This window comes from Sitophilus oryzae, unplaced genomic scaffold, assembly GCF_002938485.1.
Source record: "Sitophilus oryzae breed Bouriz unplaced genomic scaffold, Soryzae_2.0 scaffold_1968_pilon_pilon, whole genome shotgun sequence".
In the NCBI taxonomy this organism is placed as follows: domain Eukaryota; kingdom Metazoa; phylum Arthropoda; class Insecta; order Coleoptera; family Curculionidae; genus Sitophilus; species Sitophilus oryzae.
In genome coordinates, this window is record NW_022146688.1 from 124,735 (window position 1) to 196,823 (window position 72,089).

The 72,089-nt window shown below is 33.8% G+C and overlaps 3 protein-coding genes across 3 annotated transcripts; all 3 read right to left on the minus strand.

Annotated features, from left to right (window-relative positions):
* Positions 1–31,126: 31,126 nt before the first annotated feature.
* On the minus strand, positions 31,127–32,715 carry LOC115883592 (jerky protein homolog-like). Its single transcript, XM_030901949.1, has 2 exons — positions 32,523–32,715; positions 31,127–32,460 (listed from the first exon to the last, which is right to left on the minus strand). The coding sequence occupies exons 1-2, from the start codon at positions 32,713–32,715 to the stop codon at positions 31,127–31,129; spliced, it is 1,527 nt and encodes a 508-aa protein (XP_030757809.1).
* Positions 32,716–46,202: 13,487 nt separating this feature from the next.
* LOC115883593 lies at positions 46,203–52,201 on the minus strand. The gene is made up of 3 exons (XM_030901950.1): positions 52,163–52,201; positions 50,687–51,749; positions 46,203–48,847 (listed from the first exon to the last, which is right to left on the minus strand). The coding sequence occupies exons 1-3, from the start codon at positions 52,199–52,201 to the stop codon at positions 47,496–47,498; spliced, it is 2,454 nt and encodes an 817-aa protein (XP_030757810.1). The 3' UTR covers positions 46,203–47,495.
* Positions 52,202–58,973: 6,772 nt separating this feature from the next.
* Positions 58,974–62,474, minus strand: LOC115883594 (ATP-dependent DNA helicase PIF1-like). The gene is made up of 3 exons (XM_030901951.1): positions 61,878–62,474; positions 59,305–59,401; positions 58,974–59,224 (listed from the first exon to the last, which is right to left on the minus strand). The coding sequence occupies exons 1-3, from the start codon at positions 62,472–62,474 to the stop codon at positions 58,974–58,976; spliced, it is 945 nt and encodes a 314-aa protein (XP_030757811.1).
* Between the last annotated feature and the right edge of the window lie 9,615 nt (positions 62,475–72,089).

Genomic DNA, 72,089 nt, shown 5'->3' on the forward strand with positions numbered 1-72,089 from the left:
ATGCAAAATTCCAAGTGAAAAATTCCAAGCAACAAAACCCGTGCGTACTATGATGAACGACTGATCGGACTGGCGACTGATTGTATATACCGTCCTTCGTCATCGTCTTTGCGTGTTGTAATTATTTTTCATCAAAAGAGTATTTAGCTATTGGAAAAATGACCATGTTTCTTGAATGAAGTACTTCCTAGCGTATTTTTCTTAATATCTTAAAACAAAGTAACTTGCACTTGGTTAAATGAAAACAGATTCAAGAGAAATTTTCGAATTTTTCAAGAGAACCAGTTTTCTTGAGTTAAGAGAGTTTTCTTCAGGCAAAATATTTTCTATACGCTAAAATAAATTCTCTTGCCACTAAGTTTTTTTTTAAGAACGATGGCGACTTTAGTTCAAGTCTATCTTTTTATCAGTGCATGGTTACGGCTTTACTGTATATTTACAACCCTAAAAGGAAAGCAAACACAGAAGAAATACGGTGGCTCTTATTTTTTTAAATTAAGACGTAAAGGGCCATTACTACCGCTTTCCCCTTCAAAATATTCGAATAAAGTTGCGATGAGCTTTTTACGGCTATTAAGTTATCTTGTACGCTTCGCATTAAATGAGGTTCTAAAAGAACAATGTTCGACTGCAAGGTCTGCTAGTAAACATATTTAAGTTTGAAGGATCACAACACTATTTATTAAAACCAAAAACTCGTAATACAAAACTAAAGTGTCAAAACGAATGACAATGTCAGGAAATAAATAAATATGGCAACTTGACATTTTTACAGGAGAGCTGCCACGTTAATGCCCAGCGCGAAGTTTAAATTCCAGTTAGTCAGTCCGGCGCCGAATATGTCCATGGTTGGCAACAATGAATTTAACTAAAAGTTAAATTGATATCAAATATATATTTATATATATATATATATATATATATATATATATATATATATATATATATATATATATATATATATATATATATATATATATATATATATATATATATATATATATATATATATATATATATATATATATATATATATATATATACAGAGACTTTCCGTTTAGTTGAACTATTGACATACATAAAATACGTAAGTGTAACAATATGTAAATAATGTAATGTCAACTAAATATTGATTCTAAGGTTAGGGTTAAGTATTCTTGTAAATCTAACTAAAATTTTGGATTTAACCTATAGTAATCATCGTTAAGCAAACAAAGTAACCCAAGTTCTGTCATTGTTTGTGTAGGTACCTGATCTCCATTCACCAGATTTCATCCTTACCTCCAAACCATTTACTTTGGACGTGCACGTCAACTTGAAACTTGAATCAACTCTTACCTATTTTTGTTGAATCTCAAATATTTGCTATCTATAGTAATATCTTATAGTTATTTTATAGTTAGTATAGTAATATCTTGATAGTTGTGATTAATAAAATTGCATTTATCTCATCGAGGAGATCAAAATGGATAAAACATCAAGATACAACTTTTAATCGGCATTAAATGACCTACACAATTTTGCTAATAAGAGAAAAAAAGTCAGTGGCGCACATGTTTTTTTTTAGAAAATTATTCCAATGATAACCCATATGCACGTCCCTGGTGAATTTGTCGACATTTTTTAGAACTAAATTTTAAAATTTAAAAACATTTTTTAAAAATAAATCTTGTTTTTACATGAAGAATATCCCTAGAAGAGATAGCACCTATTTTTTGAAACACCCTGTATATAAAATAAATAAATTTGTGTTTAGAGCAAAATGTCAATTAATATTCTAAAATAAACTTTTGTACTAATTAAAATTTGACAACGGTAGTTTCAAAAATGATGTCATTTGATAAGACCCACAATATCAACTTACTAAAAGTAACTAATTAAGTTAAAACACTATAATATATAATGATTAAAATATTAATATTTTTTTAGAAAAAATACAACTCGATTGGATAAGTACTACTAACTCTCATTTTCATTGTAACATTGACATACATTCAATACATTTCATTATATCTATGGTACTAAGGCAGAACACAACATGTCAAAATATTGACATATACGGTTCTGCCTTAGTACCACAGATATCTACTAAACTAATTCAGTATATTAGATAACAGGAAATGCAATCAGTTCACTACAAATTCCACGTAAAAACCTGTAAAACTTAATAGTTGTCAAATAATTCTGACGGATAAAAATAAATACCTTTACTAATAAATTTATTAAAAATATTAAAGCAAAGTCTCAACTCTCAACCTCTGAGCGCTTTAGTATCTTTAAATGATCAGTAAGGTTAGGTTGGTATGTATTAGTCGAAAAAAAAGCACTAAACCATAAAGCTTCTTATTATGCAACGAGATGTAAACAAATTACTTAGAAATGGTTTTAAACCATATTAAAATGAATTGTGCAACTAAATACCAAGGTCAACACGATGGAGTGTCATTTTAAGGTCAAGGTTAACTGTTAACTACATGTTATTAATATTATGAGTAAAATTACACTGTGTTGAGAGCAAAGCAAAACAAAGCTCTGTCATTATTTGTGTACTTGATCTGATGGTGTTTTACCAAAAGGTGCTTTACTACTCGTAAATGCTTGTCTATAAAATGCTTGTCTCTACAAACTATCTTGGACCACAACGTAATCAGCTGATTACTACCATGTATAACATCATATACAGATACTCTTCATTACGTAGATTACTTACCTTATTTTTCGCAGAACCTCCTAGTAAACAAAAATTTCCAGTCCCCTCCAAATTCAATCTTTCACTTGCACGTGCACCAGTTCAAACTTGAACCGCACCAAACGAACCTCACTTTTTGCGCTACCGGTAAAATCTCGTCGTTCAGCGGCGCATTCAAACTTGCATGCAGAGTACGTCGGGCTGTACCGGCCGTACGCCAAACACTTGACTATGGGCCCGACGACGGACGGTACGCTCCCAAGTTGCACGGCCGAGACGATCGGCCGTCTCTCGCTCTAGCTTGGTCGCTTTGGGGATGGTGGTGTCTTTGTTACTCGGTGGTTTCCCCCCGGGTGCAGGTGAGGTTGTCTCCGGTCGTAGAGTGGTTCCGGTGTGAAACCTTAAAGATATCAAAGGGTTACGGTGCGGAAAAAGATGGGTAGTCGCAGGGTTGTGATAGAAATTAGTTGGTTTTATCTAAACATGACAAATCAAGGTTCTCAATCAACAACTCTGCTTGAGGTTGAAACCTTTGGCGTGTTACTATAGTAAAAATACATTAATGTCTATTTAAAAGTGGTAGACTGAAGCCCGGTTAACACAATACAAATGTGCTCAAATCAACCTGTCAACTCTTTAATCCAAGTTTCGTAACATCCAAGAAAGTAGGATGGCTCTCAACTGACTTTGTCCATGTGATAAATTTTCTAGAAATAAAAATGGACTGATAGGAAGAGGACTACTACTGCCATTAGTCGCTGACGAGAATTTGACTTGGCTGAGAAGCCCGATACGTGATGTGATCTCTCTTGTGCACTCCGTACTTTCAAAAGTCTCATTGCTTTGTTGCCTCTTTACTTTTTGATTATCGCTGTTAACTGAGTTTTAGTATTGAAAATACTTCTGGCCGCGTTTATATGGGACCCGTCTTTGAAAAAACGACATGCTAGATGCGAGTTCGAGTTCAATAACCTGCCTAATTAACTTGTCAACACGTAAGTCGATAGTTTAGCCGGCGTTGATCATCGAATAGAGCAAGGACGTTCGAAGACCGAGGCCGAAATGAGGTCTTATCTGTGTGTGTGTGTGGGCCAACTATTTTATGGATATAGATGTTTAGTCTGAGCCTTAGTTTGTCTATTTTAATCTAACTCTTTCCGTATGAGAAGCAAGGGGCATATTATACGTGAAAGAGCGGAATCACATAAATAATAAATTTAGACTAATGCAATATTTTTCTTGGCACGTAGCATAGGTAAATGCATTAAAGGGAATAATTAATTAAATCACTAAGTTCCTAAACATAACAACTCGGATCTCGTCGGATCTGCTGTCTGCTGATACGTTTTGCTAAAATTTAGGCTATTAGGACCTATATTTTTTATGATGATTATTTTTTTAATTAACAATTTAGGACAAAGAAAAAGCTTGCATGGTTTCCACCTCCAACAGGCGTAAAAACAAATGAATCCAAGGCGTTGCCAATTATTTATTGGTATAAGTTTTTATCGTTTGAATATTGTTGTAAATAATAATTGTTATTTAATTAGTGCTAACTTATCAAAGTTCACAACACGGCGAAATTTCAACAAAATCGGCCAACGGATCTTTGAGATATTAATAAAAAAGGTCTATTAGAAAACACTTAAAAAGACTCTAAGAATTACCTCCTTATTTAACACCCTGTATTTAAAAATGGCAAGCTAGTGATTTAGTAAGCTAGGTATGTTTATTTTAATGGGAAAAAAATGCATTTGATAAAAAAATAAACAAACCCGTTATACAAATACTAGGTATACACTAATTACTTAATTTTAAATGTATCTAAATATAGGAACTTTAGTAATTGAAAAATGGGCCAAACCAAACCAAATATGCAAAATTTCCAATAAAAAACCACAAATGGCACATTAAAATCTGCATTATCTGAAATCAAGCTATACCTAAACGGCTAATAAAATAATAAGTAGTGCCAAGACTAAATAAAAGTGACAAGACGCCGACATCGATAACGCGATGAGCAGTTTTTAATAATAATATTCCGAGTTCCCAGTTATTATTACATACTTGTTTTACAATTTATTGTAATACAGTAGCATTCCTTCAAATAAATGTTTATTTAGATATTGTTAATATAGTCATATTAATGATTATAGCCCGTATGATTTCTAAAATAAAAAATCAAGCGTATTTTTATCAGAATTATTAGAAAAATTAGTAGAAATAGTTAATATTTATTAACTTTGTAAGTGTTATATTTTAATATAATTATGGATTTAATAATTAAATAATTATATCAAGTTTAAATTGTGGTAAACTTGTATGAGTTTCAATCATTTATATTTAAAATCTTAGGGAAGACAATACAGATTTTTTAGGCAGGAGAACTCAAGGTCGTTCACGTTGTACTTTGACTCTTCGTTGTGTCGCACACAATCTGAATTTCGGATATATGATGCAAAACTGATATATTGAACCAAATATATTAATTCCAAGGTATGCAAAGAAATATTTTTGTTAACTTTGCAAATACTTAAGGCATGCAATCATTTAAAAAAAAATTAACGTGAGAATGCTTCATAATTCTTGTAAGTCTTGAATGATAAAGATTTGAATTATTATGGGTTTGTTTTGTTTAAGTAGCTAACAAATAATTTCAAAAACTCAACTATCAAAATATAACTGTCAACCGGGCGTAACTAATAAAATAATATATCTATTTGACTAACGCTTACTTTAATTTTGAAATTTTACACATGTTTCGATCAGATAACACCAACCCAGTTTATATACTAGAACAAGGATTTATCCTGTCTACCGTCAATGAACTAATGCCGATTTTGAAAACAGTCATTAGCAAATTGCCAAAAACACACCTTGATTGCCTTTTTATCAAAAGAAAATCGCTTTTATTCAAAATCTGAAGCAGAGAGGTCTAGGAAAGCCTATGCAGAATAAAAAATCTGCTTCGATTTATTTAAAAAAAAACGGGGTTTTTGAAATAACAAAGATTTTTTGCAACGTAAACATTTAACATCAGCAATCAAAGCAATCAAATTTTTCAGTAAAATGGTTTAAAACTCACAAATACGATAATTAATTCTGAGAAGGAATGTAACAGGGTGATAACAATATTTTTTTTATTATATCATGCATATTTTAATATCTCTAAATATCTCAAAAAATAAATAAAATACCGGGTGTTCCATAAGAAAAAATATAACTTTTATTTAGATGCTTGTTGTTTTAAATTATGCACATTGCCTTGGTGATATAGGTACACATTCAAAATTTAAAAATGAGGGTACTCGTTTAAAATAAGAAAGTTGCTGTCAACTCTTTCGGTATTTCCGGAAGTGCGGCCATATTGAAAATATTTTTAATCGATAGATCTCATTGTAAAACAATGATGTGCAAAAAAAACTCCGATCTAGATATTGTGGTTCTCTAGAAACTTGTAATGCACGGTCAGCCTGGGACACCCTGTATAATACTTAAATAAAAATTACTGTAATTTGAAACTGTTGTTTAATACCGAAAGTGCCGAAAGCTTAAGTAATAAATATGAAAATATTTTCGAACTTTATTGTTTTTAATTTTGAATACCACAAGCGGTTCTCTGTTAATTAGGAAAAACAATATAAATGCAAATTAAAGACATTGTTTTTCACATTGTAAAGCCATACTTAAAAAAAACTGTAAAAAGAAAATTGCACAAATATTTGTAAAGCTGTGTTTATTTGTTTAAAAAAAGGAATAACAGTATATGAGGGAAAAAGTATATCAAGAGGAAAATAGTATATCAGGCTTATCTTTAAAGTATAAATAAATAATTTGGTATGTAAGAAGCTGATATTTATCAGAAAAAACAAAAATTATTTTCTGATAGTTTAGAAGTATTGAAGAACCTTAATTGTTAAAAAACACTTTTGCAACACTTTTGCAACCGATAACTATATTATATAGTTTAATATTATGCGAGTATATCATAGAATGAAAATTGGTGTCTGGGAATTTTTGGCAATGAGAAATTTGATTTTCATGTCAATATGACTCCTACTTGTAGAGGGCGCCACCTACATATGCTTTAACTGGTTTGAAGAGTAATAACTTCTCATCCATACCTGTATAAAACTACTGAGTAAAAAAATACACATTTATAACTTTTTTTACATAAAAAAGGTCTCTTGGTAAAAATCGCTACAAGTAATGGTTCTCGAGATATTTGAAATTGAAATTATCAATACCTGTCATGATTGACAAATTAAACATGTTGACAATGTTGACCAAATAGTTATTAGACTGAAATCTTAAATTTGAAATCTTTTTGTGCCAAAAGTTCAACAGAAACTGTTTAATCATCATTCTTTCGCAGAAAAATTTATGATTAATTTAAAAAAATAAAAATTTATTATTTCAGTCAAATAACTCTATTCAAGGTGTGCTTATTTTTTGTCAATAATGACATGTATTGACTATTTCCATTTTAAATATCTTGAGAACCGTTGCTCGAAGCGATTTTTACCAAGAGACATTTTTTACGTAAAATGTCATGGAAAATTATATTTTCTTAGTCAGTAGTTTTATACAGGTACCGTCAAAAAGTTATTACTCTTCAAAACAGTCAAAACGCACGTAGGTGGCGCCACCTACAAATAGGAGTAATTTTGACATCAAAATAAAATTTCTCGTGTCACAAAACTCCCAGACACCAATTTTCATCCTGATATTGACGTTTCTTCAGAAATTCTATAATCTAGAAAAAATCGAAATAAAAATGAAACTTCTACACCCTGTATCTCCGAAACTAAGTATTTTAGGACATACATTTATACGAACTTTTTTACTTACTTTTATGCGCAGAATATGCTGCCGAAGTTTCCGGAATACAATTCGGACCACCCTGTATATAAATTTTCGTAAATTATACAAAATTTATTACCTTATAACTTTTTTAAATTTATTAATTAACTAAAAATCAAAAAACTATCTGATAGTATTTTTAGATTTTCAAATTAGCTGATAATTTTTTTTATTTATTTGAGGTTTGGATTGAACTCGGTCTCCTGAGTACAATGATATGCCACACTTAATTTTTTTTTTCGTTTCGGACATTTAAACACAATTAAAAAAAATGCGCAATAAGGAGGGTGGTAACTGGTAACCCTTTCGAACATGTAGAGCATTAGAAAGTAGTTTGTAGAAGTTGATTTATTCGTAATAACTACGATTAATATTATGCCATATTATTAGATCGCACACTGAGATTTTAAATTTACAATAAAAAAAAGTTAAAAATAATATTTTTAAATTCCAATTGGCTCGATTTTCCTTATTCAGTGTTAGTTGGCGCTGATCAATATTGTTGCGATGAATATAATCAGATTAAATAATTTAAAAAAACAGAGTCGGACATAAAATTATTTTAAATAATAATTAAATAGTTTTGTTGTTGGTACCCAAAACAAAAAAAATATATAAAATGTGGCATATCATTGTACACAGGAGACCGAGTTCTTTCAAAACTTGAAATAAAAAATGCAGATCGGTATTTAAGAAAATTAAGTTGGCCTCTGTATCAGATTATCAGCTAATTTGAAAATCTAAAAATACTGCCAGGTATCCCTGATAAAGTGGCTATGAGAATGTGCAATTAGTTTTTTGATTTTCTAAAAAGTAGCGACAGGAAAAAATAAAATTGATTTTCAAAAAAATCCGTTTTTTCCAAAAAATTCAGCAATCCCTGAAATTTAAAAAAAAATTGATGGCATTTTGGTAAACATCGCAAAAGAAACTTTGCCCCAATTTAACCATGTTCGTATCTATTACGGTTATCGAGATAGCAATGCTCGTACCCCGAATTTGTAGCACCCTGTATATGTACCATAAACAACATCGCCGTTATCAAATAAAGATACAATAAGTATGTAGCTCCTAGATCCACTTCTAGATTGCATTATTCTCTTCTTCTGCATTATTTCAAGACAAATAAATCACTTTTAGAAGGTCAATCGTTGATTTTTTATGCAACGGGCTTCGGAATTCGACTCGAAATAAACAAAACCGGGCGGTGAAAGTCCGATGAGACAAAGATCGTTCTTCATCCTGGCGCCGCCGACGACGACTTCGAAAACTTTCAGAAATCAAATCGAGCAACTTTCCGACACGAAAACGAACCCCTTTCGACTCTACAGGGTGTCCCAACATTCCCTATAAAATGGATTTAGAACTACTACGTATTTTTGGAATCAATATAAGTTTATTTTTAAGATACTAGATGGCATGAAACTTTAATAAATACATTTTTTAAATATATACATTTGTCAAATATTCTAGAACCGTTATTGCGATTTAATTGAGATTTTGGGTTTCTATGTTTCGCTAAGTGGTTTAAAACTTGACATTCACAAAAATCAATGTCCAGTGATAGGAGCGCCGGCTTTTATAAAACCTCGTGGGTGCTCATGATATATAGGTAAATGTAACAAATTTCAAGATTGTTACATTTGTTACATTTATTACCACTTTTTTACATAGGTATCATATACCTATAACAAAATTAGTAAAATACCATATCAATTTATGCCATTTTTGCAATTCTATTGAGTGTACTTTGAGTTATTCAGAAATACATTTTTTTAGTACAGATACCAATTTGCAAAAATATTAATTATACCCATTACAATAGTGTAAGGACAGGCAGTAAAACAGACAGATACTTTATTTATATAGAGATACAAAATGAATGAAGCTAAAAATTGCTGTTACAGCTTAAGGTTTTGATTGGCAAATGTATCCATCAAAAATAAAATTCTCGAAAATGAACACAATATCAACTTACACAACGAGCTTTCATATCACAAAGCAAATTTCAAAGACATAGCCAGCTAAATTAATTTTCAATGAGTCAATAGCAAATCGAAAACAGAAGTGTAAAGTTGTGTAAGTGTCTAACAATACTGTGTTCATAGCGACGAACTGTGGCTAAGAACACAATATTGTTAGAATTGGCGAATTTCGTTTGGAACACCAAAAATGTATTGGGCGTTCCTAAAGTAGTTTAAAATTTGCTTCTATTTTAGAATAGTTATAATGATTATATAAATATATAAACTCTGTAAACACTTTTAAAGCACCAACAGACGCTCCCCCACAGTTGTTTAACACAGGCAGACTGTGCAGGCCAGTTCAACCTGTACTACAGCCTTATGCCCACTTGCACCGTTTGTAAAAACTTTGTTTAAAGGCTAAACAGTGATTAACTATATAGTATTTTGTTATAGTTAATCACTGTTTAGTCTTTAAACAAAGTTTATACAAACGGTGCAAGTGGGCATTAGAGCATGCCATTGTCCGGCACTGGAATACCGATGCCTTAAAACGTTAAGGAAAAGTTTTTTGCAGGGTCTGGAGAAAGCAGTAGAAGCCAACATCAGCAACACAAGGAACTTTGCAAAGATCTGTTGGTTTGGTACAATAATACAGGGGTATCGCAATGGGCCCAGGGCTTCCGAGTAAAGGTTGATTCTCGCTATACCTTCCGTCTCCATTATTCCATATCCATTCCATATCCATTCCATATCCATTCCATATCCATTCCATATCCATTCCATATCCATTCCATATCCATTCCATATCCATTCCATATCCATTCCATATCCATTCCATATCCATTCCATATCCATTCCATATCCATTCCATATCCATTCCATATCCATTCCATATCCATTCCATATCCATTCCATATCCATTCCATATCCATTCCATATCCATTCCATATCCATTCCATATCCATTCCATATCCATTCCATATCCATTCCATATCCATTCCATATCCATTCCATATCCATTCCATATCCATTCCATATCCATTCCATATCCATTCCATATCCTATTCCATATCCATTCCATATCCATTCCATATCCATTCCATATCCATTCCATATCCATTCCATATCCATTCCATATCCATTCCATATCCATTCCATATCCATTCCATATCCATTCCATATCCATTCCATATCCATTCCATATCCATTCCATATCCATTCCATATCCATTCCATATCCATTCCATATCCATTCCATATCCATTCCATATCCATTCCATATCCATTCCATATCCATTCCATATCCATTCCATATCCATTCCATATCCATTCCATATCCATTCCATATCCATTCCATATCCATTCCATATCCATTCCATATCCATTCCATATCCATTCCATATCCATTCCATATCCATTCCATATCCATTCCATATCCATTCCATATCCATTCCATATCCATTCCATATCCATTCCATATCCATTCCATATCCATTCCATATCCATTCCATATCCATTCCATATCCATTCCATATCCATTCCATATCCATTCCATATCCATTCCATATCCATTCCATATCCATTCCATATCCATTCCATATCTATTCCATATCTATTCCATATCCATTCCATATCCATTCCATATCCATTCCATATCAGATCCGTATTTTTTTATTGTATTAACGGTATACGTAAGCTTCCGTTCCGTATCAGTTCCATACTTTTTATTGTACAATTTATATCATTACGAAAGTTTTATTTTAAAAGTTTGTCTTTTGAAAAATGTAATAGATTTAATTAAGAGGTGAAGGAATAAATAAATATCAGCAAAATGTTAACATAGATGGTACAAATGTAAGAACTCGACAACGCTATTTCCGATACGCTTCAGTCCGCCCGTCAAAAAAATGTATGGAAGGAAAGGATATGGAACAGAAGGGAAACGGAACGGATAGTGTGCATTATCCAATTCATTTACATTATATGTATAATACTTTATGTAAACGGAGGGGAGCTGATATGGAAGGTAGAGTGAGAATCAACCTTAAGGGATCAAACAGGATCCCAAACCCCAGCAACCTAACCTAACCTACGACCAATCGGACAAACGAAGCACTTTTGTATAGAAGTAGATTGTGCTGAATGGACTTATTTTTATTCCGAAAATAAGCAGTAGTTCTATGTTCTACGTCCATGTAATATTGAAACACCCTGTATAGCTAGAACGTCTCGCAGCAAGGACACGACGACGTGCAGCGACCTCTGACATTATTTTTAGGAATCGCGACGTGACGTCCCGTCAACATCCGTCTTCCGAGGTTCCGCCGGTTTATCGGGAGCGAATTGTTTATGATTTAAAAGAGGTTAAGTGTATGCAGCCATTCTTAAATAGATTCGTATCTAGACACGTTCGTTCGCTTGCATCCCGTAGCCAACATCAATTACGATTTGACGCCACTTCGGGGCAAAAAGAGAAAGATATTAATTGGGATTTTCCCCAACAATATATAATATGTACTGTTAAGTTATAAAGTAAAGAAATAGCTTCCCGTTAGGTAATAATGATTTATTGGGCGTTATTCTGTAATACAATATGATCGAAATAAAAACGGCAGCAGCGATGGCTACGAAATGAAGATCGTTATCATTTTATATGTAAAATTATATAGGGAATGTCATCGATGTTCATTTACCAGCCAACTGGACGCCGTTTTTTTTCGATCGTACGGTATAATATTTAAGCGATATAAAAAGCGATCCAAAATGATTGAAGTAGTATTAAATGTCTTTATCTTCCACATAAAAATAAAATGATTACATAAAAAGAAAATATATAAACATTAAACAGAAAAATAACATGTGATATAAAACAAAACATAGAGACTATAACCAAAAATATAAATAAAATAATAAATTTCTTTAAAATGGAAAGGAGCGAAATTCAGAACTTTATATTCTGCTTTTCCATTTAAACACATTGAAAAGAAAAGAAAAGAAAAAAATTGTGTGTTCCCGATCGACGTGCGCATAGTTGAAGTAAAACTTCTTACTAACAGCTATTAAATTAAAGGATTTGTAGGACATTTTTGAAAAAGTGTAGTTTGAAATGTTGAAAAGGTAATAAATTAAAAAAAAAATCGCCAAAAAAGTTGTTATTTACGTGTAGCAAATAATTTTATATGCGTAACACATAGTTTTTTACGCGTAAAAAATAATTAGTTGCGTGTAACAAATTGTTTTATACGCGTAAAATAAAAAATTAAAAAATTGTGTGTGCACTATGTGGGCATATTTGAAGTAAAACTTCTTATTAACAGCCATTAAATTTTAAAGGATTTAAAGGACACGTTTGAAAATATGTAGTTTGAAATCTTAAATAATAAAAAGTAATAAATTAACAACTAATAAATAATTTGATTCACTTTCACAAAATGTGCATTAAAATGGCCGTCTGTGCGTCTGAGGACTCTATTCGGGTACCTCTATGCACGTGCCGAGTTTGGTTCCAATCGACCCATAATTAATAAAAATCCTGGTAGCTCTAACTAACTAGTAGCCCGTCCCCAATTATGCCGAAATCGACCCACACTTTTCTTCAATATAAAATCCTTAGACCCACCCTGATGAAGATGTAAACGAAACTTCTTATCAAACTTTGCAGGGTGGGACCGTGTGCACCGTTGCTCACATAGTCTACCCACCAAATTTGGTTGCTATCGGACGACATCAACTTTTGACGTTTCTTACGTCAAAACTACCTGTCACAGTGTCATGTCTCGACAGGGTCACGTATCGTACCTTGATCCAAGCTATCGATGTACCAAATTTCATTTAAATCGGACGATTTTTTCGCCATTGATGATGGGGTTTCATAGTACACGAAACGTCGGCAAAATATAATGAAAAGATGGGGCTCTTCTAACCTTGTTTTCTAAGCCGGAACAAAAATAAGCAATAATGTATGTAAAATAACGGCGTTATTATAATGTTTGCTGTTAGTCTATAGGGTTTGCCAAAGTTCATTTACAGAGTGACTAAACTTGAGCACACAGTTTAGAAGTGAACATAGAGAAATATATACTACTAGTAGTTAGTAAACAGAACTTTACTAGAGCCAAGCTGTACATCACTCAAAGTAGAAGAAAAGAATGAGAAAATACAATTACATATTTGTTGATGAATATCTCTGAGAACTGGGATTTGTTAAAATGAACACGGTTTTCAAAACCCATAATTTGTCATAAGAGAGGGAGAGGGAGAGGGAGAGGGAGAGGGAGAGGGAGAGGAGAGGAGAGGGAGAGGAGAGGGAGAGGGAGGGAGGAGGGAGAGGGAGAGGGAGAGGGAGAGGAGAGGGAGAGGGAGAGGGAGAGGAGAGAGAGAGGAGAGGGAGAGGGAGAGGAGAGGGAGAGGGAGGGAGAGGGAGAGGGAGAGGGAGAGGGAGAGGGAGAGGGACTTTTAGCGTCACTTTATCCCATTATTTATATATTTATGTCTAAACTAAACGTTCTCCGTAAATATTTATATTTGTTTATATATGTCGATGTCCTTTATATAATCCAACATAGCCTTGTTATTTTGGAAGGAAAGGGCTCCCTCTGGGTTATCACGATACCATGTTGTCTTAGTTTTAACGCGTACTTTGGGCATTCAAAGATAATGTGTTTGACGGATATTGGAAGATTACATGTTTCACAAATGGGCTGGTTCTGTCCTTTAAGGAGGTGTTCATGGGTAAGTTTCGTGTGTCCTAAACGAATTCTAGTGAGCACAACGAAATCTCTTCTAGGTAAGTTAACTACATTATTTTCAAAATAGTCCCTTTTGATTTCATGAAGCTTATTATCATTCAAGTCCTATTCTAGTTGGATTATATTAGCGATCATATGTTTGCCATAATTCTTTAGATCTTGCACGGAGAAAACGAGGTTGGTTTTATGAGGGTTGGGAGTTTTTGCAGCCAAGTAATCAGCTCATTGCCAGGAATTCCTATGTGGCTCGGAAGTCAAAGGAAAGTGACGCTGTAGTGGTTGATATTGGCCTTCTGTAGAAGCATTTTGATTGCTATAACTAGTAGATGGTTGGAGTAGAAAGAGGAGATGGAATGGAACTCAATGAATCGGTAGCCACGACCCATCTCTTATAGCTGGGACAATGGAAATAAGCGTCGTTACACAATGGAAATAGGATTATGACAAGATTATGTCAATATGATCACAATGAAAAGTTGGTTTCCGTAACAATGCATAATTTGTACTTTCTAAACCTTATAAAATTTTAAATATTTTGGAAATATGTGCAGCTTTAAATGCGCGTGCGCAAAGTAAGGTCCTCAAGAAAGAAAAACTTATTGAACGTTTCATAAGTACAATAACAAAGGTTTGAAAATGGCATGTCGTGATGTTGAACACATCGTTTTTAATGCTTTTAATTCTAATGTTTTTAATTCGTATGGCGTTTATGCATCCACGTAAGTAATATATCCAGATTCAAATATTATTTTAAAACATTTTGCAATGGGCAATCCTTGTTTTCTATCCTTTCCACGTTTTGAGGAAGCAAATGTTGTTCAAATGCATAGAAGAAAACAAATGAAAAAAAAGTACCGGGAGCAGCAGGATGTACGTTAGTACGGTCCGAAGCCGAGACTTATCTCCTAAAAATGACGAAGAGTAATCAAGCGGTACCACTTTTTCGCTAGTTCGGGCCTTGTAATCGATTGGAATGTGATAAAGCTGGCAGCGTAAATACTTTATATCGCATTCTAAAATGAATCAGCGCGTACCGGTCAACGTTTATACATTCCTACTCTTCGTGCGTTCATAAATGCCGGTGATAAATGAACTCACATTGTATATATAGCACGATGGATGAAGAAAGAGGTTTGTAGATTTTTCCAAAACTTGTTACTTTATCTACATTTTTTTAACATTGAAAATTATTGTTGCGTTTGGCAACCATACACTTTTTACTAACATTTTCTTGACGGCCACTGGTACCTTAATAACTGAGTAATTACTGACTATACGTCAGTGAAACATGTTAAGCTTAATTTTAGTGCATCCGTTATCTGATGATACGATGATACCATATTAATTTTATTGGTAGAATTAAAAGACTTCGATTAGTTAGAAAATTACGCAGTTTTTAAATTTATTGCATTCTCACGCCCCCGTTCATCGGATATACGATTTGCTTGTAATTGGTGTCATTTTATATCTTCATTTCCATAACGATTTCGAGAGAGAATTTTAAGAAAAGTGGTTCTTTAATATATCTTTTGCTATGCTCTCCTTAACAGAGTGCGGACCGTCTGGCTGCCGGTAGATTGCATTCACTACTGCGCATCATATCTACATTCAACATCTCATCTCTACTGCGCATCATAAATTCGCCCTGAATTTCAGGAACTGAGAAGGCTAGGGCTATATATGTAGCATATTTAGTTTCATAAAAAGTAGCAAAGTAATGTGAAAATCGCATCATTACATTTCTACTCATAAACGAGGAATCCCGTAAAACACACGAAAATGGGATACCCTGTACAGATGTGATGCGCAGTAGTGAACCGCAGTAGTCTCCCGGCAGCCAGACGGCCCTCACTTTGCCAGGAGAGTTTAAAAAAAGATATATTAAAGAACCAACTTTCTTAAAATTCTCGTTTTCCCGACGTTACTAGCTCTTATACTATTATATTTTTATTAAGGTTAGATTAAATTTGCCAAAACATCCGTTTTCGTGCGATCTTCCTCCGTTGACGGGCTGGAATAAAAGATTTACGGATGAAAAGTGTCGCGAAAACTCTAACCAATCAGAGCGCCATCGGACCATCGTATCAACCGATAATGGATACATCAAAATCAAGCTTTATCCTGCAAACTCCATTGTTACGTTAATTAAATAATACGTTTAATACATAATGTTTACGTTAAATTTTTAATGAAATATTGAATTTTATTGTTCCCCAACAAATATTATTGTTACCCCTTTTTATCATATTAACCTCGATATTAACGCATAAATATATCTATATTATATGTTTTTTTGTACCGGTTTTCTGCTTTCCTCTAAAGTGGAGTTCAATCAAATAAAAAATATTGCAAAATAATATAAAAACGTACAGTAAATAACTTAAATGCAAGGTGCAAAGACTTGCTTGTCTGAGCATAACAGGGACAATGAAATCAACACCCACTGCATCAATGGAGCCGCTTCTGGACCTTCCGCCTCTTCACATAGTAATCCTGGCAGAGGCAAGAATGGGATCGACAATAAATTGTGGATAGAGAAATAGGACAGAAACAGGACACTTAAATTTTGATTGGGGATTCTATCGGGGGACCTCTACTCCAAATGAGATCGAACCAAATGACCCTTTCTTTATCACTACCTCAAACCATTCGAGGTGGGGATTCTATCGGGGGACCTCTACTCCAAATGAGATCGAACCAAATGACCCTTTCTTTATCACTACCTCAAACCATTCGAGGTGAATAAAATAGATCGAGGAAGGTGAACTACATTACTTCAGGAGGAACTAACCTGGTATACAAATGGGTCAAAGACCGCTGAAGGAACAGGAGCTGGAGTATTTGAGGAAAGACCAAGGGCAAGCTTATCCTTTTTCTTGGGTAAATACTCAACCGTATTCCAGACAAAAATCTTCGCCATTCTACAATGTGCGAGAGAAAACAACAGAACAGCTTACTCAGGTAAGCTCATCAATATATGCTCCGACAGTCAGGTGGCACTTGGGGCGCTTATGAGCCCAAAGTTATCGTCGAGACTCGTCTGGGAATGGCTGGGTGAACTGGGAGCTCTGGCACAAAGAAACAGAATTAAATTATCCTGCGTGCCGGGCCACAGCGACATTTAATTCAACGAAAAAGCTGTTGAACTATAGCTAGGCAACGATCATCGGCATCTTATCTTGGTCCAGAGCCAGTATTCGGAATACCCAAATGTATGGCCCGTAGTGCAGTAAAACTCAAGAATAGAACGATCAGGGAAAAGCAGAATGAGAAACAGAGAGGGGCGCAGGCATAGCAAAAGGCATTTTATTCAAGGACCTAGCTCTAAAACCGCAAATGGACTGCTAATGCTTAGGAATAAAGTGAGGATTACAACAGCTCCCTTGACAGGACATATGGTGGTCAAGTATTACCTGAACAAGCTCAACCTAAATCAACAAAGTCTTTGCTGCAGACTCTGCGATAAAGATACTGAAACAGCGGAGTAAGTAATATGTCGCTGCGAGGCACTGGATCGCAAGCGACACGTTATTTGGGAAAGCAAAGCTAGAACCGGAGGAATTATGCTCTCATCCTACCAAGGATCTGCATAAGTTGGTGCAGGATACAGGGATAGGAGAATGGGTGCAGACAAAGAAAGGGGACAAACATAATAGGCTTCACAGGTCGCATCAGTGTTTCCGGCAGAGGACCGACCTTTTTAATGGAAAAAAAAATTAGTAAATAATTTGCCTAATTTGACAAAAAAATTGCTTAAAAGCAACTGACAGATCAAAATGGATTTTGTGTTTTATATGATCTTCGCACTTTATATTGTTTTCCTATACTTCCTATTTTTTTCTGAAACGCCCCGTATCTATGAAATTGTATGATCTAGATATTGTGTGTAAGGCCAGGATGTGTAGAACATTTTAAAGAAACTGCACTTCAAAATATCGTCAATCTGATTGTATTGTATTGTATTGACTAAGAGTGGGTCCCATGGGGACCCTCCACTGAGGCCGCGAGGGCCTATTGTGGCTCAGTTTCTACACGCTCTAATTTACAAGAGCGTCAAAGTTCACCCTCAAAACCCAGCCTCCTAATATAGGCCGTTATGTCTGAGGGCGATATGTCTCCTAGGTCTGATAGGTCTAGCATGGGTTTGCCAAACATCTCAAACCTGGTCCTGCTCCCAGCGGGGCAGGTACACATAACGTGCTTCATTGTTTCGTCATCTTCCATACAAAGTCGGCATTCGGCGTCTTCCACCAGTCCCGTCCTCTGTAGGTGATATCTCAGCCGGCAGTGGCCTGTGTACACTGCAGTGAGCACACGCGTTCCATTCCTACCGGCCTTTAGGAGTTCTCCTGTTCTATGTTTGGATGGCTAGGATTTTCTTGGCATGTTCCATTCCGGGACTGTCATTCCAGTCCCGGAACGTCGCACTCCTAACCTATTCACAGAGCCTGTCTCTTGCGAGATTTTTAGGAACGCTAAGTGTCGGTTCTGGGCCCACGAATGGCGGGCCTGCACCAATTTTGGCGAGGGAATCAGCACGTTCATTTCCCTCTAGGCCGACATGTCCCGGTATCCATATTAGCGACACTTTGTTCCTATCTCCCAGTATATTGAGTAGTTTCTTACAATGAAGAATCGTCATAGACGTGCTTTTCGTTGCCTCAGCGCGGCTGGACTATCCGAAAATATGCATATTGTTTTCCCGGTGTATTGCTGTTCTACCAGCAGTTGCACACAGGTTTCAATAGCATATAGCTCAGCTTGGAAGATTGTGGTGTGTTTTCCAAGACTGTAGTAGATCTCAGTCTTTGGACTGCTGCAGTAAATTCCTGCTCCAGATCCTTTTTCGTTTTTGGATCCGTCCGTGTACCAACACATTTCCGCATGTAGTAAACCGTTTCCCGGCTTATTCCACTCGTCCCTATTCGGAAACAGGTGCGCGTCAAGAGTTGGACTGGTGGTGTAAGATCCGAGATCATTCCCAGAATCTCATCCGACTGTAGTTCTTCTACTAGCCGGTTTTGTATGAACATAATTGTTCTTTGGCTTCCTCGTGCTATATTTAGAAACCTATATGTAGCCCATCTCGCCTCTCTTTCCAAAAGAATTTGAAGAGGAGGTAGGTTGAGTAGGGTTTCCATAGCTTTTGACGGCGTGGAATGGAAGGCACCAGTCACCGCTAAGCATGCTTGTCGTTGTAGTTTCGACAATTTATTCTTTGCCGTTGTTTGGTTGGCTTTCTGCCACCAGGCAACTGCACCATACGTGATAATAGGTCTGATGGCCGTCACGTATAGCCAGTACATATTTTTGGGGTTTAATCCCCAGCTTCTACCACAAATTCGGCGGCATGCCCATAGAGCATAGCATGCCTTTTTTGATGTTTTTCCAGATGAGAGGTCCAGCTAAGTTTTTTGTCCAGGTTTAATCCTAGATACTTAACTTTCTCCGCAAACGGAATTGTCTCACCAAGAAGAATGGGCGGTTTCAGTTTGTCTGTTTTCCTTCTTCTGGTGAATGGTATGATCACGGTTTTCATCGTCAATCTGATACATTCAGATCTTAAAATACTTTTAATAAACGCAGGTTGTGTGAAAAGTCCTACATAACAGTTTCGGGTATGTAAACATATCAAACTGTATTATATGATCACCATAGAAACATTATATAGTCTTTATATGGCCCATGCCTTAAATAAATTTAAATCTGGTGAATATAAAGTGTATATTTTTATATCTCGTTAAAACACACAATATTAATTGCAGTAATATACAAACTTGCATACAGTTTCCGCTTCATTTAGCATTGGAAGGGACACCACGACACATTTTTTTATTTCGATATGTTTCTACAAGTTTATGAAGGTTAGTGGATACGGTTAATGGCACGATTTATACGAACATATTTTCTTAGAGCAGACAACAACACAATCGTATCAAATTCTACAAAAATCACCTGTAACATTTGCTATAAAAAAATGTTATGAAAAAAATTATGCTACTAATGTTTTACTTTATACAGGGTGGTCCGAACTGTATTCCGAAAAATTTGACAGTTTGTATAAATCTATGTCCTAAAATGCTTAGTTTCGAAGATACAGGGTGTAGAAATTAAATTTTTATTTCGATTTTTTCGAAATAATTTCGTAACAATATGTAACGTCAATATTTGGATGAAAAAGCAGCTTTTGATATGAGTAATAACTTTTTGTCTGTACCTGTATAAAACTACCGAGTATAAAAATATACATTTATGACGTTTTTTACCTAAAAAAGGTCTCTTGGAAAAAATCGCTACGAGTAATGGTTCTAGCGATATTTGGAATCGAAATTATATCAATACCTGTCATCATTGACATAAATTAAACATTATTAGACTGAAATCATAAATTTGAAATATTTTTGTGCCAAAAGTTCAAGAGAAAGTTTAAACTGTTATCATTTTATAGCAGAAAAATTTATGATTAATTTAAAAAAAAACACAAATTTATTATTTCAGTCTAATAACTATCTACTCAACGTGTTTATTTTTTGACTATTTCCATTCTAAATATCTTGAGAACGGTTGCTCGTATCGATCTTTACCAAGAGACATTTGTTACGTGGAAAGTTATGGAAATGTATATTTTTTTGCACTCAGTAGTTTTATACAGGTACGGACGAAAAGATATTACTCTTCAAAAGAGTTAAAACACATGTAGGTGGCGCCTCCTACAAATAGAAGTAATATTGACATCAAAATCAAATTTCTCATGTCAAAAAACTCCCAGTCACCAATTTTAATCCATATATTGACGTTACTTCAGAAATGATTTGGAAAAAATCGGAATTAAAATGAAATCGATATCTCCGAAACTAAGCATTTATATGACAGAATATGCTGGCCGAAGTTTCCGGAATACAGTTCGGATCACCCTGTATATTTATGTTACGACTAAAATTAAACATAAATTAGTCATTGGTAGTAATTGGTCATCACTCATCACCTCCGTCGATCCACTCGTTTAGTTTAGTTTCCGTATGTTGATGATCAGACAAAATTTGTTGCAGCAGGCTGTAATTTCAGTATGTTCCTTTTGGGTGTTCCTGTAGTTCCTGTAGTCCGGGTCACTGGATCTCTAACAATCCAGATTACAAGGAAATATAACGGAAAGGAACGTATACATGCGGAAATGTGTTGGTACACGGACGGATCCAAAAACGATAAAGGATCTGGCGCAGGAATTTACTGTAGTAGTCCAAAGACGGAGATCTACCACAGTCTTGTAAAGAACACCACAATTTTCCAAGCCGAGCTATATGCTATTGAAACCTGTGTGCAAGTGCTGGTAGAACTGCAATACACTGTGAAAACAATAAGCATATTTTCGGATAGTCAAGCCACGTTGAAAGCACTTGGGGCAACGAAAAGCACGTCTATGACGATTCTTCATTGTAAGAAACTACTTAATATATTAGGAGATATGAACAAAGTGTCGCTAATATGGATACGGGGACATGTCGGCCTAGAGGGAAATGAACGTGCTGATTCCCTCGCCAAAATTGGTGCAGGCTCGCCATTCGTGGGCCCAGAACCGACACTTAGCGTGCTAAAAAAAATTGCAAGAGACAGGCTCTGTGAATGGGTTAGGGGTGAGACGTTTTGGGACTGGAATGACAGTCCCGGAATGGAACATATCAAGACAATCCCAGCAGGGCCATCCAAACGTAGAACAGGTGAACTCCCAAAGGCGAGTACGCGAGAAGCGCGTACGCTCACTGCAATATACACGGGCCACTGCCGGCTGAGATCACACCTACAAAGGATGGGACTGGTGGAAGACGCCGAATGCAAAAATAAATCTGTATGGAAAATGACGAAACAATCAGGCACGTTATGTGTACCTGCCCCGCTGGGGGCAGGACCAGGTTTGAGGTGTTTGGCAAACCCACGCTAGACCTATCAGACCTAGGAGACCTATCGCCCTCGGACATAACGACCTATGTTAAACGGCTGGGTCTTGAGGGTGAACTTTAATGCTCTTTTTCTTAGAGCTTGTAGAAACTGAGCCAGAATAGGCTCTCGCGGCTGCAGTGGAGGTTCCCACCTGGGACCCACTCTTAGTCAATACAATACAAGGTACGTAATGTTCAAGTTCAATATTTCAATATTTTATTAATTTTTTGTCCGGATTAAGGTTGATTCTCACTATACCTTCCGTTTCCATTCCATATCCATTCCGTATTTTTGATGGTATTCACGCTTAGTATACGTATCTTTCCGTTCCGTATCAGTTCCATACATTTTATTAAGAAACTTTTATTTTAAAAAATTGTATCTTTTGAAAAAGGTAATAGGTATATTTAATTAAGAGGTGAAGGAATAAATAAATATCCGCAAAATGTTAACAGAACTGGTACAAATGTAAGAACTTGACAACGCCTGTTTCCGAAACGCTTCAGTCCGTCCGCCAAAAAAATGTATGGAAGTAAAAGATATGGAACGGAAGGGAAACGGAACGGATAGTGTGCATTATCCTATTCATTTACATCATATTATATAATATTGTATGTAAATGCAAGGTAGCTGATAGGGAATGTATAGTGAGAATCAACCTTTACAAGGAGATGATTCGGATGACGAGACGTTCGAATTAGTAAGTTCTCCAACTTTGCTAAGTTGATTTGCGTTATTTACTGATGGATATGACTATTGACTATGTTCTGTTCAAAGACCACTATATTTATATTGAACAAACAATATCTACCGCTTGGCCATACGCTTTTATATAGGCATAAATTATACCTAATCAGACAAAAGTAAAAGTGACATATTATCTGGATTAAACGGGTACCGGACACATTAAAATGTTATAAAATTCATTCCGTGTCAATTCGACACAATTTTTCCTATTATTCGTTATTAACCTCTGGTATTAAGGTTCTAAATGTGAAGTCAGATCAAATTTTAGATTATATTTTCTTGTTAACGCTGGTGTCGAAACGGTAATTTTTCTTTTTATTTGCTTCCATTATCTAATGTTTTGTGTAAATATTGCGGCGAATTTTAAATAAAGCGTCGTTAGTTTCTATTATGCTATTTTAATTATTTTATTTTATCGTGATATTTCAAAGGTACGATCTGAAATTAATAGTTAAAAAAATTGTTGCTTACGTAATGTATACATGGTGGTGTAAATTCTAAATAATATTTTAGTAGTTTATTTTACGTACTTTTAGTTACGTAATCGAGGGCGTGGTTTTTAAATTCATTGTTGTCAACCATGGATATATTCGGCGTCGGGCTGATTATCTGGAATTTAAATTTCCTGCTGCGGATTCAGGTGGTAGCTCTGCTATAAAAAATGTCAAGTTGTTACATTTATTTATTTATTTCCTGACATTGACATTCGTTTTGACACTTTAGTTTTGTATTACGAGTTTTTGGTTTAAATGGATTTCGTTGTGATACTTTAAGCTCAAAAACTAGTAGATTTTGCAGTCGACCATTGTTTTTTTAGAACCTATGTTAGTGTGAAGTGTACAAGATAGCTTTATAGCCGTAAAAAACTCATCGCAACTTTATTAGAGAGTTTTTATATTGAACGGGAAAGCGTTAGTTATGGCCCTTTATGTCCCTCAATTGCTGTTAAGGAAGCGAGCTTTGCTGATGTAAACAATAACTTTATATATTTATAATTAATTTATTTTTGTTTCCCAAAATATTTTGATTAAAAGAAGCTCTAAATTAAAGCTAAAAGAAGCTCTAAATTCAAGCCCACGTGACTAAAAGTTTATTTGATATGAACTATAGACGATATGAACTATATAGGGCGTAAGACAAGGAGATACAATTTCTCCCAAGTTCTTTACACTGGCACTGGAAAATGTCTTCAAGAAATTAGAATGGGAAAATGGAGGTCTAAACATCGATGGGGTACACCTTAGCCACCTTAGGTTCGCAGATGATATTGTCTTGCTGAGCACAGACATTCAAGAACTGAACACTACGCTCGACTATGCTAAAGGAGTTAAATGACCAATCCGAGAAAATTGGCTTTAAAACTTGAAGAAGACTAAGATAATGAGCAACAATAGCCATAACATTACCGTAGACAACGTTGTTATTTAAAATGTAGACCATTACATAAAGTCGCTTTTATGTACTGAAACGGTTGATTATTAGGTAAAATATTGGAGGTACCGCAAAAAGTTAAACACAAAAGTTATAGGATTCTTAAATATCTATTAGCGAGTAATAAATTTAAGTATACAAGGTCGGTCATAAAGTTGTTGAACATAAAAGTTTTATTTTTAAATAGAACCCCCTGTATATTATTGCATATTTCAATTCTACTTTCAATTCTAAACAAAAATCGAAAAACACACAATGTACCTCAAACCAACCGTTTCCGAGTTATTTCACCTCAAGGTTTCATTTCTAAAAAAATGAAACCTTGATGCGCCACGACTTTATGACCTACCCTATATACATAAATTTATTACTCGCCAATAGACATTTAAAAACCCTATAATTTGTGTATTTAACTTTTTGGAGAACCTTTTATATTTTATCTAACAATCGACCGTTTCCATACATAACAGCGACCCTGTATATATTTAGGTCATAAAATCAAGCTGGGTAAAGAGAAACAAAATACGGAGATCAAACGCAGGATCCATGTGGCATGGGTAGCATTTAGAAATATGAGCGATATTTTCAAGCATAAAAAGGTGCCCATTTACCTAAAGAAAAACAGCTTACGACAGGTGCATCCTACATGTGCACAGGCCCGTTCCTGGGGTATCTGGCGCCTACGTGCAGCATTCTTTGGTGCGCCCTTTTTATATTTAAATCAATTATATATTTTAATCTTAATCTCAAAAATTTAAAGAATTTATATTCTGCGACAAACGAGCAATATGTAATTGGAAATGTAAAAAAAAACTATTCTAATTAAAGTATAAAAACATTTATTAAATAAATAACACCCATTTTATATGAAATACATAAAAACAATAAACTAAAATTCGGAAATAATACACATGTACTGATTTCTTTCGAAAATCGACATCTATGAAACTATGAACCCTTCCCGGACACAAACGGTACATTGTGAGACAGGAAATTGTAGAGAGAAACAAGCCCTATAACATAGGATACAACATTTTAATAAACAGTGCTTTCCATAGTATCGATAAAATGATAAATATACGAAATAATATATATGTACTGATTTCTTTCGAAAATCGACAACTATGAAACTATGATCCCTTCCCCGACACAAACGGTACATTGTGAGACAGGAAATTGTAGAGAGAAACAAGCCCTATAACATAGGATACAACATTTTAATGAACAGTGCTTTCCATAAAATCAATAAAATACAAAATTTACGAAATAATATACATGTTCTGATTTCTTTCGAAAATCGACAACTATGAAACTATGATCTCTTCCCCGATACAAACAGTACATTGTGAGACAGAAAGTTGTAGAGAGAAACAAGCCCTATAACATAGGATACAACATTTTAATGAATAATGCTTTCCATAAAATCAATAAAATAAAAAATATACGAAATAATATACATGTACTGATTTCTTTCGAAAATCGACAACTATGAAACTATGATCTCTTCCCCGACACAAACAGTACATTGTGAGACAGTAAATTGTAGAGAGAGACAAGCCCTATAACATAGGATACAACATTTTAATGAACAGTGCTTTCCATAGTATCAATAAAATGAAAAATATACGAAATAATATACATGTACTGATTTCTTTCGAAAATCGACAACTATGAAACTATGATCCCTTCCCCGACACAAACAGTACATTGTGAGACAGTAAATTGTAGAGAGAGACAAGCCCTATAACATAGGATACAACATTTTAATGAACAGTGCTTTCCATAAAATCAATAAAATAGAAAATATACGAAATAATATACATGTACCTACTGATTTCTTTTGAAAATCGACAACTATGAAACTATGATCCCTTCACCGACACAAACGGTACATTGTGAGACAGGAAATTGTAGAAAGAAACAAGCCCTATAAGACAGGATACAACATTTTAATGAACAATGCTTTCCATAGATAGATGAGATCAATGTGTTGCCGACAGATTGCCCTAGACTTGTTTATTCGGTGCGGCCAACGCAAAAAAGACGCTAAGCAAACTTTATCCTATGATGTAGTTTAAGTATTTGTTTATTGGCAAGAAAGCGTATCGGTTTTTTGTTACAAAGTACTGATTGACCCTTTGATTTTGCGCCTCCAAAATGTTGCGCCTACGTGCGTGCACGCACTGCACGCTCGCCAGGAACAGCCCTGCCTGTGCATACGTATGGCTTAGAGACTATGGCAATTACCCGAAAAACAGCAGAACAACTGCGAATTGCACAAACAGCCATGGAAAGAATCATGTTAGGAGTCACCATGAGGGAAAAAATGCTGAACACCCACACACGTCAAAAAACAAAACTAATTGATGTTGTTAAAAGAGTGGCCAGTCTGAAGTGGCAATAAATCGGACATGTGGCAAGACAGGGTCCAGACCGATGGCCCCAAAAAGTCATTCTATGGAGACATTCTATATTCGCCTAGAATAACAAAAAGTCTGGTCCGACCAATAAAGAGATGGGTTGATGACGTCAGAACGGTGGCAGAAAGACAATGGATAAAATTAGATAGAGATCGCGAAGCATGGAAAAACCTAGAAGTCTTTACAGTCTGTAGAAGTGTTTACAGAAGCGTTTAGTTGTGTCTATATCCAACACTGAATGGAACCAGGCTGAGAAAGAAGAGAAGAAGAACTATAGACAGTACATTACCATATTTTATGTCGTTTTCTTATCTTCCCGAACTTAAAGTTCAATTTACGTTTCTTATAAATAATTTAACTATGCATTTCTTAGAACATTTCAATTATAATACCTTTAATTCTTCCATGGAAAATGTCTAAAAATATTAGGGATGATAAATTTAGCTTTATACACTAGGGCTTTTTTTACAAAGGAAGTACGGTTGGTGCTTTATTAAATTAAAATATAAAATCAATATCAAAATCGATCATCTTTTTGAAAGTGGCGGTAGAGCCGGTGAAGAAAACATCCTACCGGCTCCAATTTTTAACCATGCGTAAAATCGACGTGCCGCCATAATATCAAGGTCGCTTTTGGCAGCAAGCGCGAACCGACCATCTGTTCGTAACCGGGCCAATATCATACATTTAATAATTTTTCCTCTCTTGTTCGATCTTATCTATATAATAAACTAGTTTTTCTAAAGATATATGGTTATTCCCTTCCGCACATAATCATTATTTTGCATATTCTAAAATAGAGAATGCAACAATTTAGAAATTTATGAACCTGTTACGCTTAAATTCTTCAATGGACAGTTCATCTAGAGATAATGTCAAATATGATTTAATGACGTTCGCATTCATTCGGTGCAACAAACAACATAATATTATCATATTTAGAGTTAAACCTAGAGTAGTCTTTGTCTTCATTTTCTACTCTAATTAAAATTTATATGTATTCCCATTAATCTAGATTACTGCTGTAGAAAATGATTTTTATCTGCCTGCTAGAGATGAGTAGAACTGCTATTTTCTAATCGCAGTTAAAACTGCGATTGTGATTTATAAATCCTGTGACTAACCTACGATTGCGATTTTAGATAGGTATATAGAACAGCAATGGGTGCTGTTGTAAAGATAATATATAGTATAGTATTGTTCAGTTATAACGAATCTCATGGGACAGGCGAAAAAAGTTCGTTATAAGCAAAGTTAGCAATAAACGATAAATGCTAATAAATATAAAAGATGAGGTATTTTTATTAACACCAAAGTTTACAGAATAAAATAATTCTTAATATTAACTGTTAATTAATTAAACTGTTAATATCTAGATATGGTACATAAAATATATTTTGTAATATGGTAGATACATTAACAACTGTTCTTAAGAGTCTAATTTAAAAAAAAATCTTTTATTTTAGTTTGTTTTATTTTTGTGAAATGAATATCACTAATATGTAATTCTACTTCGGCTAATTGATTAAGAACACTTTGCACAGTATTTCGTGACTGAAGGAAATTACGTATTTCGTGACTGAAGGAAGTGCCTCTGTTGTGGTCGGAACTGGTCTCAATTCTGTACTCACAGGTTCTTCATCTTCCGCCTCTTCATCGTCATCAATATTATAAACTGAAGAAGACACAGAAGCGACAATGGCATCATAATCCAAGTATTCGACAAGATTATTATCAATATGGACAAATTAAACTCATTTTCAAAAACAAGGAAGATTGACTAGAATATTGTTATCATCTTCTTGTCCAACTTTTTTCGGCCATTCGGCTACTGTCAAGTCATATCTGAATCCAAATAATTTTCCACTTTTAGGAAACCACCGTGTTAAAAACAATTAAAAATTGTTTGTTTTATTTCATCCAAGAGGTTGATAGAAATATTTTCACCCCCACTATCAACAAAATGTACCATTTTCGAAAGAAGTCGACGATAATGTCTCTTTAAGCTATGAATGACACCCTGATCCATAGGTTGTAGTTTGAAACTGATATTTGGTGGCATGAACACTAACTTGATGCAGTTCAAATTTCTAACATCTGGATGAGCTGGGCAGTTAACCACTAACAATATGTTTGGTTTGGTTCGGTTTTTACGTCGTAACTCGCCATCCTCAGCGCCAGCGATAAAATACAGTTTTAGGTTCGTTATAAAAGAAAAATCTTACGATCATATCAAAATTTAAGGTTCGTTTTATCCAAAAGTTCGTTATAAAAAGGTTCGTTATTTGCGAAAAAATGAACACGCGTTTAGTAACACCGAAATTCGTACCTATAGATTTGGTTCGTTATAAAGGAAAGTTCGCAATAACCGGGTTCGTTATAGACGGACATTACTGTATATAATATATAACAAAATATAGTAAAGAAAAAAAGCTGAAAAGAGTTGAAAAAAAAAGAAAAAAAAATCAAGAAAAATATACGCTTTAAAACTAAATGGTAAATAACTTAAAAACGATTTATTTTAGGTATAGGAATATGTATAATCAAAAAGTAACAAATTAAAAAACCTTTCACTAATTTTTTAATCTTTAACCTAATGACATTCGAAGAATTTAATTTTTGAAATAGATAGCCACATGTCTTCTCTTTATGTCACAGTGACTGTGGTAATCACTGAATTTTGACGTTTAGACCATAAATTTTTTTTTGACAGGCTGTTTTTTTGGTCCAAAAATTTTAAATATTTTTTTTTCTTAAAAACGGTTAATGTTATATACAGGGTGGTCCGAAATGTATTCCGGAAACTTCGGCAGCATATTCTGCAGATCAAAATAAGTAAAAAAGTTCGTATAAATGTATGTTCTAATTTTTATTTCGATTTTTTCCAAATAATTTCTGCAGTAACGTCAATATTTGGATGAAAATTGGTGTCTGGGAGTTTTTTGACGTGAGAAATTTGATTTTGATATCAATATGACTCCTACTAGTAGAGTGTGCCACCTACATATTTTTTAAATGGTTTGAAGAGTAATAACTTTTCGTCCGTACCTGTATAAAACCACTGAGTAAAAAAATATATATTTACGACGTTATTTACGTAAGAAATATCTCTTGGTAAAAATCGCTATGAATATTGGTTTTCGAGATATTTGGAATCGAAATTATCAATACTCGTCATCACTGACATAAATTAAACAGGTTGACTAAATAGTTTACTTAGACTGAGATCATAAATTTGAAAGTTTTTGTGCTAAAAGTTCAACAGAAACTGTTTTGTCATCATTTTTTTGCAGAAAAAATTATGATTAATTTAAAAAAATAAAAATTTCCCAAATTTATTATTTCAGTGAAATAACTATCTACTCAAACGTGTTTATTTTTCGTCAATAATGACGTGTATTGACTATTTCCGTTCTAAATATCTTGAAAACGATTGCTCGTAGCGATTTTTACAAAGAGATATTTTTTGCGTAAAATGTCGCAGTGATGTATATTTTTTTCCTCGGTAGTTTTATACAGGTACGGACAAAAAGTTATTACGCTTCAAAACAGTTAAAACACATGTAGGTGGCGCCCTCTACCAGTAGAGTCATATTGACATCAAAATCATATTTTTCATGTCAAAAAACTCCTAGATACCAATTTTCATCCAAATAATGACGTTACTTCAGAAATTATTTGGAAAAAATCGAAATAAAAATGAAACTTCTACACCCTGTAACTCTGAAACTAAGCATTTTAGGACATACGTTTATACGAACTTTTTTACTTATTTTTATTTGCAGAATATGCTGCCGAAGTTTCCGGAATACATTTAGGACGACCCTGTATATAGTGTTTAATATCAACATTCATAAAATTTTACAGAGAATTTAAGTAAGTACCCATTTAAAATAAGAAAGTTGCTGTTAACATCCGGTATTTCCGGATGTGCCGCCATACTGGAAATATTTTTAATCGATAGATCTCATTGTAAAACAATGATGTACAAAAAATCTCCGTTCTAGATACAGTAGAACTTCGATAATCCGGACAGATATAGTTTAGGTGGTCGTCCGGATTGGTGAATTGTCCGGATTACCGAAGTTATGCTGATAATGAAACACAGGTTAATTTTTTAGCTTTATTTACATATTTATATGTACCAACATTAACTCCAGTGTTTTACAAATAATATGTGTATGTACGTATAATAGAAAAAGTTTAAAACATATCCAACTTTTGCGGCTATCTGGCGAAAAGGAATATTATGTACGAGTATTTAAAGGCAAAAAGTCGCCAATTTTTTTTTGTATAAGGTTCTCATTGTGAAGCTTTCTTGATAGTTCTAATTTTTATTCAATAAAAGGACTTCTTGATAATTCAATTTGTTTTCTTCTGCCCACTGCACGCATTTTGAAAAACACTGTACTGCTTCTATGTGTTTGATTTTTGTAGGAATGTCAATAATATCCCCTTCTTCTTCATCGTTTGTGTTTGATTGTACCGATTCAATTATTTCCTCGTCGCCAACATTATCAACAGCTATTTCGTCTCTTCCTGTCGACCAGTTTCTTATTTCTTCATCATTCAGTTCATTTTCCGGATCTATAACTTTTAACATTTTTTTCAAGTCGCTGAGTTTCGCAGCTTCTTCAAGTAGGCTTTTTCTTAGATCGGCCAGCAAAATATCATCTTCTTCATCTGACACCAATTGAGGCCATATTCCATCCCAGCTTTTTTGAATATTCTTTTCGGTTATGGACTTCCAAGCAGAGTCGAGAGTATTCACTGCATCCAGAAGACTAAATTTCTTCAGGAGTTGCATTGTGTCTTTGTTTTCTTGTGATATAATGTGGGTCAGCAATTGCCTTCTATAAGAAACCTTGATATTTTGTGTCAAGTTCTGATCCATTGGCTGAACTAATGCAGTACAATTAGGAGGCAAAAATACCACTATGAAATTTGGATTCGTATTGAGCTCTTCTTCGGGTGGGTGTGAAGGCGCATTGTCAACAAGAAGCAGTGCCCTGCATGGCTTATTGGCGTTACTCAGATATTGTTTCACTTCAGGAACAAAGATTGTTTTAAACCACTCAGAGAATATGTTTCGGGTCATCCATCCTTTGGTACTAGCCTCGTATTTCACAGGCAACTGTGCATTTTTGAAAACTCGAGGGTTCTTAGATTTACCTAACACAAGTAACGGCAACTTATGTGTACCTGATGCATTTGAGCATGGCATAAAGGTTACACGGTCTTTTGAAACTTTCCTCCCTGGTGCCGATTTCTCATCTTTATGCACCCACGTTGTGTTTGGCAAAACCCTCCAAAAAAGTGCGGATTCATCCGCATTGTAGACTTGCTCTTTAGTTAATTGCATTTTCTCAATCAGGGCTTGCAGTTTAAGTTGGAAAGGAGCAACTGCTTCAGCGTCACTTGAAACACGTTCTCCGCATACTTTTAAAAAACGAATGCCGCGTCTTGCCTTAAATTTGTCAAGCCATCCTGAACTAGCTTGAAAGTTAGTCTTTCCAGTGATGCGCTCATAAAAAAATCTGGCTTTTGTGCGCAAGACTTCACTAGAGACAGGAATGTGATTTTTACGTTGCTGTAGAAACCAAGTGTATAACGCCTCTTCCACATCAGGATTCTCGGGCTTTTTCATAACTTTTCTCTGGCCTAAAAAACATTACATATCTTTAGTGCAAACTCAAAACCCAGCATTTATTCATAAAACTTACCTATATCAGTGTACGACCTCGCAACAAAATTTCGAATCTTCACTCTGTTCTTCTTTATATCGAATACTGTTGATTTTGGTATCTTCAAAAGTTTCGCAACATGCCGAACACTACCACCTGCATCTAAACTGTCAAGAATTTTACACTTCTCTTTAATAGTAGCAGAGCAATGGACGCGTTTCGTTGGAGTCATTTTTTACACGTGGTCTAACACTCGGCGCCAAATAAATACTACGTACGACTCGACTGGACAAGCCGCTGCATGTATAAAAATATTTCTTTACATATGTATACATACTAGTATACTTTTTCGCATTTAGCCATTGTAATTTGTCATGCTTTTTAGCAGTGTCCGAATTACAGAAGGTAAAAATCTGAAAATGTCCGAACTGTAGCGGGTGTCCGATTGACTGGAGTGTACGGTTTACGAGGTGTACGGATTGCCGAAGTTATACTGTATTGTAGTTCTCTAGAAATTTCTAATGCCGGCTCGCCTGGGACACCCCGTCTATAACATATGTATATAATGTATGAGTACTTATAGTATATGCTGCTTAATTCATTTTTTAAGAGATACAAAGTATAATTTAAAAGGTTTCTAAGGAAGTTCGAACAAAATATCAGATAGGGACATCGTTTTACCAGTAGGTAGTTCATTTAATCCATTTAGGAAGCATCCTGTTGCATATCATTTGAAAAGAGAAACCTTGTTACTTTTGCATTTTTGTCGTTATACGACTTCCTAAGTTCAAAGTTTAAAGGCGTGTGAAAAAAAAACATCGTAAAATTTAAAAGGAGCGCCACCGTATAATCGAAAACCTTCAAAATTAAATTTGTTTTCCTGCCTTGAACTTAATAAGATGATACGAGATATTTTTCTGATTAATTGTCTGCCGATATAGCGTAAAATATGGTTTAATTTTTTTCCAAAACACTTCCCATATTGCATTTAAGATGTATAGGTACATATGTATTATACAGGGTGGGCCACTGAAAACTTACAATGGCTATAATTTTTAAACCAAAAGATATAGAAAAAAATAAAAAATACCGTTTCTATAATATCGAAGGGGAATACATATGACGTATTTTTTGAACCACCCCGACCTACCCCTTAGGCGACACCCCTACTTACTTGAAAATCTTAAATGGCAACACCCCACTTGTGGCGCCTTTTTGGAAAGCCCATGAAAAATTCTAAACAATGATCATAACGTTTTTAGGGTGAAATTGAAAAACTACCCCTTACACGAAAAATTAGGTTGACATTAATGAAAAAAGTAAATTTTTCAGCATAACTTACAATTTGGGACCCAGCTAAATGAGGCAAATGAGACATTTTTTAAACCACCCCGACCCACCCCTAGATGCCATCTCCTCACTTCTAATCTCATCAATGCCATTTTTAAACAATTGCCATTTTAAAGCTAAAAATAAAAAATGTAGATAATAAAAAAGGCAACACAAAGATGTTTTACTAATCGTTCAGCCTAATTTTGCGATAACGCAAATTCTTCCTTATCATCTATTTTTTTACTTTCAACAAACAGGAATCTTAAAACGGCATATCTTTGCGTTTTTGCACTGTCTTCTATCGATTTTCAATCGTTTGCAAATTTGGTGGTATTTTAAACGTTTATTTGATTCGCTTATTTGAAAGAAAAATGGTTTATACTGTGGAAGAAAGAGTCAAATAGTTTTTCTTTATGGTGCTGAAGGTATGTGTTATTTGAGAACGGCCCGTGCTTTCAATGAGAGAAACCGGACAAAAACGTAAGTCACGTTTATGTTAGAGATTTGATTTTAACCCTTAACTGGTCCGGTAATAGATATGTATCATAAACGGTCCAGCGTAGTCTGTGGGACTACGCCTTCTAAAAAGTGAAAAAAACACACAAAAACTAAAAAATAACAAATTTTTATTTTATTATATATGATATTATGTATTATTGAACTAATATAGACAAAAATGGGGTTCAATTAATATAAACTTTAAGAAAATATAATACAAAATAAAATAACATACATATAAATTTGAAAAAAAAACAATTAGATTTTTACTAAGCTCTAAAAAATAAAACCAAATTACTAACAGTCATTACAATATAGAAATATGTTTTTAGTACTATATATAAAAAAATAAGCTATAAAACTGAAATTAAAGAAAAGGTTTTTAGTTACAGCATGAGGCAAAGTTCATTGTTTTCCTGAACATGTTTTACAAAATGAATTCGTACATTCTAGGCATTAAAAATAATTAAACTAGGACATAACATTGTCTTTAACTAGGATAAGAACTCTGGGATAAGAATATCTCCGTGGGCGTGTTCTGGTTGTACAGGAATTGCAAGTATTCTACCAATTGTAAAGTATATTTGTCTTGGAATATTTGACATTGTCAAACGCATTTGTCTGGCAGATTGTCATATTGTCACTGTCACAGTCCTCATCGTATCATTTTAATAGAGTTTCTTCATAACTAGAGTCTCGTAAACGCACTCTTTTCGAAGGCCTGGCCATATTTTACAAAAGTTTGTCAAACACAAAATCTTACGCAAACGGTCCGGCGTCGTCTGAGAGACTACGGCTTAAGTAACTTCTGCCATAACTTCTAAAAAACTAATCCAGTTTGGGCATAAATATGGCTATCAGTAGTTGACCGAGAGGGGGAGGATTAGCTGGAACGCCAATTGTGTGGGCGGTCCCAGTAACTAATGAGAATGAGTTAATTATTTGGCGTAGTCTGTCAGACGATGCCGGACCAGTTAAGGGTTAAAGTTTCAAGAAATTAGGTCGGTTAAAAATAAAAAAATGACAGGGCCCAAGGTACTGAATGAAGAAATGCAGATGGAAGTTATTGGTCAGGTATCGGTCAATCCAGAAGCATCAACACGCCAGTTGGCATCAATCACAGGTATACCTCGAACATCTGTCAGGAGAGTATTGAAAATGCACAAATTCCATCCCTACAAAATGAAGATTCTGCAGGAACATGGCGGCAACGATCCAGATAGAAGGATTCAGTTCTGTGAACTAATGACGGAGGAAATTTGAAGGGAACCTTCACTCATTAAAAATATTTTTTTAAGTGATGAGTGCTCATTTTTTTTAAACGGATTTATGAATAAGCAAAACTGCAGATACTGGAGCGATGAGAATCCGCATATTGTTGTTGAAGGACACACCCAACATCCCTAAAAGCTCAACGTTTGGTGCGGAATACTAGGCGATAAAATTATAGGTCCATTTTACATCGACGGAAATTTGACTGGTGATGCTTATGTGGAAATGTTGAACATTTGATAGAGCCAGCCATTGTAAATGAAGTTGAAAATCAAAGAGATTTGGAAGGAAATTTAACTCTTAATGAAGACCTCATACACTTTCAGCAAGATGGAGCCCCTCCGCATTATTCTATTGTCACAAGGCGGTGGTTGGATAGGTATTATCCAAGGCAATGGATTGGAAGAAGGGGTCCAATCGAGTGGCCGCCAAGGTCACCTGATCTCACTCCTTTAGACTTTTTCTTGTGGGGTTACACTAAATCCATAGTCTACAAGACAAAACCAGGTTCGTTGCAAGAATTGCGGCCGAGGATAACTGAAGCATGTCAAAATATTCCGAGAGAGACTTTCCAAAAAGTGAGAGAAGAATTTGAAAATCGTTTGTATTTTTGTATGGAACAAAATGGCTGTCATTTTGAGCAATTGTTAAAATAAATTATCATTTTAAATTTCTTTCAAATTGTCACACCTACATTTCTTATCACTACTTACCAGTAATTGTTGAAAGAAGACAGAAGTTGAAATCTGTATGACCATCGTTTAGCAATTTCAATTAGCTTTCCAAAGAAGTGTCACAAGTGGGGTATCGCCATAGACTTAAAATAAAATATAGACTACACTATTTACATCTCAACGCGGACAAACAACCTTTTTTGTACACATGTTTACTTCTGGGTACAGTCGACCGAGCCTTCCTCATCCAGCCTATGTTGTCACGTCTTTAATATTATCAATATTTTTTTTCTTGTTATACACATATATTGAGATATTAATACTACAGTTTAATAAAGTAGGTTTTAATATTCCAGAGATGTATTAAATAGTCCTTATACTACTAAATTATAAGTCGGATACTGTTTAAAAAGGATAAGTTCTTTACAATATGACAACACCGATTAGAGGCGAGGGAGCCTATTCATTCATTTATTACCTTGTAGTACGTGTCGCACGTGTGCGGTAAAGCTTTGTTGCCGCTATCTCCCCGGCTGTATTAACGCATTTTCTTAGCTTGTAGTGCTTAAGTGTTTATTTTATTGACTTTTTCTGTTCAAGAACTATAAAATATGGTTCGCCAGTGCCAAATTTGCAAGAAATTTGACTTAAATAATCCATTTAAGTCTTGAAACGACTTTTGACCGGTAGGCAACTCTCAATTTACCCATTGGGAGTCAGTGGCGTTGTTGTAGAAAGGCGCTTATTTAGATAATATTTTAGTAAAATGTAAAATCTGAATTTTTTCTCTTACATTACATTATTTACTTACTTACATTGTAACAAAATCATAATTATAACCCTGTTAATAATTAATAATGTTTTTATTAAAAATATATTCCGGTTTATTCTAAAATTATCTTCAGAATCTAAAATAACATACAAGAATTTTAAAATGATATTACATTATGAAACAATATTTTTTAATATACCGGGTCGTCTCAAAAGTGGCTCAACCCCCATAACTTGTTTTATTTTTTCAGATAAAAAAAATGATTTTTATGTTAGTTGGTATATGACATAAATTAGGATTTATTGACGTATTCAATTGTTTTTGGTCTCTTCCTGTTTCACCGAAATGATTACATCTTTTGATTTTTAAAGGCACCCTCGGTATATTGCTACTTTATTCGATAAAAATGACTTCGAATAGAATGACATATCATATGTCAACTTTTGACATTATCGCTTAAAAACAAATCCTATTTTAAATTTCAATCCAGGGTGCCATGGTGTTGTTAAAAACACTAAGTTTTAACCAAGGAGCCTTGAAAAATAGTTTTGATCGTCTAATAGGTTTCTTGTCTTGTCTAGGCCGGTTAAAAGATGTACAAATCGTATTTTTAATCATACATATGTCAATTTTTTCAAATGGAACAAGGGTGACTCATTAGCATATTTGGAAAAAGTATTTTTTTATGAATATATTGATACCACACACTTGGTATTTCGAGTCAAATTGTCGTTATGAACCGCGTGTTACAATTACAATTAAACCATATGCGAAAATGTCAAAAGTTGACATATGATATGTCATTCTATACAGAGTGTCATTTTCTATCAACTAACATACTAAATTCTAACGTACTAAATCTTGTTTTTTTTATTTGAAAATATAAAAAAATTATGGGGATGAGCCACTTTTGAGACGCACCCGGTATAATAAAGACAGTACCGAGTTATAAATGTAGTTTTTATTTTATCCACTTCCTATCACCTTCCTTGCTTTAATGGAACAGATTTATGTTTTCTCTAATTTACATAATAAGACATCACTTAACCAGAAAAAAAATTACAACAATCATATTTTTTTTCTCTCCCTGTTGCCGATTCTATTATATCTGTGGAATAGATCCTGTTTTGATTAATATTAGGGGTTGTAAATGTTTGACTAAAATTAATAATTTATTATTAATTTCAAAAATTACCTAATTTCGATGATAAAATTTCTTCTATAACGTGTATTTTATTATTTTTATCCTTTTTGGACTCTAAATTGTTTTTTCTAAACTTTTATTTAAAAAATCTTAATAAAATATAAAAAAGTTTAAATACGATATATTTTTAATTTAATTATAGCTTCATTAAAATAAAAAAATTACCCGGCTATGATACGGAGAGTTCAGGTGTACTTGAGAAACGAAAGACAGTGTTGTGTTTCTCGGCAGAGTCGTCAGGGAACGACCGTTACGACAGAGACAACCTATCTATCGCTCGTGTCGCACTCGTTATAACCTAAAACAATAACACAACAATAACAAGACAGTGTCTGACCGCATGTTCCAGCTATTTATGAATGAGATGCTCAGTCTATATTTTATTTTAAGTCTATGGGTATCGCTATCTTGAGATTAGAAGTGAATGGGTGGCACCTAGGGGTGGGTCGGGGTGGTTTGAAAAATACCTCATTTGACTCATTAAGCTGGGTCCCAATTTGTAACTTATGCTGAAAAAATCACTTTTTTCATTAATGTTCACCTAATTTTTGGTCTAAGTTGGTCCGATTTTGTAACAATACCAAAGGTACAATGTTAATATTTTATTTGAGAATTTTACAGTAAGCCGTTAACTTTGAAGCCACATATCTCAAAACTACATTTTTTTACTGGGACCACTCTGGTTTTCAACGGCTCAAATAATTTCTAAAGTAACGTCAATATTTGGATGAAAATTGGTGTCTGGAAGTTTTTTGACATGAGAAATTTGATTTTTATGTCAATATGACGCCTTTTTATAGGGGGCGCCACCTACATGTGCTTTAACTGTTTTGAAGAGTAATACACTTTTCGTGTCGTGCCTGTATAAAACTACTGAGTGAAAAATATACATTTCCGTGACTTTTTACGTAAGGAATGTACCTTGGTACAAATCACTACGAGCAACGGTTCTCGAGATATTTAGAATGGAAATAGTCAATACATGTCATCCCTGACAAAAAAATTAACACGTCGAGTAAATATTTATTTTACTGAAATAAAATAAATTTGGGAACTTTTTATTTTTTTTAATTAATAATTTTTTTCTGTGAAAAAATGATAACAAAAACAGTTTCTGTTAAATTTTTGGCACAAAAACATTTCAAATTTATAATTTCAATCTTCAGTCTAATAACTATTTGTCAACATGTTTAATTTATGCCAATGATAACAGGTATTGATAATTTCGATTCGAAATATCTCGAGAACCATTACTCGTAGCAATTTTTACCCAGAGACCTTTTTTAACGTAAAAAACGTCGTAAATGTATTTTTTTACTCAGTAGCTTTATACAGGTATACGGACGAGAAGTTATTACTCTTCAAACCAGTTAAAAATATGTAGGTGGCGCCCTCTACAAGTAGGAGTCATATCCCGGGAGTCAACTCACAGACGCCAATTTTCATCCAAATATTGAAGTTACTTCATAAATTATTTGGAAAAAATCGAAATAAAAATGAAATTTCTACACCGTGTATCTCCAAAACTAAGCATTTTGGACATACTCCTATACGAACTTTTATATTTATTTTTATTTGCAGAATATGCTGCCGAAGTTTTCGGATTACAGTTCGGACCACCCTGTATAATATTTGGATAAGTGGTTAGGTTCTCATAGATATACCATACCATCCACGCTCTCGTATGAAAGCGGTAAAATGTAAATTTCTACAAAGAAACTGATAAATCGGCGAGTAAAAATCCTAACAAGCTCATTCTCTTTAGGATTGCGGTCACATACGCCGATCACATTAACATTCTCCTCTGAAATGTGAAATAATTCAAGCTATATGAGATTAGTGTCATAATCGGAATCGGAGGAAGTCGATTCCGAATAAGGTAATATCGTCCAATGTTGCCGTTTCGCCTTGCTCACAAATAAATGGATTTACATAAAAATTCGGATTTATTATTCGGAAAGACCTTGACTGGTTGCGTAGCAAATTAAGAATTTCGTGTATTAATGTAAATTTCAGCGAGTATCGAATATTGCAACTGAAATAAAATACTTATAAATACACATGGCCAAAATTATTGCATATAAAGATATTTTTATTTTATTTTGGACCTAATATGATTCTTTTTATATTTTCGGACATATTGGCTTACTACACGACCAACTAATATAAAATTAAAAATCTAAATGCAACTAGGCTGTTATTATAATTTTATTTCATAATGAGTGAAAATCAACAAAAACCAATTTCATTTTAAACAGAAAATATTGAAAACAGTTTTAATTATTTCTCACAACTAATAGTCTGTATTGCCTCCTCGAGCCTCAGTGCAAGCTGTGAGACGACGTGGCATGCTCTCAATTTAGTTGTCCAGAAGATGTTGAGGATTCCCATGTTTCGCGAGCAGCAATTTTAAATTTATTCAAGGTACGGTGGGATTATCCCTTTTGGCAATATGGCATTTTAGCATGTCCCAAGCATGCTCGATTACATTCATATCTGGAGACATCGGTGGCCACCACAGTTTTCTTATACCCTCTTCCTCACAAAATTTGCAAACCGCTAAAGTGCGATGGGGAGGAGCATCATCGTCCATGTAAACAAATTCATCCCCCACTGCCCCTCGAAGTGGATGCACAATAGGCTCTAAAACGTCTCTAAGATATGAGGCACCTGTCATTGTGCCATCAATAAAAACAAGAGGAGTTCGAGCTCCGTGCATTATACCTACCCATACCATAATGCCTCCCCCTTGAAACGGGACACGGGGTTGATCTGCATTCAGCGTGCTCGTCTTCCAGACGCTCTCCAGACCAAAGTTCGTCGCGAGTCTGACACTAGGCCTATTCTTGTTTCATCACTAAACATGACGAAATTCCAATTAGGTCCATTTGCTCTCATCTCCTCAGCCCATTGTAGTCGCGTAATTTTGTTCTAGAACATTAAGCTTCGGAACACGTTGAGGCCTCCTTAAATATAATCCTCTCATGTCATGGAGCCTTCTTGCTATGGTCTTTCTTGAAACATTTACTCCTTCAAGGCGAGATAACTAATTTTTAATAGCAGTACTAGAAAGCAGGGGATTGCGTCGTGCAATTAGGGATACTTGACGTTCTTGCTCAGCAGTAGTAGTAACTCTCTTTTTACCTCTTCCAGGCCGGTCTGTAACCTCGTTTGTCTCCTTGATTTTTTTTAATATTCGCGAAACATCGCTTTGGTTAACTCCTACAATTTCAGCTATTGCAACTTCCCAGTAGCCCTGTTGAGACAGTATTACTATTCTGATTCTATTAAACTGTGAAATAATGTTTCTAGGCATTTTAAGGCCAAAACAATGGTCAAATTTCTTCTGAAACCCAAGAGTCCGCAAATCGAAATGTGCAAGAATTTGTAATAATATTGGGTCTGAACGATAAACATTGTTTACCATGTCCATTTTAACAAAAAAATGTTTATTACAGATTATCAAAGTTATGTATAAAAAAAGATTCTTTAAATTCCTTTCCGTATATTTTTAAACGATATATGCGATAATTTTGGCCATGTGTGTATGTTATTGATGAAAGAAGTTACTGATATCGGAATGCCGGATAAATTTCTTACAGCGCTTTCAGATGGAGCGGAGCGTCCGCGCGTACCGTCCGCTAGTTCCATGAGTTTAAATGAACAATTTCACGTGGGTCGCGTATGCTCCCTTGGATAGGATGATAGGATGAGCTATCTTGAAAAAACATCCGCGCGGATGGTCCGCTCTATCTGAAAGGACTGTAAGTAGTTCTTAAGCATACAGGGTACCCCAATATTCCATGGAAATAGAACTACTAGGTATTTTTGAAATCAAAATAAGTTCGTTGTACACAATTTACCTCTATACAAAAGTTCTTCGTTTGTTCGCGAGATGGCATCAAACTTCAAAAAAATAAACAATTTTTTTAAGATATTTTAAGAACCGTTATTCCGATTTGAATGAGATTTTGGGTGACTATATATTTTGCGATGTGCTTTAATATTTAACTTTCACAAAAATCAAAAAAAAGTACGGAAAGACTGAAAACTACCCCCACCACTACATAAATTTAGTGTAAAAATTTTCCAACACCACTGATGACAGATTTTCTTTTTGTAATCTCCCTCTAGTATTTACTACATTTTTTTGTCTCTTCTAAAAAAAAACGGCGCATTACATAGTTTTTGAGAAAACTTTAGTCCTACAAAAGTAGATCTACAAAATATAGAGGGAGGTCCAATATTCCGAAGACATAGAAGAACTACGTATTTTTTGAATCAAAATAAGTTAAGTGCACATAATTTACCCTTATGCAAAAGTGCTTCGTTTGTCTGTTAATACCCTCTAACGGACAACACCCCAAACCAAACCAATAAAAAATAAACTCGAACGTTAATTAATTTAAAATTTATTAAATTTTCAAGCTTTTTACAAAGCGTATGGTCAAATACAATTTGTGATACTAACATAAAATTCGATATTTTCCCCAACTAGATTATTAGAGAATAATAGATTTTATGCGCCTCCATAGCTTGATGTGACAAATAAACATTTTTTAGAAATCAGCTTCGGAAAAACTTTTTTTTCCTCAAAAGTATGAGCGGTGGCGTTTTTTTACAAGAGACAAAAAATGTAGTAGATGCCAGATAAGCACCATTTTACGTAAAAAACAATCGGTCGTCGGTTAGGTTGGAAAATATTTATAGTAATATTTTTGCAGGGGTGGGGGTAGTTTAGTTCTTCCTGTACTTTTTCTTGATTTTCGTGGAAGTCAAATGTTAAAACACTTCAGAGTCAGTTGCGAAATTTCGTCCCAAGTTGCGAAATTTTGAAGAACACTCTGTAGTTGAGAAACGAGGAGGGCTATGAAAATTTTGTTTACAGCATCTTGCGTTTGACAAAAAAGCGGGACAGATTTGTGCAAACCGCATTCTTCTATCTTCACTAATAACGGAGATACTGTATAATTTCAACCAAAATGGGACACCCTGTATATCGCAACTCCGACCGCGAAGACTCGCCAAACGAGCGGTTTTATACTAGGTAATGCCACGCTATTGCAATTCCAGTATTGAACCTCGAACTAAATTTTACAAAACTTTGAAAATAATAAATTTCCAAAAAAATGTCTGTATCTATATGGCGGATTCATCTCTCCAAAAAATCCTATATGGGTATTTCGCCACTGCAAGAAAATCTACAAAATGAAATAGTTATTTTTTGTAAACACTTCTGCGTTAATTCAAACGGAAACTACTTGTCAGAAGTTAGGTTTACAGATATACAAATTTGCCTAACAAACAAAAAAATGCTTAACGTTTCGGAAAGTTTATCTCTTTCCGTCGTCGAAAACAAAAAAATACATAGAATAAAGGAAAAAAAACTCTTGTATATATTGTATAACTTACAATTCCATACGTACGAGGCGTTTCGGAAAAAAAATAAGGATATAGGAAAACAATATAACATACGAAGATCTTTCAAAACACAAAATACACTTAGATCCATTTTATCACATAATAAACCAATGAATACAGAACAACAAACAAAAAATGTAATATACAAAATACCATGTGAATGCGATAGATTTTACATTGGTGAAACATCTATAGACCCTTAAATGTTCGAATTAAAGAACATAAAGATTATTTAAGAAATGGAGATTTTCAGAAAAAAAACAATTAAAAAGAAAAATAAGAGGCTTTTTTAATACAATCTAATAAAAATAAATGTATTGCTCATGCATCTGTAGATGTTAGTAATGTATGGCAATCGCTTCTTTGATTTTAAAGTACATAACATAAATAAACATAACATACGTAAAAATTAAAAATAATCATACAGAATGTTTGGAGTTTTTTGGTTTTACCTTAGTAAGTAATTGTTATGAGGTAGTAATTGTTAATTTTGAAGTTTAACTTGATATAATGTCATTTTAACAGAACGTCAACGGTTTTTGTAGACGTATCTGTTTTAGAAAACTAAAGTGTTCTCGATTAGTTGAATTTAAATATTTTAAATACTGTTTTCTTTATTCTTTGTATTTTTTTGCTTCCGACGACGGAAAGATATAAACTTTCCGAAACGTTAATCATTTTTTTGTTCGTTAGGCAAATTTGTACATTTGTAAACCTAACTTCTGACAAGTAGTTTCCGTTTGGATTAACGCAGAAGTGTTTACAAAAAATAACTATTTATTTTGTAGATTTTCTTGCAGTGGCGAAATACCCATATAGAATTTTTCGGAGGAATAAATTTTCTGTATAATCTATACATTAAAAACTAAAAGAGAAAATATAGGGCAACAACAAGTGCCGGCAAATTTTACAATTATGTATTTACATCACACCTATCTACATATTGTGACGACTTTTCTGTCGTTACCCAAATAGAATGAAAAAAGAATCCGTTGCTCAGGGTTAGAGGAAAGCTGGGTTCGTAGGTAAGGCTTCTGACTCATAGTGACTTTCTAATGTTGTTAAAAAATAAAAAAAATTATAACATATATAGGCTGCAGAGATTTTAATATTGATGTTATGAATTCAAATAGGTATGGTCAAAGACAGTGAAAAGGGCGCCACTTACTTTGTTTATGAGAGTGGTAAAGTAAGAAACCAAAAAGAAAAATACGATATCACAACATAGCTAAAATAAAGTAATCAACAGCATTAAGGGTCTATTATGTTTATCAGGAATAAAAGTCAGAAATAACTATCCTACATTAAACATTTATTGAAAACGAACACAAGTATCAACAATTAGTCACAGTGATCCCAATAAAACCGCAAGTTATTTTAAATAGATTTGAATTTAGTAACTGTATTCTTTGAACTAAGTAAGCTACTTAATAAAAACAGGTGAAATTTATGTATGTCTCAATACGATGATGTTTCGAAACATGTCGTGTACAAAAACCTTTAAAATGAATACGTGTTAATAATTTTCATATAAAATATCATAGCTAAGTAAGAGTCTACTGTACGAATGAAATTATAACTTATAACGTTAAATAAAAAATGATTTTGACTACAATATGTGGGATAAATAGTGATAATTTGCCAGGTTATTAAATCTGTTGTTTCAAAAATTATAAAATAAAAGCGTACCTTGTGTATCAAACTTAAGACTTATCTGTATATAGTTTCTTATGATGTAAACAGGTAGTTAGGTATTCTCCAGACTAACAGAAGTGGATGCAGATGACTATGGCAGGAGAAGTCTTCAATATCAGCCAAAAGAACGATTGTAATGTCAGGAACACTGTCTTAAGGTCTGCATAGGTCCATACAAAATGAAGTGGGTGAAACATACAATAATACTGCATACCATGTGGTAATTACTGAGTACCAGGTGGTAGTTACTGAGTACCATGTGGTAGTTTTACTTAATATCATGTGGTACTTTTACTTAATACCATGGGTTAGTTTTACTCTATAAATAAAAAATAGTTCTCAGGACAGATACTAAATAAAAAAAACAACTTACGGTCTGAAAATCAGCTTTACATAAATATATTCAAACCATATGCCGATCCAAACCAGTAATTAAATACTCAAGTAAACGAAATAACAAACGGAAATAACTGAAATAGAATTTAGTTAGATGGGCTATATAAAATGGCGGATAAACTTACGGTGGTCATTCCAAGAAGAAACCAAACAAATACGATCTATACTCTGGATTGCATACTTTACAAGGTTTTCAAATCTCCAAATCGGATACCCATGCAATCGAAATCGAAAAGTGGATTCAGTGCTTTTCACTGGAAAATTTGTCGGACGCCAAAACACGCGTCTTCCTCAGATCCAAATTCCCAGAAAAAGACCTTTCTTCTCCGTTTCAGAAACGAAAACAAAAACCCTTTTCACCACAGACAAGTGAAAGAAAAAGTGATATCATATGATCGGAAATCATTAGAACAGAAAATCGCAATCCACAGCGACGTGAGATTGGGACAAGTGAAATGCAATTAAGGAAGTTTGGCATATAGCGAATAGATGGCGCTAATAAACAAGACAAGTAAACTGTAAGAAATGAAGTTTGACACCTAGCGAATAGATGCGCTAATAAAAATTAAATATCGAAACAAGTGACCTGTAACAAACGGAGTTTGGTATCTTTGGCATCTAGCAAATAGATGGCGCCAATACTAAGAAATTTGAATAAAAATAATTTTTAAATTCAATTTTATTAAAGGAATTAAAAAATGCTACACTGCCCCCCTCCAAAAAAAAGAAAGGCCCTCAAAGAGGACTTTCGCCCAAACACCACTAAGGAAAACTAAATTAAATTGGTACATGTTTTTAGATTTTTTTTAATTAAATTTGGTGGATGATAGCTTCGTGTATCACACGTCCATAAAGGAGTCACAATTGGTAAGTCGCAATCGGTATGTCAAATCAGGGGAGGTTACACAATCGGGAAAGTCAAAATCACCACATAATCCAAAAAAAACAAAATCATATACAAAATATATGATAAACTAAAACTAAACTTAAAACTAAAAAGGTATGGGATAGGAAAAGAAAAAAGAATCCCATGGAAGCGCAGATGTTTCTGAAGATTAACCGGTTAACCACTCAAGGTAACTCACCTGTATGAGAAAAAGAAGGAAAATTACAATAGAAAACACAATAGAAAGACACAAAGAAAGAGAAAAAAATATTGTCACTAATGACCCAAAATATCCGTAACATAGGATTCCAGCCTATGAAACGCTATTGCAAATATGGAAAGAAGATCACAATAATATCCAAAACACAGTAAAACTTACGAAGTCATGAGGTTAGCTACGTCTCACTTCTAGGTTGCAATCAAAATCATAACAACTTTTCGTTTTTTCACGAAGTTGTGTTCTCGGAATACACAAAATACAAGAATCTCTTACATTTCAGATTCTTGTGAACTGAATAAAAAAGAATAGAGCAAATGACATAAAACTATATGAGTGATTAACAGAATTACCATCCCACAAAATATTTACTCAAAATTAGGTAATCTGTAGAATACTCGAAGAAAAAAAATACTGTCATATGCTCGCATTTCCAAATAGAAATACTATAACATATCAAAAATATAGGTACGCAAAAAAAATAAATGACAATATAGTTATACTGATTCGCGACAAATCCGTAAAAAAACGAGAAGCAAATGTTGTATAACTGTTTAATCTGAACTAAAAAGAAACTAAAATTATAATCTATGTATCCGTTAGACTAAACCCTAAAAAGGAATCGGACATAATAGATTATTTGAATTACTGTGACGTAGTAGAGACATTTTCTGTATCATCGTCGTCAATCGTGTGACCTTGGTATGGTTTAAGATCTTTTATATGCCAGCGGCCTGCGTTAGTACCATTCTCGTCTACTAAAACATAAACTAAATTCGAGATTTTCTTTCGCACTGAAGATAAAATAAAACGAGGAGCTAACTTGGCTGAAAAGTTAATACCAGCATTTGATAAGACCTTATTACGTCTCCAAACCAAATCACCAACCTGAAAAGATAAATCACGCCTACGCAAATTATAAGACTTCGAGTTTCTTTCATAAGCAGCATGAAGTTTCTTACGGACTTCGCTAAAGACACTATAAAGATTTTTGAGTTCAGAAGCGTAAGAGTTGCGATCGCCAGGCATAATTTCAAAATCTTCAGAAAATTTAACTTGACCATAATACTTACCAGAGATGGGAATATGTCTACCAAAAACTAAAAATGAAGGAGAAAAACCTGTGACCTCATGTTTAGAAGTATTTAAAGCAAACTGAATATTAGAGAGCTGAACATCCCAATCTGTATGCTGTTTAACATAAGTTCTAATAGCTGTTCCTACAGTTTTATTCATTCGCTCAACAAAGTTACATTGAGGAGAATACACAGCATTATACCAGATCTTCTGAACTTGGTATTTCTTAGCTAAATCTCTAAATTCTTTCGCAACAAATTGAGGACCATTGTCACAAATTATATGTTGAGGTACTCCATAGGTAAGAAAAACTTCATTCTCAAGATACTTCACAATATAGGGAGATTTTGATGAACGCAACGGACACAGAAGAACATACTTCGAAAACCAATCGCCAACAACTAAAAGCCACTTATGACCCTTTTTTGATCTAGGAAAAGGACCCATAAGATCTAAAGCGATTGTCTGAAAAGGCATATTAACTTGCTTTTCTTTTCCCATCTTACCTAACGGCATAGTATTAGAAGATTTTTGAGCTCCGCAAACACGACAACTCCTAACAAATTTAAGAACATCGGCTCTCATCTTGGGCCAATAAAATTGTTCTTGAAGTCTCGATAAAGTCTTATAAAAACCCAAATGCGAACAAGTTGGCGGATTATGACATGATTCGATAATATTACGACGTTGAGGACGTGGAACAACCTGCTTCCATTCTTGAAGATTTGATGAAAATGGTAACTGTACCGGAATAAACTTAAAAAGAAAACCATCTTCAACTTTCCACTGTGGAAATGAACCAGGTGAAGCTAAAATCTTTTGCTTCATAGTCTCATACCATGCGTCAGTATGGTCTAAATCTATATTCAAAACGGAAATTTGCGGACATACAAAAGAATCATTATCTGAAATATCTGAAGGAGAATCATCACTAGGTATTCTACTAAGAAAATCTGGAACTACATTATTTGAACCTTTACGATGAACTAAATCAAACGTAAACTGTCTAAGTCTAACAGACCATCTAGCAAGACGACCAGTAGGATTCTGTAATTTATTAAGCCACAAAAGAGAGTAATGATCTGTACAAACGGTAAAACGTACTCCATCAATCCACGGACGAAATTTTTCCAAACTAAAAATAACAGCTAAGCACTCTCGCTCAGTTACACTATAATTGCGCTCGGATCTAGTAAGAGATCTACTAGCATAAGAAATTACACGATCTTCGTCATTAATTTTCTGTATAAGCACTCCACCAAGACCGGTGTTGGATGCATCTGTTTCTATAATAAAAGGTTTAGAAAAATCCGGTTGGGACAAAATTGGAGCAGAAACAAGAAGTTGTTTAATTTTCAAAAAAGAATCTTCAGCGGCAGGATTCCACTGAACTCCTTGACCTTTCTTTTTACCTTTTAACAAATCATTAATGGGTGAAACTAAAGTTGAAAAATTTCTTATAAAACGACGATACCAACTACACAAACCTATAAATCGTTTTATTTCAGTCGTAGTGGTAGGGCGAGGAAAGTTTAACATGGCTGAAACTTTTTCTGGATCAGTTCTTAATGAATTAGAGCCAACAATATATCCAAGAAATTTTAAAGATTTTTTAAAAAATTCACACTTTTTTATATTTATAGTTAGATTAGCATCTTTTAACTTATCTCTAACTTCAGAAAGCAATTTAATATGTTCCTCAAAACTAGGTGAACATATGATTATATCATCTAAATAGCAAAAAATGTGTGGTTCATAACGTGGTCCAAAAATAGCATCAACAAGTCTTTGTTGTGTCTGAGCGGCATTACACAATCCAAATGGCACTGTATTAAATTGAAATTGACCTCTACCAACTATACTGAAAGCAGTTTTTGGTTTGGAATCCTCGGACAATGGAATCTGCCAGAAACTTTTACGCAAATCTATACTAGAAATATACGTAGCTCCACGAAGAGAGTTTAAAATTCTATCTATATTTGGCATAGGGTAAGAGTCATACTTTGTAACCTGATTTAAAGATCGACCATCAAAACAAAAACGAAATTCACCAGTTGGTTTTTTAACTAAAAGCACTGGAGAACACCAAGGACTATTAGAAGGTTCCACGACATTAAGTTTAAGCATATCATTTAATTCCTCATTCAAGATTTTTGACATATAAGGGGACATTAAAAAAGGTTTTTGACGAAATGGTTTGGCATCACCAGTGTCAATCGACATAGTAATTTTATCTGTACGACCAAGACCATGGTCACTATTGATACTGTCAAAAGAGTTAATAAGAAGTTCAGCTTGTTTTCTCTGATTTGGTGTTAAATCATCAAGGGTACACAACGTATTTACAGCACGGGTGTTATAAGGAAATGAAGAAAACTTAGGCTGAGATCTAGAATTGACTTCCCACCAATTTTTCTTAAGATCTTCCATAAGATCAAACCGCAAGATAAAATCACAACCAAAAATAAAACTATGAGGCAATGAAGGAACTACAATAGCACTTATAACTTGACATAAACCATCAACGACTAAAGGTAGATCGACTACACCAACTATTTTCTTTTCGGTATTGTCTGCAGTACTAATTGATAAAAGAGTTGGTTCCCTAATAACCAAATTAAGATTCTCAATAACAGGAATACCAGCAGCTCCAATAACTGTAGATGTACTTCCAAAATCTAAAAGACCACAAATTTCAACGCCTAGAATTTCTACTAAAATATAAGGTCTGTTATCAGAAACCTTTGGACAAAAAAGAGGAGAAACTTTATGATTGGTAGTGGTGGATCTATAAAAATTCTTAACACATAATAACCACTTCTTCCAATCAGATTCTGAAAATAAATTTCTGGGTTTGAATTTTTGAACTGCACGACCAGAAACACGAGTTCGTCCAATTAGTATTTTTGAACATTTGGGACACGCCGGTGACTTAACACCTAAATTACCACATTTAAAACAAAAAACCTTACGTTTCTGTCGACAATCATGAAATGTATGATTTGGACCAGAACAATTCCAACAAACTAAACGCGAGGTTGCTTCCTTACCTGAATTTTCTACAGATCTGGGCATACTCGAAGAAGTATTTACCATATCAGGGTCAGAAGACGACGACGCTACAGAATAACTAGCAGACCGAACAGTAGTATTTTTATTTTTGTTTTGAGCATTGACATTCTTAGACTTTTTACAAAACTGTACTCGATGAGAATCAGACGAGCTAGAATCAGGAGTGGTATTCAATTGAGAAACATTTAAACTTCTAGATCGTTTTTCATTCTGATGTTTAGCATTTTCTAATTTTCTACACAAATTAGAGAGTTCAGACACAGATAAAACATCAACTAAAGCTAACTGAGTAATGTATTCAGGAAGTAAATTTTGTCTAATAATTTTAATCTTATTAACCTCACTAGGGCATTTACTTAATCTACTAAAAAGATTCTCTAAAGTTGCTATAAAAATTAAAATACTTTCATTTTTTCGTTGTTTATAAGATTTAATTTGCGACCAAATATTGTCATCATTATCTGGTGGCAAAAAGTCTTTCTTTAATCTTTCTACAAGAGATTTCCAATCTGTAACATGTTGTTTAATACTTCTGTACCAAATAAAAGCATTCCCGGTAAAAAGTTCTACTGCGGAAGAAAATAAATCTTGTTCACTAACTTTACGTGATTCAGAAAGCTCAGTAACAGTTTCTAAAAATGAAAATAAATCTTGAGGATTACCATTAAATTTAATAGGCCAGTCTGACACTGGACAAGGTTTAGCAACATAAGTCACAATAGGAGGCGGTACATTAATAACCGAACAGAACTAACATTTAAAATTTCATTTGTGTCAGAAATTTTTGAAAATAAGTCAGCTTCAAGTTGATAACAACTAGTATAAACATCAGTTTGAATAGTCTCTGCATCAGCACGATTTTCATCTAAAAATATTCTTCTAATTCTACCAGCCAAAATGTACAAGACGAAGATTTTATAACTTTAAACATTGAATCATTTACTCCACCCCTCGAATCTCAGAAATTGACAAAGAAATTGAATCTAAAGTTGCTTTAATTTCGAAAATTTCTTGATCAAAAGAAAGAGGATAATTTTCCATATTAACTAAACAAAAAGGGTTATTAATTCTCTACTTAAAAGACCTGACAAAATTTTACGTTTACTCTCAACATTTTTAGATGTCTTAATACCCCTAATAAGAAGTTCATAATCTAATTCTACTTGTCGTAAATGATTAACTTTAAAAGATTCTTTCTCCATTGTAATTCAGTTATATAAGATATTAAAGACTAAATGATTCAGAAAAATTTACTAATTTTAACAAAAAGCTGTTATGACTGGACGCAATCTATCAGAAAGAAATTATGTTCAATGTCAAAACCAAAAAAGACTCAAATATTCAAAACAAATTCCAAAATTTTACGAAGTACTAACAACGCTACCCTGTATACTAAAATTATGTCCACTCTGTATATTCAAAATATAACCTTTACCTGTATATTTATATCAAGATCAAAATTTCAATAAACTATGTAGTCAGAAGTATCAAGTTATTTATCTCTGAGTTTTAAACCGATAAACAAACACCCTCTATAACATAAAAAACAAAAATTGCTGTTGTACTGAAATTATAAAAATTAAATTACAGAAATAATGAAAACAAAATTTCAAAACTATAGTCTTTGCCTTAAAGAAAATTTATCTGAGCCTAATAGAAATTATTTTACTGAATTCAGTTTACTAAATTAAGTCAATCAAATTAAACTAAGTTGATCCAATTAAATAGAACATGAGCCAATCAAATTAAGCTGAGCTAATCAAATTAAGCTGAGTCAATAAAATTAAGCTGAGTCAATCAAAATAAGCTGAGTCAATAAAATTAAGCTGAGCCCCACGTTACAGGGCGTCATATATTTTATTCTTCTATGTGTGACGACTTTTCTGTCGTTACCCAAATAGAATGAAAAAAGAATCCGTTGCTCAGGGTTAGAGGAAAGCTGGGTTCGTAGGTAAGGCTTCTGACTCATAGTGACTTTCTAATGTTGTTAAAAAATAAAAAAATGATAACATATATAGGCTGCAGAGATTTTAATATTGATGTTATGAATTCAAATAGGTATGGTCAAAGACAGTGAAAAGGGCGCCACTTACTTTGTTTATGAGAGTGGTAAAGTAAGAAACCAAAAAAGAAAAATACGATATCACAACATAGCGAAAATAAAGTAATCAACAGCATTAAGGGTCTATTATGTTTATCAGGAATAAAAGTCAGAAATAACTATCCTACATTAAACATTTATTGAAAACGAACACAAGTATCAACAATTAGTCACAGTGATCCCAATAAAACCGCAAGTTATTTTAAATAGATTTGAATTTAGTAACTGTATTCTTTGAACTAAGTAAGCTACTTAATAAAAACAGGTGAAATTTATGTATGTCTCAATACGATGATGTTTCAAACATGTCGCGGTACAAAAACCTTTAAAATGAATACGTGTTAATAATTTTCATATAAAATATCATAGCTAAGTAAGAGTCTACTGTCTGAATGAAATTATAACTTATAACGTTAAATAAAAAATGATTTTGACTACAATATGTGGGATAAATAGTGATAATTTGCCAGGTTATTAAATCTGTTGTTTCAAAAATTATAAAATAAAAGCGTATCCTTGTGTATCAAACTTAAGACTTATCTGTATATAGTTTCTTATGATGTAAACAGGTAGTTAGGGTATTCTCCAGACTAACAGAAGTGGATGCAGATGACTATGGCAGGAGAAGTCTTCAATATCAGCCAAAAAGACGATTGTAATGTCAGGAACACTGTCTTAAGGTCTGCATAGGTCCATACAAAATGAAGTGGGTGAAACATACAATAATACTGCATACCATGTGGTAATTACTGAGTACCAGGTGGTAGTTACTGAGTACCATGTGGTAGTTTTACTTAATATCATGTGGTACTTTTACTTAATACCATGGGTTAGTTTTACTCTATAAATAAAAAATAGTTCTCAGGACAGATACTAAATAAAAAAAACAACTTACGGTCTGAAAATCAGCTTTACATAAATATATTCAAACCATATGCCGATCCAAACCAGTAATTAAATACTCAAGTAAACGAAATAACAAACGGAAATAACTGAAATAGAATTTAGTTAGATAGGGCTATATAAAATGGCGGATAAACTTACGGTGGTCATTCCAAGAAGAAACCAAACAAATACGATCTATACTCTGGATTGCATACTTTACAAGGTTTTCAAATCTCCAAATCGGATACCCATGCAATCGAAATCGAAAAGTGGATTCAGTGCTTTTCACTGGAAAATTTGTCGGACGCCAAAACACGCGTCTTCCTCAGATCCAAATTCCCAGAAAAAAGACCTTCTTCTCCGTTTCAGAAACGAAAACAAAAAACCCTTTTCACCACAGACAAGTGAAAGAAAAAAGTGATATCATATGATCGAAATCATTAGAACAGAAAATCGCAATCCACAGCGACGTGAGATTGGGACAAGTGAAATGCAATTAAGGAAGTTTGGCATATAGCGAATAGATGGCGCTAATAAACAAGACAAGTAAACTGTAAGAAATGAAGTTTGACACCTAGCGAATAGATGCGCTAATAAAAATTAAATATCGAAACAAGTGACCTGTAACAAATGGAGTTTGGTATCTTTGGCATCTAGCAAATAGATGGCGCCAATACTAAGAAATTTGAATAAAAATAATTTTTAAATTCAATTTTATTAAAGGAATTAAAAAATGCTACAATATACCATCCCAAAAAGACCTCAATTTGGCCTTGAACGAAGCCAAGGATACATTGAAATACATGGATACATATTATTTTATAATTTTAATTTAAATGAATATTATCTATTTTTTTATGTAAATGATAGTTTGCAATCCTTCTATTATAATAAAGATACCTTTTAGTCACTCCACTAGCTCTTAATGCTTGATTATATGTAACATTATTTATGCATGCTTCCGATATACACGTTTAATTACATATTTAAGGTATAAGGCAGCAGAAGCGAGATTGGGTATATCGACTAATTTTTAATAAAATGTAAAAATTATTCCGAGATAAGCGTACATAATTTAGGTTCTCCCCTGTGTAATTATGTTTTTAAAATTCAATATTTTAGTTATACTTAAATTGCTATTAAAGCACATTATAGTGTATACAATTTTCATAAAAAAATCAAAATACCTATGAGTGTATAGATACCAAGTAGATATAATCAAGTTGGTAGTTTTATAATAAAATATATTTACATTTTTTATTATGAATCTGCTTCAGTTTTTTTATGGTTTACAATATTCTTAGTTGATAAAAAAGAAACAGATATACAGGGCCCAAGTAGCATCTATCTGACTTCGAACTAAATCTGACCTGAAGCGACGTCAGACTTTGTGCAAATTTAGGTCGGGTGCTCGTGATACGACCTGTGACGTCGCTTTCCTATTGAAAGCGACGTCGTTGGATCCGAGTCGGTAAATCCAACGATATGTCGACGTACAAAATAACAACGTACCATTTTTATTAATTTTCCAACATCGTTCCCACATTGGCTTGCACGACGTACATATACTTGAACTAGCCCGACGTCTACCCGTTGTCCGAATATAGGATACGTCTCACTGATAATCTGTAAAGTAACGTCCAATTATATTTTGTTGTATTTTATGTTCATATTTATAACCTAATTTACGTATCTCTATTTACGTCCGTAAATACAACCCATTAAGTAGCATTTGCGACCTAATGAACATCATGAACATAACCTAATAAAAAGTTTTTGTAAACAAACTTAAATTTTTTATTATGCCTAAAAAAACACTAAAAAGGCATTTAGACATTCATCTACATTTTACAGAAAGAGGTCGAGGCAATATAATAATAGTAGTAGTGATGTCTTGCCTCCATCCGTAAATGCTTTTTCTCCGGAAGAGTTGCTGCATTACACTGGTGCATCTTAATTTCATTTTTTAGCTTAGGATACCAGCAGACCCCATCCTCCTCCGACATGTGAGGTTAGACTTAAAAAAGTGGCTGCCCGTTTCCTTTAACGAGAAAAGAAAAACTAAAATATAGTTGCACAAATCCACAAATCACTGATACGCAAAATGCAAAGTGAGGTTACGTGGCGTACGTTGGAATTATATACGTCATAATACGATTGCCGGTCGTCCGGTTTGATGACTTCGGTCGTGTGGGACGACTAATGTTGGAGACCCGGTCGGAATTGGTATATTGGTAGTTCATATTAACTCGGACACAGAAATCCGCCATTCTTAACACGTATCTGATTGTCAGCCATTTTAAAATCGTTTTTTGTTTTTAAAATTTATATTCACATTTCGATTTCTAGTAGAATAATATTGATAAGGTTGAGTTTGGGGGGAACCACAGTACAGTTTTATATTAAACCAGCTAGAAAATTAAAAAAAATATTTTGGGAGTTACTTTTTTATAGATATTTTTATTTCATAAATCTACCTAATTTTGAAGGCGCTCGTTGTTTTCCGGAGTATTTTAATCAGATATATCAAGAAAGTGGCTTCCGTTGACAAAACTGATGTCTGGATTAATGATTCAGAATTATTATAATATGAAATTAAGTAGGCACTTATAGTTATATTCGAGGAGTGATTATGAATCCATTTGTAATTAGGTAGTTTGGTTAGGTTTGTATGTACCTATTCTTGGTAGCGAATATGAAACCAAACGTAACGTAAGTGCTTAGCGACGAATTTTAAGTAACTAAAATCCAACGTAATATTATGACGTTGGTAATTGGTAGAATTACATTCCCTATTAGGTCAGATACCGACGTCGAGGCGACCCGAATCTGTATTCCCCATTTAGGTGCAAATAAGGGTCGTCAGGCGGTCGAACCGACGTTGGTACCCGACGTCGGGTTTATTGAACGCGACGTATACCCGACGTTAGATAACGTCCAAATGCTACTTGGGGGTGAGTCTTAAATTAGTGCAGATATTTTCAGGGCTGGTAGATCTCGGTAAAAGAAACATATTTTCTCTTTACCGTTTTCCAAAATAACCGAGTTATTTAAGTTTCAAAACTAAAAATTTCAATAGGTGAAATTAATTGTTTTTTTCTGAAAATATTTTGAGAGTCACCGGATATTTTCCTCTATAATTTGTTCCTCTAATTTTAATCTACTACCGATATTGTCACGTTTTTAAGATATTACACTTTTTAACTTAAAACTTTCCAAATTTCATAAGATCCACTCCATAAGACTGTATTGTTTTCAATTTTGCAACTAAATAATGGGCCGTCTAAAAATTACATGTCAGTGCGTACTCCAATTATCCTCAAAAAACTCACAAGACAAAGGCAGAAAAATGCATGCTTCATTTAGAAATATGTAATAATTATTTTTATTCAACTAAACATCGCTAAGCTGGAGAAGAGTTTTTTCAATAAATTTTAATATTTTTTATTTTGTTTTCCTTATTTTTCAGAACATATATCCTATATCCTACATAGAAATCTCTCATAAATTAACCGTAAAACTTCCAGCAAAAAAAGCGATTTGGCTACACCGCATAATAGACCAGTGCGAGCACGTACGGGGATTACCATATACAATATAGAGATGGGTGCGCCGTTGCCATCTGCACCTCCGGTCTAAATCATCTCTCGGTCCATCGGACGAATATCTTTGGGACACGTTGCAAATGTGTTCCGATCGCGATAACCCCCAGAGGTTTTGAATATATTCGGAAAGAAAGACCGTAACAGTCATCGGGATGCGGCATCTAGCGGTAGACTTTGTGTAATGACTTTCCCACAGTTTTCTCGGTGGTTTTCGTGCGTTCGTAATTATCCCAGTATTATTGTTAGTATTAGCTGTATATGTATGCGGTTCGAGTGCGTTTCTGTATTTTCATTCTTCCCACTTCAAAATTCCCTTCGAAATAATGGTTTTAAAGTTACAATGTTACAAATCTAAAATTTGTCAACATTCATGGGCAGGCCATAAAGGAAACTTTAATAGTTCAAAAATTACAATGAAAAATCCGATAGAATCTACATGAAAAATAAAAGAGGCACTTCTAATGCAGTCAATTATAAAGAAATGTATTGCTAAGGCATCTGTAGATGTTAGTAATGTATGTCAATCGCGCTTCTTCCATTTTTAAACATCAATGACAAAACCACATCGCATAAATTTTAATAAAAAAATAAACATACAGACGACATGAGATTTTTGACCTTGCCTCATTGTAGATTGTATGGGAGTATATATTACATCTTATTTTACTAAGCGTGTTGACCGTACTCATGAAAACCAGCACCCAAGAAAAGAAATGCCGACCCTTAGTATACTAAACTAGGAAATAATAATAACAATTAGGTATTTTGAACTTCTAGTTCAGAAATATTTTAGTACTAGGCAGAATAGCTTTTAGGCATATTAGACTAAAATAAAAACGTGGGGCCCCTTTGAAATCCTACCTATGGCAAAGCATATCTTTATACTTTGGTAGATCATGAGCTCCGCGTTCGCTGGTGAAGCCGCCACGGGTGGTTATTGATTGTCAAAATCTCCAGTTACGATTATAGTAAGTCGATGCAATCCACACTTAGTATAGAAGAAAGTATTACAGCAATAGTTAATGGGCCCCACGTTTTTATTTTAGTCTAATATGCCTAAAAGCTATTCTGCCTAGTACTAAAATATTTCTGAACTAGAAGTTCAAAATACCTAATTGTTATTATTATTTTCTAGTTTTCAGTGCACATAAGATAAAACCGTTTAACTTAAAAGTTTTTTTACCGATTTTTTATTTTCTAGTTTATAGTATTTAACGGAAATGCCTACCGAATATTCCTCATTCTATTTAATTCATTTAGTGCATCATTATTGCATGGTTTTTTACCTGATAATTTATTACAATCTAATTCCTCAATACATAGCCCTTCCAGAGACTTGACTCGACTTAGAGCCACGTATGCTTGCCCTTCCTCAAACAATTTTTAGCCCAAATACACTACTGCATGGTCGACTGTGCTGTCATGCATTTTATGGACGGTGGATGCCCATGACAAAATTAAGGGTAACATCCTTCTTTCAGCCGTACCATAATTGAATTTTGCTGGAAACTGTATGGCTTTCGGGTGTATAACGTGTATGCCGTCTCTGCCAAAGTCAATCCAAACTGATGGTACATCTGTTTCGTACATTTGGGTTCGACGGAACTGAGGCCAAACAATTTCTGTAATGTGGCCTATAGCACCATTTACCAATCCTTTTGTAACGTTGTAACGAAAATTTATTTTCGTTGTGCTTGCCTTCGGATTATTTTACTTTTAAACGAGGTTTTTACAGTTTGCAATTTTACTCGCATTGACACTTGACCCTCGGGTACCATACTTTTTCCCCGTTGGATGTTGTGCGTCGGATACTAGAATTAGATAAACGTTCAATTCGATAATATAAGTATCGTATATATATATATATATATATATATATATATATATATATATATATATCGTTAATCAATTGTTATAATCAATTAATATAATTAATTAATATAAAATATATTTTTAATCAATTGTTATAACTCAATTAATATAATTAATTAATTTAAAATATATTTTTATCGTTTTTAATAATTCTCAATGGTACTTAGCAAAGTTGAACTTATTATTTGGATTTTAATATGTTTTTGTTCAACGATTATAAATTAAGTTGCTCTTTTCATGGATCGTGCCATCCATCACGAGAATCCATGGAGTACCAAATTACACCAAATGGTACGGTGTACAAAATATTGTAGACTGTAAACACCGTAGATTGTTTTTAGGCAATTCATAATACAATAGTTGCAATTTTGGTTGCCTACCTACGGTTTGAGATTCATTTGTTTATTTTTAACAGAGGTTAAGTGAATTTTCCTTGTTATCAGTGCTAATTGATTAAGATGCAATTGTTTCCTTCATTTTAAGGTATGTAAGGAGTCGTTAAGTATTATTTTTATTAGTAGTTGAAATTTTATCGAGAATTAGTTTAACAACGCATGACTATTTTTAATTCGATCTGATATGTCAAGATTTTCGGGAGAAGGGGTATGGTTAATATAAAACTAAAAATTTTAAAATTTTGCCTTCTTCTCTTCTCATCTCTGCTCTGGGCATTTGGCCATTATTCCAATATGTTTGAGATTTTTTATTTTTTTCTTCAAGACTGCACGCTGAAGGTACGATTTTAGATAATTTTACTACGGTTCTATTTAACAATTTATTTCAGCAATTATTTCATTACTTAATATATTTTCTAAACGTAGGTAACTACCTATTGTTTTTTTATTTTTGTTTTTTACATAGCTACAGTTTTTTTTCATAAGAGCACGTGCTTAGACTTATCGTAAGATAGTTACTCTACTATCTTTCGAGTTATATAATATAACTAATTATTTTCTTTATTTTTTCTACCTATATATAAATACGGAGACGCCACAACGTGGAACAGGAAACCACAGACAGGTGTTCGATACCGAGCCAGGCTGTCCGAGAGAACCAACTGCTGCAGGAGTACAATCAGAAATGTCCCAGGAAAGCAGGCCCCTTGGTAAGTAAAGCTTTTATAATATCATTATTATCGACTATAGTCATCTTTGAAAAAACTTTACTTGCCAGAGGGTGGCTCTCCATACCTGGACCCTGTGGTGGTTATTTTTCTCGTTGGACGGGCTCCTCGACAGATAAGATTTTTTCTAATTTTTCTTTCTTGCCTTATCTGTCGATTACCTTAATTTTTAATAGATCGTAAATTTATTATTAATATTTATTTTTATAATTTAAATCGTCTCTTCGTATTGCATTTTTTTAGATTTTGTTTTTAGCACGTGCAAAGTAATAAATAATTGTCTGATAGAACCACGGTTTTTATTATCATTTTATTATAAAATCATTATACCTATATAGTGTGGTAGTGGTCTTGATTTTTTTTTATTAAATTGATCTTACATTTTTTTGAGAGAGACAGAGAGAGATATACATTTTATCTTTGCCTATTTTTTTTTAAAATAATTTGGACAATACTCAATTCTAATTTCATTTAAGCTGTTATGGCCAGATTTCAAAATTTATTCAATTAAATTAAAATTTTATTAAATTTAATTATTAATATTAAATTTTCAAGTTGATAATAGAATTTTGTCTGTTATTCGTAATTTTTTTATTGGATGGCTTTTAGAGAAGACTAACAATTTATTGGTTAAATACCAATTTGTTTTTGATGCCTTTCGGCTTTGCCATTTTAAAATTGATCAATTTTAATTTTAATTTTAATTTTAAAGCTAGCTTTAATTTTAACTCTTATTAGTAGTAATTAGATTTAATTTAAATATTGTTAAGCTAAATAACTATACCTTCGATTTAAATTTTGATTTACCGTCATTTGCCATTGGCCACAAACAGACAGTCGACTGGGTACTGTTGAACACTACCACATAACTGGGTACTTAACCATTGTTTCGAATAGCATACTGCTGTTTGTTATCTTCTAGGAAGATACGAGGAATTGATCCTCCCCATAAGTAGCTCACGCACTGAGCTGGTGGAGTCTCACAAGCTCTCCAACGTTAGCCGAACTGTTACGCTACCCACCAGCGGACGAGTGCAGCGAAGAGGGTGAGGCCTTTCTCCCAATCAACGAACCAACCGAAGCAGATGAAAATTTAAGTATCCCAGTTGTATTGTATCTAACCTTATATAGTCAAGACTGTCACAGCCAGCCAATTGTATTAGTATAAGTTAGAATATAGGTAGTATTTAAAAAAAAAGAACTTGTTTTATTTAATTCCAAAGCATACTTCTAAATTCATCAACATCCAGAATTTTGTGGGTTATAACGTCAATGTTGGACCGCAACATTACTTTTGCTCCTACAAATATTTCAAGTACTGATGGTAAGCCTCCAGTCTTATTTATATCTGTTGGTATTATATTTGCTAAATTCAAATTATCTGTATTTCGTGTGGCGTCAATTAGTTGGTCCTGTGCTTTAATGGTATAAATTCGAGATCCTTTATTCCGGAACAGATTTAAAACAGCAGCGTTGTGATTGTTTACTTGCTGATTAGTGGGGTATACCCTTAACGCTTTGTCTGTTGCAAACTCATCACTTGGGTTTTCAATAACTCTATGCATCAAAATACTAAAATGGTTAGCGGTTAGCTCACCTATTCTCAAAGCATTTAATATTTCAATAAAAGTATGGTCCCCTTGCTGACGCATATTCTCCGTCAGCTCACAGAGCGTGAACAAACGCCATAGATGTGTGGCTGGTTGGAGATGATCGGGCTGTTTGAAAACAGGAGCTCCGGAGCGTTTGATTGGAGGCAGTTGTAACAGATCTCCAAAAAGTAAAACGTTTATGCCTCCAAAGAACTCGTCTTCATGATTTTTAAGTTGTCTTAATCGTGCGTCAATCATACACAGCATTTGATAAGATACCATTGAAATTTCGTCCATGTTGTTCCCACGAGTAATGGACATTTTAACGGTCGACACCCCCAGAGGTCCAGTAAGTCCAGTATAGCAAGGCTATAATATACAACAAGAGGCGCCCAATCTTGAGGGGAAAACCCTTGCGACATTACATTTTTAGCCACCCTAATGCCATACAGTCCTCAGCACGTTTTAACCAATTACCTTAACTTGGGTGGTAAAGCTACCGCTAACTACGTAGGTACATCTAATCATCTATTTATTTTTATCTGTCCTTCTAACGTCACACAATCTTGGACACAACTGTTCTGGACACACGACTACTCATGCCCTCACCTAATACGCCATTTGTAACGACGTCCATCTTGGATTTTAAATTTTGTCATAATCACAGTATTCTACTAGTGTAGCCCTTTCATTTGATACCCATATTGAGGGGGTTGTGGAAAAATATGAAATCCGCCATTTTGTACCGGCGGCCGTCTTAGATTTACAATGTTATTGATATTACTATATTGTATTGTCATCGGAACTAAAGGTGTGTACCAAATTTCAGATCAATCTGACAACGGGAAGGTACTTAAATTTCAATTTCTAATTTTGACCCAAATAAACAAACAAATAAATAAATACCGTACGGGTCGAGCTAAATAAAACCGTTTATAAACACGTAAACAACCCATACAGCACGTCCAAATAAAATTACGTTTCTACAAGGGAGACACATGAGAAACAAAATATGTTAAAGTGAACCTAAGTGTTCATCTAGTTCTAACATATACATATGAGATACACGCAGGTTTATATTGATAGAATTGTGTGATACAGTGTTTACTAGTTGTATACCGTATGCACTGAAGATTCTAAAGAGTTTTTTGTAACGTAACAAATAATTGTAACAAATAATTATTAAAATGATGAAATCTGACGTCGGTATATGAGACATACAATGTATATGTCATATGTATGTGTGATACTTCGTATCATAGTTGTGCCTATAGTACACACCTTGTAAAAATGTGACGTATACACATAATATAAATTTCTATATAGACACATTCTAGCCTGAAATGAAGGTGTGCGCACGCGCGGATAGCCTCAGCGTAGACACACCAACCAAGTGTATCTTATGTGTTCTCTCTCCTTTCTCCTTTCTAGGAGTGGTATATGTTAGCAGCCATTATTGTTTTATCATTCGGAAGCTCTATATAAATGTTCTGTTTGTGTGTAGTTTAAAAGAGATTTTAAGGTAAGCAAAAGTTTTTAATTACCTTGTTACACCTTCCTAAGAGTATTATTAATATTATAGCAGCGGCTCTTCCCTTACTCGATACCCAATTTACCAAATTTTTACTCCAATGAATGAAAACTCCAAATATTCTTGTATACTGATAAAGAGGTTAGCTCTGCAATATATTTTTTTTAATTTGGAAATAATAAAAATCTAAATGGACCAGAGAAAGAAAGATTTAAACAGCTTCAAAGAACTTCTTACACTGATATTCGGTAAGTTATTGATGGATCAATATACAGGTATGTTTAATATTCAATAATTAGTTTCATATAAAATTTAAGGGTAAGATTGTCAATCTGAGATTGTTAATCTCGACGAATGAGTATGCTAACAAACCAACTGCTTGGAGGGAAAAGAAGAGAAGAAAATGACTAAACGAGATCCACCAAATCGTCGCGATATACCAGTGTTTACCATTTTAGTATGTTGTTATACTAGGTACTTATATTTTAATACATTTTGATACAAATTCTGTTCTTTTACAGTGCTTTCTTTACTTGGTTTCTGCAATGTAAATAATAATTATTATTGTGTTATTTGCGCTAATGCGTTCCATGATATAAAGAAATATAAGAATTTTATTTTTAACCACTTAATCCGTTTTATGGAAAAAAATGGTACATTTAATGCAAAACAAAAATGGAACAATTTTAAGGCTACTTCTCTTGAACTTACGATCGAGATACTTTGGAAAATACAAAGTTTTGCCTTCCTATTTTCGTTCTAAAAAAATTTAATTGGTATCATTGAATAAATATTTCTTAAAAAGAACGAAAATTTAGGCATCAAAACTTGTATTATTTCCTAAATTCGTTCATAAGAAGTAGTTTTATCTAGCACAAGATGTACATACGAAGCAAAATACATACATATACACGCAGTAATCACAACTGCAATGTGTAAACAGAGTTTAAACGTAATACACAAGCACTGTGTATCCTACGGCACACTGTGTATCCCTTACTTTGTGTATACGTAAATGCTATACTGTGGCTACATTGTGAGGCGGACGTTTAACCTTTGTGCATACGTGTTGAACTACAATGTGTAAACGTATCATATTTACATCGGGGGAATTGTGTCACCCTGTGTCTACATCTAATAATGTAAACACATCGTAAATGTGATTTGATGTGCTGTATGGGAAATAGCCGTAGCGTCTGGGAGTAATTCCGAAGTTGACTACGCTGCACTACGAGTTCCTTTGATTCGTGCCAGTTTACCGACAACCGCCGGGAAAATGACGAAGTACGAATCTTCGTGGAAGGTAACGTCCCACACGCTACGCGAATAAGCTCGAATACCGAATATTCGCCAAATGCACGTAGTGTCTGGGACCCGCTTATGAAAGGAATGCGGACAAAAAAATATTTAAATATAAACAACAATATATTTTATAAATCGCTACCTAAATAGAAGCGAGAGAGGGACCACGTAGACTTGACGAGTATGTTACCGCAAAACACTCCGCCCACTCATTTCATTGGCTTCTTGCAAATTTATCGAATTTTTATTGATGGCACGCGTCGTCTAATTTTTTACGAGAAACATTGAGAGAATATCGTTTGCCCCCTTATGGATACCCCGTAGCTACAGAACGGATAGAACTACTGTAGGTGTTCTGTTTATCACAACATTGTACAATACAAAACTAGAATACAATACAAAACTCGAAAATTTAGTTCCAAAAAAAAACAGGTTGTACTTAAAAGTACAATTAAAAAAAAATACTATGAAAATCACCAAAAAAACTAGAATTACTCCCAAAGATTCAACAACAACACGATATTATACAAAATAATTATTCTCATTATGATAATAGTCAAATAATAAACGACAACGTTGCTGATCGCGGCGCAATGTGATAAACATGGCGATAATAAAAAACGCTTTAAACTAATTTTTGCAGCTTTAATGTAAATAAAATATCTGTTACAATCAGTTGCTCTATAAAGTAAAATGAAGAGCTGCTCGGTATCTTAAATTATACAACAAATTTACATATTTTTGACAAAATTTCTTTTAGTCAGGTTTATAGGCTTTAGTGTCAATTTCGATATTATTGATGACGTGCATCGGAAAATATTTTGCGATTACCCTATATTATTAATCTTAATCTTAATGCTAAACTCACCATGTATTTGCTCTCGTTGCTGCTGTTTTCCAAAAATAATCAGAGAAAACTTTGTAGGATTGATCAACAAAAAGTGGCCCAAGGACTCATTTACTAAAGCTTCCAAATCTGCTTTAATCATATTTGTGGCAATTCAAGCACTATCCGGACTGAAAAAAAGATAAGAAATGGATGTATTGTGAGCATATATAGAATAGCGTTGCAAAAATTTAAAATATTTTTAGGATAAAACTAATAATGGATCTAATATTGGACCTTGGGGGTTTTATGAGTAATAATTCTCGGTTTGCTACCAATATTGGAATAATTATTTTTTCTTTATTTATACTATAGAATATTTATAATTTGTATTGTCAAAGCTAAAATTATTTATACTATTTGGCATAGAGCTGTCAATATAGTCAAATGTACCGTATATGATCGAAAAAAAAAACTGCGTCCAGTTAGCTGGGAAATGACGATCGATGACATTTCTCATATAAATTTACATACAAAATGACAGCGATCTTCATTTCATAGCCATCGCTGTCGCCATTTTTTTTTTCGATCATACGGTATTATTTCACACAAGAAAACAAATAAATCAGACGGGTATATAACTACGCATACATAAATACTACAACCTATATTAATGAAAACTCAACAATGTTCAAACGTGGTACAAAACGTCATCAATACAAGTTGACAACCACGAACTACAGCATCCAAGCTCACGTTCTATTTATAAATTCTTTTAGAGAAATCTATAAACTAAAAGCCACCGTTATCTTTCCAATAATAGACAAGGCTCTTCGATGTTTCTGAGATTCCCCCAGAGTGATATGTGCTACTTTGGCTATTGTTTGCTTTGGCGACGATGGTTAGATACAGAAAAGATGTCGTACTTTCAGTTTGGTATAGCCAAAAACATTTACGTATTTTAGTAAAACTATACAGCCTAAAATTAATATACTGAAAAAAACGATTCTTGTCTAAATAATATCCACCTCATCACGCAGACGAAGATACGGTTTAAATATTAGTTTTTTTTTTTTATTTTATTTTTTTTATTAAGTGAGCGTTTGCCATGCCCTTTCTAATTTGAAGTTCAATAAAACACAAGTTGACTTATTAGGATGAGTTGCATAGAGGCCACTAGCTTTTTAATTTTAACAGCCGGGTGGTCGGGGTTCAAAGATATTAATAAAAGGGCGCCACGAGATTATACTCTATGAACTCGGCATAAAAGATGTTACTATTAAGTAGACTTCAACACTAACCTTGAACTGTTGACTGTAACTACCATGAACTTCAAATATACTATAATTACTTGAACTTAAGTGACTCTAACTTAGCTCTGAGACTAGACTGTAAATAATACTAGTAAAAACATTTAATCAATTTATTAAACTATGAAAAAGTTAATATATATATAAAGTAATGAATGAAATGTAAGAGAAATGAAATATGTTAAGAAAAGCAAATTGAAATGTACGAAAAGAAGATCTGTACGAAAGATGTACGAAAAGAAAATCAAATGAGAAATAACTAAACCTATGACGTCAAACCCCCTTATCTAACTTAATACTAGATACAATCAGGGTGGTTTATACCCATAAATCAAATCTAAAATTATACAAATATCTAAACAGTCTTACTCTACTCGATGTGATATACTTGAAAACTTCCTCCAGCTGAGCTTCGGCGTATAGCTACAGGGTGGCTACGACGGTGTACAGCAGCTCGATGCAATATGTCACTGGAGCCCGTCAGCAAATGAACAGGCAGGTGTAGGACTTCAAATGGTGAACACAAAAACCCTAAATAATATTGGTTGTCTTAGAAAAGAGCCTCAATTATAGAACAAGGACTAGCACAACGTGTAGGAGTTAATAAAGGTAATAAAGAAGGACTAATCAAATCTGAACTTTACCTCAACGAGGGTTTATGATGTCCAACGGGTACCTCTACACGGGCAACAGGATGGAATTCTGGACTGTTCGGTGCACTACGGTCTGGATCGGTCTTCATGCTCTACAATTACGAACAACCAAATAAGACTTAAGAAAGATAACACTCGACTAATATTTCTACACCACGTGGGCGTGGAAAAGTCGAAAACCAGACAACAATATGAACAAAAATCAGTTGAGCATTGACTTAGAATAGGCAGAAGAATTATAGCATACCTTGGAACTGTTCGGGGACTTCTTGGGCACGTGGAATCGGGATATCGATCGGTCGGAAAAATTTGGTTATTTAATCCCTTACGGAAATTGGTCGGTGGTCCATGTAAACTCAACAAAATCCAACCACGTTTCTGACCAAATGTGTTTCGGAAGCCTTAATCCTTCTTTACGAAGACCTGCTATTCACCAACAGGGAATGCTTCACGAAACGGCAGCCAGTTCTTCACGACGATATTCTGACGGTGGATACACAAGAAGTGATGCAAGGATTCGATTTCCTTCACAAAATCAGATTTCAACCGGAAATCTCCCTCCAAGATATAGATAGAGAACTATATATCTTGACTAGTCCAACTCACAAAAAGGCATAAATAAAAAATGTTTTCTCCTCAGCCATATTCCATATCCGGTCAATGAACGAACTAAACTCAGAAATTCCACAATTAAAAGAACGAATTGCACACTGCGATCCACATCAAAAATAACCAATTTAACTACGAAATTTTATCTGATAATTATAAAATTTCAATAACCAAAACAAAGGATAAATAAATCCAAAAACATCTGATTTGATCTGACAGTGACAAGTGACGGAGGTGATGATCAAAGATATAGAGAGATGGACAAAAGCCTACTACTGCTGGTGTGCCTGGTCCAGTGACAATATTGTGTATCTATAGCGCGGTGTATATCGGGTTGCATAATTGTAAAATTTAAATAAAATAATATTTAACAATAAAATTATAGTAAACATGATGCAAAAATAATAGCTATTTGCGATATTTTATGAGCTAGCACACAGAGGTCGTTGCGAGGAAATTTGACTGTTACACGTTACGTGAGCGTTACTTATCAATCTTGTGGTACCAGTCATCCGTACCACAACCAACAATTATTAACCGAATGATCTGGAATGATTGAGACCAATCGAATTAAAACTTGTTGTCATTTGTTCTCTATATCATTGTTTACATTTCGATTATCTTTTCTAAATCTGAACATGTTATTTTCCCACTATTTTCAGTTGAATTTTTATTCTACTGGGTCCGGGTGGTCCGAACTGTATTCCGGAAACTTCGGCACCATATTCTGCAGATAAAAATGAGAAAAAAATTTCGTGTAAATGTATGTCTTAAAATGCGTAGTGTCGGAGATACAGGGTGTAGAAATTTAATTTTATTTCGATTTTTTCCAAATAATTTTTGAAGTAACGTCAATATTTGGATGAAAATTGGTGTCTGGGAGTTTTTTTTTGATACGAGAAATTTGATTTTGATGTCAACGGAACTCTTGTTTGTAGGGGGCGCCACCTACAGGTGTTTTAACTGTTTTGAAGAGTAATAACTTTTCGTCCGTAGCTTTATAAAACTACCGAATGAAAAAATATATCTACATTTCCATGATTTTTACGTAAAAAATGTCTCTTAGTAAAAATCGCTACGAGCAACCGTTCTCAAGATATTTAGAACTGTTATAGTCAATACATGTCATTATTGACAAAAAATAAACATGTTGAGTAGATAGTTACTTGGCTGAAATGATAAATTTGGGAACTTTGTTTTTTTTTATATTAATCATAAATTTTTATTCGATAAAATGATGACATAACAGTTTCTGTTGAACTTTTGACACAAAAACATTTAAAAATTTATGATTTCAATCTAATAACTCTTTAGTAAATATGTTTAACAGGTGTTCGATTTTACACTTCTCGAGAAAAATTTCGAGAACCAAACTCTTAGCGATTTTACCAAGAGACCTTTTTTGAGGAAAAAACGTCGTAAATGTACATTTTTTACTCAGTAGTTTTATACAGGTACGGACGAAAAGTTATTACTCTTCAAACAAGTTAAAATATGTAGGTGGTACCTTCTACAAGTTGGAGTCATATTGACATAAAAGTTAAATTTCTCATGTCAAAAAACTCCCATACACTAATTTTCATCCAAATATTGACATTACTTCAGAAATTATCAGATAAAAGTTGTAGGTAATCAAATCCTTAATGGAGATTGTGTCCTCCGTTTTTTTTGCAAAGCCTGCCATTTTTGACATATGACACAAACATATGTTTTTTTTTTTAATGGAAACCATAAATAAAATTCATATCTACAATTTGTGTTTATTTTAATTTACAAAGTTTGTTTGTAACAGTTTGACATTTTTAAGAGCAACGACGATTGAACTTGTTTCCATGGCTAACTATGTAAAATTGTTTAAAAATGATACTATAGGTAACTCGAATTTTTCGAAAAAGCCATATTATACCTTATATCGCTGAACAACTTAAAAAATGACGCATATTATGAAGTCATGGCCAACTATGGTTTTCATTTAAAAAAACATATATGTGAAAAATGACAGGCTTTAGAAAAACTACGACCTCATTAAGGATGTGATTATCTACAAATTTTATCTGAAAACTTTTTGTCTAAAATAGATTATAATGGAATTAGATTAATTTTTAAAATAACCGAAATTTGTTGCTTTTTTCGAAATATCTAGTAAGCCATGAACTTTTTCAAAAATCTGAAAGGCGCATATTTATGACCCACAAAACAGCAATTCTTTCCCCATTTAACCGACTCTCTATCTCCAGTAGTTTCCGAGATACCCAAAGAGAACAGCGTAGAAAATTCATCCTGTATATATTATCTTACTTTTAAAATAAAATATTGTACAGGGTGGGACAAATTCGACGCTTTTAAATGGAAACACCCTTTTCTATAGGAGATAGACGAAAACTAATATCGGTGTCTGGAGCTCAATTTTTGTAAAAAACATGATGGTGAAAACCGCACATCAATATCTGTTACCGTTTCGGAGTTACGGGGTGTTTTTCAAAAATGTGCATTTTTAACAAATCGCTGTAACTTTTTTGCTACGGAAAATTTGTATTTCTATGAAAATATTTCCAAAGCACATTTTTACGTAGAATTTAATGGTTTAAGTATAATTTTTTTAAAATTAATAATTTAAGAGTTATCAACAGAAAAATTTATTTTTTATTTGGGACACCCTCTATATTTTTCATTAACTGAAAAGAAATTAAAATTACCTTTCCAAAAATATAGCACACTTGATATTTTGTTGTAATCCCCTTCGAAATACAGAATTATTAAAAGTTCGCCACTTTTAACTAGTAGGCTTTGGACCCCTTATTGATGATATGCCCTTAATGGAACTCGAAAATATATTTTTCCAGCAAGACGACGCACCGCCTCTGAAGGCTGAAGTTGTCAGCAAATTTTTGCAGCCAATTTCAAGAATAAGTCAATAGCTAACCAAGATTCCAGCCGTTGGCCCTCGAGGCCGCCTGACTTAGTGCTCATGGATCTAATCCTATGAATATATTTGCGGAAGAATAAAGGTTCCTTATTCTTCCGCAAATAAATTGTATGAAACGAACTTCCGTGAATAATTGTTCCGTATAATCGAGACAAGAATTAGAAATACTTAGCAGTTATGAGAGGGTATCTTTCACCCCCACTGAGTTAATGAGTTCCGCGAGAAATTTTCAAAAACTGCCCCGTCTGTCCATAACAGAAGACGGCCGATATGTCGAACACCTGTAGCAAAATCTCATGTCTTGGTTTCCTATTTATTTTTATTGTTATTAGATATAGTTTAAATGTGTTGATGTTGGTTAAATATATTTTAAATTGTTATAAAATTCTGCATCTCTCATAGCAAATATTATTTTCGTTTTAATTGATGCTCACAGCTAGACTTTTTTTGCATTACAGCCGGTGCCGTTCAAAGCCTACTTATTTAAAGGGGGCGAATTTTTATATACTCTAAATCTCGAAGAGGAATCGAGCAAAATATCAAGTGTGTTACATTTTTGGAAAGGTAATTTCAAATTCTTTTCAATAAATTAAAAATATACAGGGTGTCCCATATAAAAAATCAAATTTTCTGTTGATAATTCTTAAATTATTAATTTTAAAAGAATTATAATTAAACCATTAAATTCTACGTAAAAAGGTGCTTTGGAAATGTTTTCATAAAAATACAAAATTTTCCATAGCAAAAAAGTTACA

Bases quoted from the DNA above. Each gene is read 5' to 3' on its own strand.
- LOC115883592 (XM_030901949.1), bottom strand. From the start codon at position 32,715: ATGACTCCAACGAAACGCGTCCATTGCTCTGCTACTATTAAAGAGAAG. The intron at 32,461-32,522 runs GTAAGTTTTATG...AATGTTTTTTAG, and splicing joins GAGGTCGTACACTGATATAG to GCCAGAGAAAAGTTATGAAA.
- LOC115883593 (XM_030901950.1), bottom strand. From the start codon at position 52,201: ATGGAGAAAGAATCTTTTAAAGTTAATCATTTACGACAA. The intron at 51,750-52,162 runs GTAGAATTAGAT...TTTAAATGTTAG, and splicing joins AAGTTAATCATTTACGACAA to TTCTGTTCGGTTATTAATGT. The intron at 48,848-50,686 runs CTCTTTTTTGTC...GTGATGATTCTC, and splicing joins TACCAATCATAAAGTTTCTC to CTTCAGATATTTCAGATAAT.
- LOC115883594 (XM_030901951.1), bottom strand. From the start codon at position 62,474: ATGGACGAAATTTCAATGGTATCTTATCAAATGCTGTGTATGATTGAC. The intron at 59,402-61,877 runs GTAATGTTGCGG...ATCTAATTCTAG, and splicing joins AAATATTTGTAGGAGCAAAA to TATCCGACGCACAACATCCA. The intron at 59,225-59,304 runs GTAAAATAATCC...ATGGTGCTATAG, and splicing joins TGTAAAAACCTCGTTTAAAA to GCCACATTACAGAAATTGTT.